At 40.4% G+C, this 72,089-nt stretch overlaps 1 protein-coding gene across 1 annotated transcript; it reads left to right on the forward strand.

Moving 5' to 3' along the window:
* Positions 1-14,591: 14,591 nt before the first annotated feature.
* On the forward strand, positions 14,592-47,263 carry LOC138106373 (succinate dehydrogenase assembly factor 3, mitochondrial-like). The gene is made up of 2 exons (XM_069006882.1): positions 14,592-14,791; positions 46,488-47,263. Exons 1-2 carry the CDS (start codon positions 14,630-14,632, stop codon positions 46,689-46,691), a joined length of 366 nt encoding a protein of 121 aa, XP_068862983.1. The 5' UTR covers positions 14,592-14,629; the 3' UTR covers positions 46,692-47,263.
* The last annotated feature ends 24,826 nt before the right edge of the window (positions 47,264-72,089 follow it).

Here is a 72,089-nt window from a genome sequence, read left to right on the forward strand (position 1 = left end):
TCCTGCTGGCCACACTATTCCTGATGCAAGCCAGGATGCCATTGGCCTTCTTGGCCATGTGGGCACACTGCTGGCTCATGTTCAGTCAGCTGTCGACCAGCACCCTCAGGTCCTTTTCTGCCTGGCCACTGTCCAGCCACTCTGTCCACCATTGGAAGTATTCAAGGTCAAGCTGTGGGGCTGTGAGCAACCTGATTTAGTGAAAGATGTCCCTGCCTATGGCAGGGACTTGGATGTGATGATCTTTAAAGGGCCCTCTCAACCCAAACCAGTCACCTACCTGTGGAAAAGTCTCCCAGTCCAGGAAGAGTTTTAGATGTTTCCGTGAGCAAGTAAGAGGGTGAGCCACTCTCCTGATAGCTCCTGTAGGCATTGCAAGGGAAGAACAGAGTTTCTCTTGTGCCATCTCAGGTTACTCCTGAGCTAGTGAAGCCTGAGCAGAGACTTGTGAAATGAAGCTTGTCCTTTCTAATCCAAGCCTGTGCCTTTCAGCTGCCTCACCCCAAGACAGATGTGCTGCACCAGCCTCCAGAAAACCTGATTCATGGCTTCATCCATAGCCCATTGCCAACAAGCAAAATATTTCCGTTGACTTCACTCAGTTTTGTGGCTGGCTCCTGGGACTCAAAACACATTGCAAAAGGCCAGTTCTCTGCTGAATCTGTCAAGGGTCTCCTGTGTTGCTAGAGCCAGCAGGGCCTCACTGGTTGCTACCAGCAGGGAATTTGGCTCTCCATGCCATTTCCAGCATGGATGTTGCAAGATGATGGTTAAATGATGTATCTTGAGTTTCTACTGATAAAAAATATGTCAGACTTTCTGGAAAACCCTACCTCTGATACTACTGCCAAGTGTTTCCTTCTCTATTGCTACCAAGTTTTGACTTCAAATGGAACTTTCTAATTACACCACAAATATTATATCATGCAAATTGGGAAGCTGTTAACATAGTCCAGAATAAAATAGCTGAAAAATAACAGACTACAGCCTCTTTTCATTACACTCTGAAGGTCTAAAGACTTCTGAAGTGTAAATTCTCAATCCTGTCTGAGTATTGAAGAGCAGATGACCTCACAGCAGAACAAGCTGGTTGCTTAAAGAAGCTGGCTAATCCACGAGACGTTATTTCTGTCTTTTTCTGTTGGCATCTTTTGTAATAGTTTATTAACAATGATTTGTGTCCTGTTGAGTAAGCTGTGTTTGTATAACACCATTGGCACTATATTAGCTGAAGCCAAGGGTATTCTGGCTAGTTAGTCACAGCTATCAAATGCTTGGAACTTAATTTTCACTGTTTTCTGGTTAAACATTTTAAACAAATATTTTGCTGCAGGGTAGAGAAAATCGTAAATACTCAACAGTATTGTTTGCAGGACCGGACAGGCATTTGCAGCCAGATGAATATGTTTGATGTGCTTTTCCGGTGGAAGCACAATGACATCTACTGGCCGATGAAGATGGCTGTCAGAGTGTCTGCTGGAGCAAAACAGCCCAGAGTCGACTCTGCAAGGAAAAGGGATGACATTCTTCTGAGAGGCAGGATGACAAATCAGAACAACACCCACAAATATCTCAAGAAATACAATAGAGATTGAAAAACAGAAAATGTAAGGTCTTTTAATCACGTACCACTTGTTTATTGTTAGTTGAAAAACAAACAAACAACAAAAAAACAACAAACAAACAACACAAATCATCTGATGGTGTAAAGTTTCTCTGTTGTCCTCAGTAGTGGCTGTTAGAGTTTAAAAAGAAGTTAAAGCAACTGACACTGGGTGTAACCAGCTAAAATTCACAAACAAGATCCAGAATGCACAAGTGCCTCCTCTCCTCTTAAAAAAGGGGATACATGTGAGCAGGATTTTCTGATACCCTAAAATGACACAGTCCTGCACAGCACTGCTATTAGTGCATTTTTTCTCTTAGCATGATGCAATCTCTGTAAGTCTTGTGCAGAAGATTATACCTAATCAACCCCAAAGGCACGGTGCTCCAGCAGTAGGGTATTTCTCTTGCAAATAGTGTTATTAAAAATAAATAAAGGAGGGAATCAAAACATGTCTGTTTCTGAAACTGAATGCTAACGATAGCAATGAGAATAAATTTCCTATCAGCTCACACTTCTTGTGTTCAATGTGTATAATTTTTAAATCTGTTTTCTTCCATCAACTCTCCTCCTATAATTTTTAGTTGTGTTGCCTCAACAAGATGATGCAGTTTAGCAGAACCAGCACCTCTGAAAATCATCATGCTTGCTTTCCAAAATGGATAGGCTGTGCAATTTACTCAGTGAGGGGCACTGGGCTGGAAATATTATACAGTTGGTGTATCAGTGTAGCATCCAGAAGAGGAACTGTGTGGAAAAGAAGGCTTTGGCTTCCATTCATGGAAGCAAATCAATCCAGAAGTAAGGAATACAGCACAGACTAGATCCCGTCCATGGTTGTACAGGCTTCTAGGTGGTGACAAGAAAATTGAGGCTGTCCAAAACTGATGAATATTGTACATGGAAGTAAGAGCAGAAAATATGAGCAATGCATTAAATGCAGTCACTGTAATCCATGGAGACTTGAGTACCATCTCACATTGGATTTAGCAGGAGTCAAGAATGTGCTTGAACTGGAGCAGCATCTTGTATAAGGTAGGTCAGCGCTTCAAAGCTCTGTACAATTTTGCATGTCACTCCCTCACTTAGATTTCATCCCTTACAGAGGAGATGAGGGAATGTGAGCAAAGGGATTTGACCCTAATGTCACAACCTTACTGCTCAACAATGAACTTCTCACAGTGCTGTTGCAAGGAAGAAAAGAAAAGGGGAGAAGGGAGATGGCATAACACAAACAAGTAAAAAATGTAAGGTGTTACTTGTTCAGTCTGTGATTATGAAGATCTAAAAATGGTTCTCCTCACAGCAATAAAAGAGAAATCTGTGATAAAAGTGGTCTGACCATCAAAATATTGCAGAAAGTTCTTACCAGACCATATACAGCAGATGATTCCTTCTGTATACAGCAATGGGACAACTGTGGGCTGGATTTCCCTCCTCAAATAATTTCAGAGTATCAGAATTGGCATTTGATTCCTGACTGGCAGCATTCAGGACGTAGGACAAAACAGGAATGTGTATATCTGTGAAGCTGCTTGTTTGTGTATGTCACCCTGGATTGTGGTTCTGAAAGGCTATGCTGCATTGAGACAAAAAAAAAAAAAAGAGCAAGAGGAAGGAAATGTCTTCCATATTTTCCTGATATGTTTTATAAATAGAGCTCTTATGGGATATGCATTGTCATGTTAAACATAGTGACACCTAACAACGAGTGAAAAATAAATCAGATGCAGATTTCTGGGCTGCTGTCCTATGTTGCCACACCATCCATGACTTTTGCAAGCAGTCATGTATGTTAGTGGTTTTCACACTGCAGTAACTGGGATGCAGCCTGAAAATGGTAAGTGTGGTACTTGTGTCCTTGTTCAGTGCTAATATAAACCCTCTGGTTTTTACGCTGGCAGGCGGGTGCACCATGTGTCCATGGGTGTGTTCCACAATAGTTCTGGGTAATAATCACTCTGTGGAGTCTCCCCAGTTATTGTCTTCCCTCATCTGACTTTTACTTACATTCCCCACAAATATTCTTATATAGAAATATTAAAAAGTATTTCTTTAGATAATAAGGGGTGGGCTTTGTTTTTTTCTTCCTTCCAAACCCCAAAAATCTGCTGACTGTCTTGACCAGCCAAGAAGATATTCACTGGTAACCTCCATTCCCCATCAAAGAGCATTGCACTGTCTGGGTTATTTGTTTAAAGAGATACTGTGCTGTCAAGCTGGGACCTAAAGATAGCAACTTGAAATACAATTCTTTTAACAAACCAAAGACTCGTGGAGATATTTCTATGTTTATAATTTCCAGTGGATACAGGGGATTTTCTTGAATCCTTATTACAAATAAACATCTTCCACTCAGCCAATGCATCCCAGACAAAGCAGCCTAATGCTTGTGCATGGGATTTAGGGAGTAAAAATGATGAGAAATTCATTACTTAAACTTGAAATGAATCAAATAATTTTGTTTAATTTTGAAGAGTGAGGAAATACAGCGGGGCAGTTAAATACTTGAAAAATATTAATGTAGTCTCAGAAAGTAAAGGTGGGAGGTCTAAGCACCCTGGTTAAAAACACAGTTGGAAGAAAATTTGTCCTCAGGTCACTGCTATTTCCAGTTAAACAAAGTTGGGAGGAGCCCCTTATATAATTTTCTGCATTATTGTTTTCAATACAGAGATCCGTTTGCATATGTGGATGCATAAATATATACCTTCTCCACATACACATGTAGAGATGAACCAGAGAACTTCGCATGCACAAAACTGCAGTCTCCATCTGGACACACTTCAGGAGGGAACTGCACTACTCACCTTGTTTGCTCACTTTGAGACATCCTAGAATATCCTGCTTTTTGGGAGCACAGAGCCTATGCCATCCTTAGGACACTTAATCCAGACTCTAGATGTAAAGAACACTTCATTTCCAGCCTTAGAGCATCGTCTGTCAAGCCTAAAGACAAGACTCCTCTGGGACGTGCAAAACTGGACACAGGAGCTCCCAGAGTGAGGGGTGAAGCCAAGAGAGGCAGGTGAAGATGCTGATGTTGAGGCTATTCTCATCTTGCCTTGACCCCTTGTTGGTCCTGGGTAAATCTCTTTATTTTCTTCAGCAAGGAGATACCCAGTGAGGACGGGATGATTACTAGACAGTGAATAAGCCAACTGTGGAATGTCTAAACAACATAGCCATGGTAATAATTCTTAGTAGTTTTTAGTCCTCATCTCCTTTAAAATACATTTTTTTCCTCCTGTGGCAACACTCATCTGTCTTTCTCTGGTCCTGCAGTGTGGTACAATGCTGAGATTTGGCTTACCACCATCTGGAGATGAGACAGATAGAATACAGAACTTCTACTTTGCTAAATGACCAAACACAGAGCTGTCTTTGACCATTTCCTATCCTTCTCCACCCTGAAAAGACCTACCAGAAAATGGAACAGGATGAAAATAAAATATCCTTAAGCTTGTGAGCATCTCCTGGTAGTTGGTGTTCATATAACATTTGAATGTTTCAGCATTTAGTTCTCTTTGATTCTTCTGAGGTTATATGAGTGGTTGCTGGCAGAATTACACAAATACAGTCTTCACAGCTCAGCAATCCTTGGATCCAGATTTGGAGCTCAATGTGGGTGGCATAGGAGTAAATGCCAATAAGAAGGCTAGGACAGTGTTGTTACTTTCAGAAACTAAATGACTCAGTACAGAGCCTTTGCAAGCAGCAATTAAAGAGCCAGAAGAATGTTTTGTAACTACTAAAGAGTAAGAGGGAAACCTCTTTTTTTTTTTGTAATGATGTTCTATTTTCACTCTTTAATGAATGTTTTAATCTTGCCTTAAGATATATTTCTGTTACTGAATGTCAGCTAGAGACAATCAGTATCTTTCAAGTCTTTTGCTGCCAGGGGCATTTCCAGCTTTGCTGTGGGAACACCCTTCAGTTCATTTTAGGGTTAAAGCTTCAGATCTCAATAGCTGCATGTTCCTTTTGTTGAGTGAGCCTCTACAGGATATATAGAAAGCATTTACTAAAATCCCCATAGACTTTACATTGATTTGTATGGGTAATACATCATATAATGATGATGATGTATTGTCCAAAAAGTTTTAAATAAAAACTGACACATTGACACAGTGTGCAATAATACAAAGTTGTGCAAACCTCAGAGATAATATCAGCTATTGGCTGAAGTGCTGAATTGAGACACGGGAAAGCCTTAAGTTGTTGTACCATCTCTGACACTATCTTACTGAATGCTAGGTTGGCATGATGCCTCAGTTTCTCAAGTTTCCCATACGTTGAATGGCAATGTGGTACTCTCAGACAATCTCAGTGTACCTGGAGGCACATTTTGATAGGCAACGTGCCAAGCAATCGGTGAGTGTCAAGTACACATGCACAGGACACAGTTTATATTGTGGGAAGTACTGGAATGAGTTACCAGAAGGACAAAAAAACCCAGCACCCTATTAAAAGCCTTAAAAATCTGATTACAAAATAAGCCAGGGAAATATAGTTTTGGTATGCTACTTCAGAATGTTATAGTAACAAAGCAGTTTTGTGTGTGCTTGTGTGTGTGTGTATTTGTGTCCATGGACATAAATATGTGAGTTTGGAGGGGCATGTGGGTGTAAGTATATGTATATACATTTATATAAAAACAGGTTTATGCACATACAGTGCATACTACTTGTGTGGCTTATCTGTGGCATATCTATTCCTTTGCTTGTACAGCAGCACGTGTATCACAGAGACAACACTTCAGAAGGAATTGAAAGTATTTACTGACAGCAAGAGAAATGATTCACGTTCTAGTATCAGAAAAGTAATTTTTGATTTTGTTTTATCTTTTCTAAAGCATTAGTAGTGTTAAATATTTCTCAACTGGCTGTTTACCAAATTTCAATAGTCAGTTTGGTTAGCTGAAGAATTAAGCTTAGGATCAGTCTGCAATATACACATATTTCCTGGATTTCATACCCTCAGATTTCTCTGACCTGTTTACCAAAAAAAAAAAAAATCAAGAATCAAAAATTGCTAAGCATCTCCACAGGGAGGGAGGAATTACTCCAAATTTACAGTGAAGTGTTCCACAGTTATTGTCACGACTAAGTTTTCAAGACAATCATCATATCCCAGTGGATTTCCGAGCATATAAAATGCAGTCCTCCTGGGAAGGTTGAAAAGAAAGGGTATTATCTGAAGACCTGTTAGACCAACTGACTTCAGACCTGCATGGATAATGTTGCCTCTGGCTCCGGTGAGGTGTAACAATTTTCAAAACATGTTGGAGATGCCTGTGGATTTCAGAGCACTTTGAAATCCAGGTCTTAAATGAGAAGTTTTGCTCCCAGGGCATAATTTTGAAAACAGAGTGCAGGAAGACAGTAAATGAGTCCCAGCAAAGACCTCTGGAAGCTGTGAAGAGTACAGTTTTGGTATATGAAGCTGAACAACAGAAGGGGTAAAACTCTTGTCCTTTTGAAGAATTTCTGATGTACTGATCCCCTCAAGTACAGCTTTTGATATCACAACCTGATATTTGAAATAGACACTGTACCCTAGACCTGGATGGGATTCTCCAATTTTTCAAGATGACACAGCAATCATTTGAATTTTAGAGCTCACAGAAAAATAATCTGTCCTACAGAATGTCATTTTCACCATAAGCTGCAGGAGTATATTGCTACACCTTTAAACAGCTTGCTTTCAAGATTCATTGTCAATTATTTTTAAATATACATTATCTTTGTACCCTACTAGTGAATATAAAAAAATTATAATTTATATATGGTGGGAAAATAACACTGGAGAATAACAATGCTAGGACAATTGTAATTGCTATACCCCATCAGTGAAAAGTCTCCAACTTTTTTCCTTTCAAGAGATTGTGACCATCTTACTGTCTAACATATTAGACTGGCACAGTTGAAATTTTTATCCCTACGTCTTGGTCTGTGCTTTCTATAGCACCTGGAGCTGCTACTGCTCCATAGCATACAAGAACAAGTTATCTTTCAACATCTCAGTTTAAAATCAAATCTCTAAGAAGTAAAAAACCAAATGCCACTTCCACAAAGCAGCAAGGAGTTTGGGATCACTAACTTACTTGTTTTTCAGTCTAAAAATTATTCCTGTGGCACCTTGCAAATAACTTTTGTTTTGGTTCAGGAGAAGTGAAAAGCCATAATTCACAAAGCAACAGCAATAAACTCACCATTAAAAACCGTATCTCACAGAGGTGATCATTTCAATACTAACAAATGCTACATGTCTTTTGATTACCACTGATCCTGCCTTCAGGGGGTTTGGGGAGGGGGCGGAGGGAGGAACTGATTAATAGTGATAGTGATGTTGGATAGAAGGGTTTAAGGAGCTTTAAATATTTATTTAAAAGCTCCTTTCTTTCATGTGGTATCCTATAGTGCCATCCTGAATCTCAACCATTAACACAAGATGTTATATCAAGAAACCACATAGGAAAATCCTGACTATCAAGAAATGTAATTACAAATATTACCAGATCCAGTGAATAATAAACCTTGGATGAGTAGCCATCCAGATACACCCCCAGTCTGCAGTGTGGTGCTGAGTTTCAGGGCAGGGAACACAACAAAAACACACAAACAGTTTCAGAGCTACACAGTTTCATGTTGAATTTGTTTTCCTGATTGATTACAACATCAGAAACTGGATAGAGACAAGAGATGCCTATCCAAGGCTGCACACCAAAGGTGACGCCAACTGTTTTTAACGTGAGGCCAGTTAAGTATTCCAGAACTTGGCCTGCATGTTAAATTGTCTTGGACAGACTGGATGTATTCAGAGGGCTATCAAAGTGCTAGAGACCTGAGATGGAACATGTGCTCTGCTGATAGCATACTGTTTATGCCAAAATAATGAATGATGTTGGATTATGCATGCTTCATTTTAAACAGCAGACAATGATCTGGATTTGTGAAACAATAGCAGTGTTATAGCAAAGCCTTGAACCTGAAAACCTGTAACCACTAAGGATGGTAAAAAGGAGAAATCCAAACACTCTCAAAGGCTGACAAAATTTATGCTTGGCTTCAAATTTTGTGTGTTTGCCCTGATTTCTGCTCTGAAGTGTGCAGCACTGCCTGGGCACTTGCAGCTGCACCTCCCATGGTCAGTGCAGTCAATGGCTTAGTTTCTCTCCCAGTAGGAAGGTATGGGCTCCCAGATCAGTATCAGCCACAGGGCTCATGCTTTCTTGGTGACATGTATCCTGTTACCTATATATCTTAAAAAAGCAAGAAGGGATTTCCAACTGGTCTGTGATTACTTGGTGGAGGGAAGGAGAAAGAAAAAGCATAGTCTTCTTCCCAGTCCCCTTTGGCTCAGTACTAATGCCAAAACTGAAGCAGCCACACAGAGAGCAGAGGAAAACTTAAAAAAGTTAATTAGGAAAGAAAGCAAACAAAATAATACTATGGTGTGTTTACTCAGAGCTGCAATGCTGCCAGAGAAACCACAAACCTTGCCTCTGTAAGCTATGCTTTTCATATAAGACATATTTAATTAAAACAGGAGATGGGACAACAAGCTTTCTTCTAACTTCATTTAAACACATTTATGTTGCACTTTAAATTCCTCTTGGGTTAATGTGAAGCTGGGCTAAAAGTTTGGAAGTGATGTAGCCTAGTTAGATTTATTCCCTGAGTTTAGACTTCAGGGCATGCCAGCACATCATCTGGAGCTCCCAGGACCCATGGACACCACCGATCAGAAGGGGCTCACTTGTGCTCCCCTCCTGATGCTTTGAGGCTGGGCTATGCTTTTGCAATCACATACATATGGTCTTTTCTGCAGCTTTAAAAAGTATTAATTTTTAAATTTGATTATCTACTAACTTTTTCTGTTTCCACCCTCTGTTAAAAGCATCAACATAAAAATTTCTGCACTTGTTTTGTGTTATCCTGGAAGGAATTTTAATGGATTTGTGGAAGCATCTTTGCATGGCTTTAAGTTTTACAGTGACTTAATAAGTAGAACAGGAAAATAAAGCCTTACCTATGAATAGTGCACACTTTATACTATATTTGAAATAATAAAAAGTGTGCTTTCAAATTGTATTTATTTTAGCATCAACATTCTCCTGTTAATTCCCTTACTATGTGAATTAAGAGCAGAATATTGCATGTCTTACAGAATTTGAATGCAGTTAAACAGAACAGCATGTGGTAGATTAACCAGGTGAACTAGTACTGTATTTAACAAAAAGATTGTTCACAAGAGAAGAAGACACACAGCAATTCCAAATACTGGCATTTTCAAATTCTGTTTGAATTTTCAAAAGTAAAAGAATTATTTTGTAATATGGGCAACCTTTTGGGCATTTTCTTTGAATGTTGAAAACAATAATAGCTTAAGGATGAAAAAGATTTCCAGTTCACAGTCTGACTTGGCACCATCTATAAAAGAAGGTGTAGGATTTTCCCCCTAAAACCATCTTGCCTGCCATTACATTGAGTTTTGATGCTCTTTAATCATTCTACCCAAAATTTTAATTTTGGATCAGTTCACTGAGTTGAACTCTTTTAGAAAATTTCCACTGAATACTAGATGTTTCTGAAATGAGATTAAAGAAAACCCTCACAAGGCTAATCACAATCACCTTTCTTTCACAACATTTCCCTGAGACATGCTGGTGCATGTGTGCTTTGAAATCCAGCGCTGGACTAGGGCGAGGAGATGAAGGTGGGGAGATGGTGAGCGGGGGGGGTCCACGTGCAAGCCTGGCACTCCTCTGCACTGATGCTGCCTACACTTGGCTTGCTGCAAAGCTATGCTCACACATATTCAAGCAGAAACTTGATAGAGTTTGGTAGCTAAATTCTCTGAATATTTTAACACACTTGGCATCTTTCATGTCTGCAGCAGGCAAGCAGAGCTTCCTCAGAACTGTCAAAAATTTGTTTCGGATGATACCGATCATGTGCTTCAGATGAAAGTACAAGAAATCCTGCAATGAATGAGCAGCTCTAGCATAAGCTGAACCAAAGCAGAACTTCCTTTTAATTTCCAAAAGCTACCAGCGTGCCAGGCCTGAAATTGACTGTAGTCCAAAAACAGCTGACTGCCTCTCCCTTCCAAAATCGTCATGTGCTGTATTTATTTCATCAGAAATACATTCTATTATTTGTTTTAATCCTACTACCAGATGCATGAGTGAGTACCTGAAGCCATCCTGATGAGATGCACCAAATCACATCTATTATGGCGTCTTTTTTCCTCACTGAAATGGAGCTTTTGGAAGAAAATCCTGCTCTCACTACCATGCTCTGCTGACCAGCTTGGAGCATACCAAGCATGGACTGTGTGAAGAATGCTGGGCCAGACATGGACAGGCAGTTGCCTCTGCAGCCAACACCAAACATGACCGGTATCCTCATCAGCTGCATTTCCCCAAGCCCTGGGGAAACAGCTGGTCCATTTTTCACAGCATCCATGTATAGTAGGCTGCATGTCCAACTTTAGGGTGGGTGTTGAAGCAGACAGTCCCATTCTAGGACTGATTCTGCTTCTGTTGAATCAAGGACAAAACTCTACTCCACTTTGACAGAGGCAGAAGCATCCTCAGAATCTCTAAGTACCCATAGCTTTTTCTAAGTAATTTATGGAAGTATTAATTTTGCAGCTGTCTCCCACAGAGCAGGGATAATTCTGTGTCTTTTTAGTTTATGAAGCACATTGGAAGATGCCACAGAATGTTTAGTAGACAACTTGTGCTATCATAACAGATCTTTGGCTTAGGTTTTGAATCTGCCTTGGTCTGGAATAGCATGGAAAAAGAAACTGTCTTGAATATATTCAAATGCTTAGAGAGTTTATTAAAAACATCATAGTTCTGAAGTAAGAGATGCAATTTTATTGTGATCTGCACAATGCAAAAAAAAAGGAAACATGGGGCAGGGCTATACTTTTTTCTTTAATAGCAGGAAATTAGACTGTACTTTAACATTCATCCACAGTTTATAGAAGAAGATTGCAGATTATTCTGTGGAGGTTTTTTAAAATATGACAATACAATTTAGCTTCATCAGGACTACCAACAGTTCTGGAAAGAAATATCACATCAATGCATTCTATATTTAATCATTTATTTTGATTCATAAAAAGAACTTCTCTCAGGATGCTCTTGATAATTTAAAAAATTACAGCAATTATACCAGCTCAATAAATACTTCAGCTTCACCTTCTTTAGTCAACATAGCACTGATAAAAGGAAAAAATAAACATGGAAGTGTTCCTCCAGTCTTTCTACATTTGGAATTAGGACTGTAGCAAACAAGATGGCCACTCTAGCAGATTCACAGGGCCAAAAGCTCAGAAGGATGGCTAAGAAACTAGGCCACTTTGCATCCATGCTTTACCACAGATTTCTTGTAAGTCCTTGGGAAAAGGCTGAGATGCTACTCACACCGTTACCAGCCATGCAAATAGAGATTTAATATATTGGCTAAGCCACTCCACCTGCCTTTGTGCTGACCTATTGCAAAGCTGACACTGCCTCCCCAGATCCAAAGGCACTATGATGGAGTATGGCACAAAGACACTGATAGGATCCACACCAATTCTAGCACAATGAACACTGGGCCAGTTCTCTAAAGCCCAGTTGGATACAGAATAATCCTTAACAGGTTGTCTAAATCACATGTACCACAGTACATCCTTCTATCAACACTTGAAGTAGTGATTAATTGCCTCCACTTGCCCAAAAAGGAGTGGGATGAACCATTCTCCTGAGGTGCCTCTTTCTTAGATGCAAGCTAAGAAGTGCTCCCAGGCTGTGGAGCACCAGGAGCAGTAGAACAGATGCCCCAGCGCCCTGCACAGAAGCAATGCTGCCTGGAAGCAGAGGCAGGAACCAACAAGAGGCAAGCAAAGGAGCTGCACTCATGCGTGTTAACTAAAATTGTGTCTGGATTCAAAGTGTGGCACAGATATTTTGAGTACTGACGATTGAGAGGTCATTATATGGAAATAATACATCTAATATCATATATCATATCCTATCCTATCCTATCCTAATGAGTTCTGATGGTAAGACCTTTTGTGCCCATACACAAAGAATAACTCAACTCCTCTGCTGCCTCTCCACATTGCCTGACAGTGCAGAGACCTTTGAGGACTTCGGCATATAAAAATTGTTAATAGATGAAGACTGACAACTTAGACTGTTATCAGCAGCTTGATGAGCTTATAGCTCTATCTTCTGCTCCATGGGGAATGCACTGGTAAATTATTCACTCCTCTAGCAGGACCTAGGGAAGGTGCAAGGAAGAGGCTCAAGAGCTGCAGCTGAAGCAGCCTGGAGGTGCAGAGATGCTGCAGGAATCCTCCTGGGCAGGAACAACTTGCCCCACAGGATGAGCAAAAATGGCTTTTGATCTCTATGGACAGAAAGACAAGATGTAAGAAACGTTGAAGGTCACACATCTGCCTGAGTTGGTATTTGAAGAGCCTGGTGAGTATCTGAGTGGCAAAGTGAGTGCCCAGCAGAGGGCTTAAGCAGGCCATGGAAGGAAGAGGATTCCTAAAAACCACACACGGTGGATGTAGCAAGGAGAAGGCTCTCAATGTGCAACATGAGGTGGTCAAGATATAATAAAATATTTAATAATTTCTGTAAATGAATGCACCCTGACATGATCCGGTGGAATTGCATCACTGCAAATAAGTGATACCACAAATCAGTTTTTTAACCTCAATCCTTTTAAACTGTGAACATATTGAACGACATATGCTAGACAAAATGCATTAGGTCCAGAAATCCTTCCTCAAAGAACTGTCTGCAGAAAATACAGTTTGAAAATATAGCAATACCAATCAATTTTAGGATCAGGCCACCTCTTCCAGGGCTTGACTGCTCACTCCGACAGCATCACCAGCATAAAAAGGACAGGAGACTGTCGTTGAGGAAAAGTGAACCTATAAGCATTTGCTTTTATTTCAGTAACTTTGTGTTACTAGGAACTTCAGTTTTCCATCAGTGAAGTGCTTAGGACAATAAATAAGCATAAAGAAATAGCAGTCAGTAAAATTGCCTGTACTTTGCTCTTTTACGCTGTGGCTCTCATATCATGACTTGGGCTTTTGATGAGGCAGTAAACTTTTACGTAATTTTCTAGTATTTTAGTAAAGCTTAATGCTCCCCGGTCTATGGAAATGTTTAGTTTTTGTTTTGAATCGTGAGGAATTTGACTGGCTGGAAGGAGCTTAACACTCACCCATAGTGAGGCAGGACTTTTGCCACTGCTGCCACCGCCTGACTCTGCTTTTTCCATAGTATCTATGACTGTTGACATTTGAAGGTTTTTCCACATGGGCGAGTTGGATGCAATGTTAAGCTGCTGAAAAGCTTTATGGAGAGCTAGGGAGCTGGAGCCTGGGCTGTAAGTGGGAAGTAGGAGGAAGCAGGAGCTCGGTAGTGACAACGTGGTGGCACAAAGTGCCCAGCAGCCCCACGGAAGCGGTAAGGTTTCTTGCTATGGCTCCTCTCGTCTCACAGTGAAAATGCAAGTAAATAAAATTTAAGCGTATGAAGCTTGGGCTTAGTGGCGTAATTAATTTGTGCCACACTCTACCCTGGTGTTAAGTGCACAGTCTGTTCTTCTGGTGGTGAATCTGGAGCCAAAAATGAACTGTTTCCTCTATCTATATCTATATCTATATCTATATCTATATCTATATCTATATCTATATCTATATCTATATCTATATCTATATCTATATCTATATCTATCTATGTATATCTATATCTATATCTCGTGATCCCTGCCACCCACATCCGTCTTTTTAAAACAACATCCTCCATGCATTTTCACATCTGCAATTTCCAACTGCATTTCTCGGTACCGTTTAGAACACCACAGAGCAGACACCGCCTCCAAGTTGACGAGCGGTGCCGCCCCACAGGGCCCGCTGAGCGCTGGTTTGGCGCGGCGGCCGCGGAGGAGGCGCGGCCCGGCCCTCGGCCCGCCCCGCACGGCCGCCGCCATGGCGGGCGGAGCGCGCCGCCTGTACCGCCGCATCCTGCAGCTGCACCGGGCGCTGCCGCCCGCCCTGCGCCACCTGGGCGACCGCTACGTCAAGGAGGAGTTCCGGAGGCACAAGGCGGCCGGGCCTGCCGAGGCTCAGCGCTTCCTGCGGGAGTGGGAGGCAAGTGCCCGCCGCCCTGCGGGGCAAGGACGCGGCCGGGAGCGGCGGGGCCCGGCGGGGCGCAGGGCAGGCCCCGGCAAGGTCAGGGGCGCCGGGCGGGCGCAGCTGTTCAGAGGTTGGACTCGGTGATCTCAGAGGTCTTTTCCAGCCCAGTTGATTCTGTCTCCTCGGGCGTGCTCCCCTGAAAGGCGAGCTCCTTACAGAGGTGCAGAATGCCTTGTAGCGCCATGTCTCTGGGCAGGTTGTCTTTCATGGTTCTCATTGCCTTGCCTCAAATATTTGTGATCGTAGTTATGGACACACAGGTATATGTAACAGAGTGACAACAGTTAGATAATTAGGTATATATAAATACACACACAATTATCTGGATGATCTATTACAATAGATTATATAAGTCTATATACATATTTATAGCTACATACATAACTAATTGTATAATTATAATTAGCTAAGTACATAGCTTCCCTATGAACTTGCATTTCAGTTTTGAGTGACATTTTTTCAGTGTTTCTTAAGGAAACAAGTCTTATGTGAACATTGCTTCTCTGTCTTAACACCCCTTCCCCTGAACTTAGTGCATGGTTTTACCAAGGATAGAAAAGAAGATCACTCCCGAGTGATGCGGTTATAACAAGTTTTGTAAGCAGCAGAGGATGGAGACCCATAAGGTGCTTTCCCCACATGCCTGGACCCCAGCAGATATTAGCATATTAATAGGTCCCCCAAAAAGTCCACATGGCAGGCAAATGTATAGACACTTCACAGACAAGCTGCAGTTAAAGTATGAACACAGCTGCAAGAGATAAAAGTATAGACAAGCTTCCCATTAATTTTCATGCTTCTTGAACTACTGGTGTGGTAGTATTTTTGAATCTCAAAACTATTTTCCTTTCTGTGGAAGGAAATTCTGTTCTGCTTTGCAATGGAAGGTGGTTAGCATAGGTAGCATCCATTGCCTCCCAGTTTACCAGTAGAAGGGTAATAGGAGAGAACTGACTCATCTCTTCTACCTGCAGTAGCTGAAATCTTGTGGGTTAAAGTAACTTGGACTGGGGCATCAGGAATAAGCAGGGAGAAGACTGCCTGGTGTTCTCTACAGAGGAAAGGATTAAGTGTATTTTAATTGCCTCTTGCCAACTGATAGATCCTCAGATCAGAGAAATTTTTATCTACCTCTCGGATGCCTGAAGCTATTGTAATTCTCAGTTGCCATTTACTTGATACTGCTGAAATGTTTCTGCATCACTGCTTTCAATTTTAACATGAGCTAAAAAGACAAGTTACAGGTTACTATTTTCAGTGCTAAAATCTTCCTTAAAATAGTTTTAGAAAAGGAAGTAAATGTTTACATTGAAATGTTTACATTGAAATATCTTTAGCCATCTTTAAAGTGAAGTAAACAAATAGTGAAAATATTTCTCAGTTTTGAAATGTTTTAAAAGTAGATTATAGGGAAAATTCTGACAAAAATTGGACTACAAGTAACAGAAGTTGGTTTTTGAAACCTGACATTTAGTGCTATTAGCTATGATATGTTCAAGGAAAGGAAACTAATTTAATAACTGTTTTGAGTATGTGAGTATAAAGAACTTTGCAAATATGTCTGTCTTCTAACAAGGTGCTGGGAGATATTATCAGATAGTTAACGTTTCTTCTCATCTTTAATTTTTGTTTTGTTCTGGGATCTTTTTCTCACCCAAATAATAATCTATTTCAAGTGTGGAATTTAAATGAGACTTTCACTTTTTTGGCCTGTGAGACTAGCTTTGCATCTTGTGTTATGCTGTGGTTCCCAGCCCCATGAAGACTTGAACTAGGTAATTGAGGAAAGTGGACTGTGGACAAACATGGATTAGGTAACTCTGGGCTCTAATTACATGCTAATTCATGTTGGTGTCAGTCGTCTGACCTGGTTTTGGCTAAGATAGAGGTAATTTTCATTGTAGCAGCTTGTTCAGTGCTGTGTTTTGGATTTAGTATGAGAATAATGTTGGTAATGCACTGTTTTAGCTGTTCCTAAGTGTGCTTACTCTAAATCAAGTATTTTTCAGATGCCCGTGCTCTGCCAGTGAGGAGATGCACAGGAAGCTGGGAGGGAGAATAGCCAGGACAGCTGATACAAAGTGGCCAAATGGATATTCCATACCATACAACCTATAGTATGTTCAGTATATATACTGGGGGAAGTTGGCCATGAGGGGTTGATGACTGCTCAGGCATGGGCAGGGCATCAGTCAGAAGGTGGTGAGCAGCTGTATTGTGCACCACTTTTTTCTCTTGTGCTTTATTCTTTGCACCCTTCCTGGGCAGCAGGACACTCTTTTGACCAGAAACAGGCTGGAAGCTCTAGGACAGTTTCTGCAGGACACACCAGCATAGCTGTGAAGGGCCTGGTTCTTGCCTAAGAGTCGCACAGGTAGCCCTGAGTGAAGCTGTGATAATGCTAATTTTATTAAACAAAACAAAAACCAAACAAACCAAACAAAAAGATCCACCCAAACAAATCACTACAACATTAATACAAAGTGCTTGTTTAAATTTCCTGTTAAGTTTAAGTTTCCTTCTTTTTTTGGAAAAATGCATAGTTACAGCTCTGATAACAGTATTTTGGTGTGTTGCATTTCCAACATTTTTCTTCGCGATTTGTTTGTTCATTAGGCTAAGTATATACCTTGCTGTATGCACTTTAGTGTTGTCAATATTCAGCTTCCATCTGGAAATGTTCTTTCCTCATGCCTTCTGTTGCATGCAGGGCAGGGCATCTGGTACAGAGTGGCATGATGTCTCATGTTGCAGAAAATTAGTATTCTTAATTTTATGTTAAAATAATATGTCTTGATGTATATTCATCAGAGGGTAAAGATTATGGATATGATGATTGCAGTGATGTTTCTTGACTGTGAATGAGGATTTCAATATGCAGTGTAATCTTAATAAGTCATCCCAAATGCTTTTTGAATCAAAATTTCCAAGGATGTCTTATTTTAACATGAAACTACTTGACTATTGCTAAAACTCTTCAGGTTCTTTTTGGGTAGTCAGACCTTCTGGGTGTGCTTGAATATACTAGTTCATAGTCTGTGGTGTGCTTTCTTGTCCTCCAGTTTGATTCATATTAGCTAAATGGTTAGGAAACAGGCTTGGCATTTCAATCACATTATGTTTGCCTCAGTTGATCCCCCTGCTTCCCTTACTATTTAAATTATGCTGATTCAAGGGAACTGGGCATATTAATTTGAGGTAGTAGCCAGGTGGAAGTCAGCCTCTTGTCCTAGGCAGCTGGTGACAGGGTGAGAGAATAAAGCCTCAGGTTGTGCCACGTGGAGGTTCAGGGTGGACATCAGAAGGAATTTCTTCACAAAAATGGTTGTTAAGAACATAGTGCCTGGGGAAGTGGTAGAATCACTATCCCTGGAAGTGTTCAGGAAATGACTGGATGTGGCACTTAGTGCCATGTTTTAGTTGACAAGTTGTGTTCGATCAAAGGTTGGACTCGATGACCTTAGAAGTCTTTTCCAGTCTGAATGATTCTGTGATTGTGTCTCACAAACTGAACAAATTTCCTTTATTTCTTGTGAAACATAATGGAAAACCTGTAGGGAGGTTTCTAAGATCAGCTTTAAAAATAAAGGGGGCAAAAAAGAGGTAAAAAGCTCTGAAATTATATTTGCTGTAGTAGTGAATAGTTCATGTTGTTTTCCTGTAAAGGAGATGAGAAGGGATCTGCTTGTTTAGAATGCACAGAAATTGAGGGATTTAGTGTTAGAGCCAACCATGTAGATGGCTAATGTAGTTTTGTAGGAAACCTAAGCTGACCTATTTGCATTTATAAAATAGGGAAACTATCTACTGAATATTCTTGGAAGAGTTCTTAAGTGAGTATGACCAATAATAGACTTCGAATCCATATGTATTTATATAAAAGTAGAAGAATATAACTATTATGGTTTTGCTATCATTGGTATTGGATTGCTAGTTTGTGTCTGGAAACTGCTGGAAAATATTAAAGGGGGATACAAAGCTTTGTTGTTCAGGAATTATGCTTGTTCAGGTAGATTCAAATTAAGCATATAAATTATTAATATATGTTCCTATCTATTTTCTAAATATTTAATATTTTAATTAAAATAATTGGTACTCATTTACAGGAGACTGCTGATATAATTAGATTGATACTGATTATTACCTTGGAATGCTATTGAATTAATGTTGACAGGTATGATAAGTCAATTAGTTCAACAGTCTTCTAAATCATATGGTAGTTGATGAGAATGCTTACATAAGATAGGTAATATTAAGATAGTATTGATTATTTCAGGTTGCAATAGGTACAATATTCAGTGGAATAATTTCAGTAACAATTTGTTTCACATTTAAGCATTAATTTTGAAAATTACTGTTTTGTACGTGGCTTTTTTAAAAAGCCTGACTGTGTAGATGAGAAGGCCTGGACTGTCTCTAAGATGAGCAGAATCATTCTGCAGAATTACACAACGTTTTCTCAATCTAATAGATTGAATAAACTGCCGTGGAAATTCTTTGGCCACTCTTGACCCTGAAAACCTTTTTACAAGCTTTCAAATGAACTGTCTGGGGAATCTGGTCATGTAGCCTCTCAGGAATGACTAAATTTTTTAAATCGGTGTATTTGATGCAATACAAATAATTGTCATTCATCAAATTTATTTTCAGTTGTCTGTGTCACTTGCAGTATTTACTTTGCTGGGATGATTGTGGGATGCTGTCATATTTCAGAGAATATAGTTGTTCTGATATGTCTTTTTCTGCTCATGAGTGGATACACTTACAGAACTTTCTGATTATTAATTTTCTGAGCGAGTATGATCTTCCCTCTTGATTTATTTTTAAGCTACTGGCACTCAAAAATATGTTGAAATGTTGAATGGAGAATTTGAAGAGCAAATAGTCAAAGAGGGTGGAAGAGGAAATTGTGGCCAGTACTGGAGTCAGACTGAAATGGGAATGGGATGTGTGGGTTGCTCTTTGTGCTGTCTTTTAGCAAGTAATGTAGGTTGTATAAAACTGCTGCTGGCGTTCTGAATTCTGCTCTCAGTTTCAGTGAAGTACACTGCATAAGAGATGTTTTCTTTTCCTGACAAAGAAATACATTTTTTGGAAGTAAAATATGTCTTTAGGTTTTTTGCCATTTTATTACTTTTATTAAAGTTGTGAAATAGGATTTTAGGGTAGTATTTCATTTTAACATTACCGGATACATTGGAATTTGCTTTTAGTGATTTTAATGGCTATCTGGATAAAAACCTTCTTATTAAGAGTAAATTCCTACTGAGTCCTATGTTTTTATCCCCCACTTAGGGTGTTCACTAGTTATTAGTTTGTAAGAACTAAATTGGAGTCAATTTCCTCTATTTTCTTTTATATTTCTCAAAAGGCAGGAAGGAATTTTGCACTTTTCTGAGAGCCAGGGAGTTGTGGCTGATAAACTGAAGAGTGTGTGGGATTTGGATATGAATGGCTGCAGGAAATCAGGCTGCTGCTGTGACCTAGCATTTCTGGTGGCCTGCTTGGTTGCAAGATTTGAAGTCTACCTCTGATGAAATTTTGCCTGGGTGCACCCAGGATTTGGCGGGTGTCCTGAATTAGTTTTTATGTGCAATTGCAAAGGTTGACCATGTGGATCTCTGTTGTGAAGTATCATGCAAATAACATCTTTTTCATATTATGCCATCTCTTCCATCCTTTCAGTGCTCTTTCAGATTCGGGTTTAGAAGCAGGAGCTGGCGTCTGCTTCTCTTTCACGGAGAATCCAGGCAGTCTGGGAGCTTTCTGAAGCGGTGAGACTGGGGGTAGCCTGGTGGATACCCACTTGCTTGTGCATGATGCACATCTGTTGTGGGAAGGGGTATCTGTTACTTCTCACCTGGAAAGCAGCATCATTCTCTTTCAGGTTCATCTGCCCACTGCTGAGGCCAGTGGCTTCTAGCTGGGCTGTTGTTTTTTTTTTTCCCCTGTGTACATACTGGTTTTAGACCTTTGCTGTATTTTCCAAATCTAAAATTTTATAAATTGTGGCATCAGTATTCTCAGTGCTTCTGTACTGTTACCATACCAATTATCTATATGCTGTCATATCTGTGATTGCATGTAGCTAGTCAGATGGCTGTTTTGATAATTGATTATCTGCTAGTTGAAGTTTTTATTTACAAGTGTTTTGACACAGCAGGAAATAATATCCAAGCCATTGGGGTCACATCCAACAGTAATGTCAGTCACTTGCATGTGCCAGTCACCTCACAACAAGGTACACTGCAAGTATAAATACATGATGTGCAAATAGGTTTATAAATTTCAGATGGTTTTGTAGCATGCCTTTGATACTTAAAATGTGGCATGAATTGAATCCCTGAACTGAAATTCTGTGGCAGAGTGTAGCAATTTTATTAGCTGTAACTTAGATTGAGTAGTTTAAATTGCTGTAGAAGTGGGGTGCATCTCTACTGAGTGTAACAGTTTATTCCTTGCATTGGGTAGTACTGGCAGGGCATATTTCTGTTAATGCTCTCAGGGTTGAAGATCCTGTAGAAGTCTTGGGAATGTCTGCCCCACGGACACCTTCCTAATGAGTACAGGCTGGTGACAGCCAGTGTGAGACTAGATTGCTAAATAAGAAAACAGCCAGACACAGTAGAAGCAGAACCAGTAATGGAGCATTTACAGAATTGTCAGTGTAAAAGGTAACTCAGGTTTCCATCTAGTGGTGGTATAAAATTCTGTCCGAGCCGTTTGAGGCAGCATGTGCATAACCATGCTAACTAACATACCGTTGTACTTGTGTATGTGTGTGAAACTGAGGGAATCAAAAGCCTTTATTATATATAAATTATAAATGTAATAACACATAATTCTCAGGACCTCCAGATTTTTTTAAATTAGAGCTGCAATGATCAGCAATTTGTTACTTTGTGCATTCAGATATCCAAATACTCTTTGAATGTAAGTTTATCTTACTTGCTGTGAATTAGGCTGATTTCTCTTTTTCAGTATTCCTTGACAGCCATTTCAAAAAGTTTAACATGACACAGGTTACTGAAAGCAAATGGGTGTCTGAAAAAGGTTTTCTTCAAGTTGTATGTATGCAAGTACGAGTGCTGTTAGATTTCTTGCTTTCTCTTACACTTAAACAAAAAAAAAAAAAAAAAAAAAAGGAAAGGAAAGGGGAGCAGATGGGTATTCTGATTGTTTTGCCTCCAGAGTTACAGCCCTATTTTTAGTATTTAAAGTATTTTGCAGTAGAATTTAGAAAACCTTACCAGGTTAGGTTTTCAGATGAAGGTATTGAGGTCTGAACTCTGTTGCATTTTAAGACAATGTAGTGGATCAAACAAACAAACAGAGTATGAATTGCAGTTGCAAAGCTACAAGGATTTCTGTTTGTTTGTGTTTTATTGACACCTTCCTTCTAGCATTTGTTTGGTACTTGTGTGAATATTGTCAGCATGGTGTTTTGTAAGCATGGTAGGTTTTACTGCGTTGTCAGTGCATTTCTACTATCAACACTATAAACACTGCCAACTTTCTACAAGTGCTGTCAAGTACCATATTTTGTAATTACTGCAATAATATTATGAGTGCTGTAATTGCATGTACTGTATAGATGTGCCTTTCTGTCCTGTGTAGACACAAAATTGGTATTTTCTGCAAGTTTAAATGGCATCTGGAGCACATCAGAATAATTGTTTGGAAACTGTTTTGGTTTTTTTTTCTTCTTCTTTCAGCATAATGTGAGGTTGTACAAATAGAGTTACGCATCTTGAAGGGTTTTAAAGCCCCAGATTTTTATATATAGAGCTATGCATAGGACATATGGATGTGTACCCATTGAAGAATGAAAGATTTTTATACGGTTCACTGATATTAAAGTAATTTAATTGCGTATTGTTTTTTGCAAGAAACTGAACCTCAGATTTTGACCTCATAATCTTGTATTTAGTAGTGTCTTTATCACCATTCATGTTGCTTTAGCTGTCTTTTGTAATGCCGAGAGCTTTGGCTCTTTTGAGGCTGAAGCTGACTGTACTTAGAACCATACGTCGTCTTAGTGATATCCTGCTTTTTGTGCAGCTCACTCCTGGGAATCCATCGAGCAGAAAATTTCTGCTCAAATATTTTTTGTTTCTGTGACTCAAATCTGCTGATTTCAAACTGTATTTTTGAAGGATATAATTTGGAAAAGATATTTAATCATAGTATCTGATAAAATGTTTGAACTTACAGCTTTTAAAGGTAATTTCCAGAAGTAATGTATAGTAATGAGGTATTTCTAGTGAACAAGTTAGAATTCATACTAGAAGCAGAGTTACTGAGTGTTGGATTTCAGGCTTATTGATGTGTGAGGGGGTTGAGTTCTGCTAATATGATGGTTTTTATTGTTTCAGGGACATTAGTGAGAGACAGAGCAGTCTAAGATGAAAAGAGAGCAGGATGCACTTTTTTCTCACTGCAGTAACTAGGTAAATCTGTAAAATACCTTCTAAATTGACCTTGCACCCATATTTCAAGACTGGCTAACAACAGACACACTGTAGATGCATCTTCCTTTTTGTTGTGGGAATCACTGAATGGTGTAAACTTGATAAACTAGTTTTATGCAACTTTATAGTATTTTTTTTATTCTTGCTGAACTATTCCATAATTTAGAGGAAATGAACATTAGGTCACTGCAACATTCTTTTTTATTCTTTTTTTTTTTCTTCCTGAACCAGAAGAAATGTGGTGAAAGGATTTGAGTTTTAAGTCCCCGTCACCATTGCTTCTTTGGAGATGTCATGGCTGAAGGTATTGAGTGGTGTTGGAAGTATTGATATTTGCATGGAATAAGTCAGAGCAACTGGTTTATTTTTTTGTGGGCCATCAAATACCATTTACTCATAATCAGTGTCTTGCTTCTTATGATTGCATAGTGAAAGCATGTGGTCTTTGTAATAGAATTTGGATTATAATAGGCAGTCTATATTGAGGTAAGAACTCACATTAGCAATCCTGGAAATGTTGTCACCTTCTGGCTGACATCTGTAATGCCCTTATGTGTACTCTCATGGCTGATTCTTGACCTGATGAAGGAAAAGTATTGTTCATAAGTTTGCAATTTTTGAAGTGTACACATGATGGCAGCAAATACTTAGCTAGAGAAGCCTTGTTCCTATGCTAGAAAAAAATAGGATGCTGAATTTAGTAATATAAGCTAGAGTTCCTACAGACTCAATTATTGTTAAATTATTTATTGAAATATATGTTGAGACTTGTGAACTTAATGCTGCAGATTTTGAGAAGGCTTTTCAACTAGAAAACTTTATTGTGGTTGCCACTTGGTTTAGTCGTAATGTTGTCGTAATGTGCTTTCTGGTTTGGATTTGCATTGGTAAAGTGTTTGGACAATGCTGTTGGGTACAGGGTGTGACTCTGGTCCTGTACAGGGCCAGGAGCTGGACTGATCCTTGTGGGTCCCTTCCAACTTGGCATATTCTGTGATTATAAAATTCAGATCAGCCGTGGTAGTCCCCAGGAGAGTATGCCCAGAGCAGATGGAGCCTCAGTATGTAGATACAAAACTCTTTTAAAAAAAATTATTTATTTTAGTTTTTTCATAATGAATCTATTGAGTTTTAAAGCAATTGTATTTTTGCAAGTGTATAGTAATATTCCAAATGGAAATTTTTTTTCACCAAATTAAAAGTTTTATTGTTAGTAATGTCACATTTTAGATGCTGTTACAAAATATGTTGGTATTGCATAGTACTGTTTTCTTTAAAAAGAAAGTTTTCTTCAGAAATGAAAATATAGTAGAAAATATTATTTATTCCTGCTTTTATTCCTGGACACCAGTAAAACATTTAAACTGACTCTTTCTCTTTTTTTCTGTCCCTTTCAAAATGAATATGGCATGTTTCAGTGATTCACCATGATACTTTAAGCCAAAAAATTACAGTTTGCCACAGTTCCAGGTATAAAACCTTGTGGAAGGAGTAGGTCAGCTTTTGGCTCTGGTACAAGCAGGCTTCTCTAAAATTAAGGGTATTTTGGTTCATGTTCAGTTACTTGTTCTGTCTATGTACTTTATTTGCAGTGGTTTTAACTTGATTTTATGCTTAGAATTAATTTTAAGGTGTTCAGCAAATCATGACATTCAGTTGTTTTCTGGGCCTTTTAAATTCAGTTTATTGTTCACAGTGAAGTACCCTGGTGAGCTATTTAACATCCATTACAGTGAGTCATTGTAAGAATTTATTTAAGAGATCCATGAGAGATCCATGATGTGGAGGGTTTTAATTAAATGGCAAACACGTCTTTTGTTCTTCAGTTCAGCTGCTGATTGAGAAGTGAAAAGAAATCTCATTGGTAGCGCTAGCAATGTTGTTCTGGTTCATGGGCAATTCAGTACCACCAGTATAACTGGAAGGAGTTACACTGTGGAGAAAAACATCATCATCCTATCAATCAAGAAGGAAGTGAGAGTTGCTTTGTGAATAATGTGAACTCTGATTTGTCTTTTAAAAATTTTTTATTACTTGTTTTACTGGTGAATCTTATTTTTGTGGAGTGCTTGTCTGCCAGCAGGTGCCACTCCTCAGCAGCAGACTAGTTTCCCAGGCTTAACCAGATAGAGGAAAATAGTTGTGGTAGACCCTTGCTTTTAGAAACATTGATGGCAGTTTGCCTAGGATTGTCTTTGTTTTCCTCAATACGAACAACCTATGGTATAAACAATTAAATATTTATATTTTACAGTGCAACTGTTTGAAGGTTTGTTTTCTGCTGATGCATTAAACCCCAGGGCTGCATAAATGGTATTATGTGGGCTAAGATGCCTTTTTTCTTCGAAGTTTTGTGTAGAGCAGTATTTTAGTTGAATAGAGGATGACCCAGAAATCATTTAGGACTCAGGGAGCTTCATTACGGAAGGTGGAAAGGTGTCTGTGTTGGAATTGCTGAAAAGATGTAGTGAGAAAGACTTAGAAGCTGAAGTCTCAATGGCTTGCAGGAGGCCAAGTCCTTGTAAAACCTTTACACATATGGAAAAACAGATGGCCCAGTGTTAAGTGTAAGAAGGAACTAAGAAGCTGTGCAGTGAAAATAGGCAAGGAAATGCTGGTAAGAATATTCTGTTTGTCATTTCTAAATTTTGAAAAGACATTGTCCTATGATTATGTGTCCTGGGACATGAATAATGATGTGCTGCTATCTCTAAACTTTAACAGCTATCTTTTTAACAGCTGGTGTGTTGGATATGGGCAAGGCCTGTCTTGGCCTCTGTAGACATCTTCAGTAGAAGACTATTTTGATAATTGGTAAATATGGTTAGACCACCAGACCTTGGACTGAGATGATGGATGTCACCTTTGCAGCCTTGACTCCTTCCATCTGTCTGCTAGTAATGGAAATACTCCTGATATAGCTAACAAGTTTTTGATTTTTCACACAGAACCACCTGTGTGTGGTGTTGTTTTGTTCTAAAGGGTTTAGTTTTATATTCCTGGTGAGAGAAGATCTGTTATATATATGTGTGTGTGTGTATATATATGTAGATATGTATAAAAATATATATACACATATTATGCCTCCTCAACTTCAAAAATAATGCAGACTACTTTCTTGTGGCTGGTGGGAAATGTGTAAGATCTGGGGATGCCATTTGAGCCCTGGAGAATTAGCTGTGAAAAAAGCCATCAGTGCCAATTTTATTGTATTCCCACATGTTTCCTGGGAAAGTTCTCCTTTAACTTCTAGTTTGTATTATATAGCTTGGGTTTCATGAGCTCTTCCTTGGAAATAGTATATCTGCATTTTGTTTTATTCTCTTTCAGGAAAAAGTGTTTCTGACTTCATTTGACATTACAGCAAACTTGCCTCTCCTAAGGATGTTTTTTGTAGCATTGATCAGTTATCAGTTATCCAGTGTTAAGAACCTTAAGTGTTTCACAAACTTAATTTTATAGATGTTAACTATTTCCAACCTATTGGAATTGGGTTTTTTTCTGTATTCATGTATCTATAGCTGTGCAGTATACATGCATGGTGTATTTCAGGGGTTTGCCACCATCTGCTTCATGGAGTGTTTAATGGCTTTGACTTGAAACAAAGCATATTGAAATCATAGGGTGATTTCAGTGGGTTCTTCTGAAATTGCAAGTGGGCTGCACAGTGTCCTCAGTGGACAGCAGCTGTGGGTGAAGTTGCTTTCAGATCTATTACTGAAGTATGAAGGTAAAGCCATTCATGTATCAGAGTATTTGGTTAAGAAAAAGAAGTTGGAATTTTGCAGTTGGGGAACTTAAAACGTTTCCTGTTTGCATGCAAGAAAACCTTTTTATTAATTCTGCTTGACAACATTCCAGATGTTGTACTCTGCTATGCAGAGTCTTCAGAGACTTCACAGTGATGGGGTTTTGGAAAGAATTATCCCAATACAAAAACTACACACTACAGAGTAGATACTAAGACAAAAGCAAGCAGTATATGAAATAAGCTCTTGGCTTGGGAATACACCTCTTGCAGGGTGGGCTGGGGACTGTTTAGCCACAGCAGTGTCGAGCTAAAGGTGGGTCTGTACTGCTGAATCGATGTACCTGGGCTGCTTTGCAACTGGCAGTGGAACAGCCCATTTCCATGCTGTTAAACTCTTACGCTCCAAAGCAGGGTGGCCACATCCAAACTGTCTGCTGGGAGCAGTCCCTGATCTGTGCCAGCTCACTGGCAGAACCTGGGAGTTGTTTTGCAGAAAGATGGTTATCCTTGATCAATACCTGTGCCAGGGACTGTGGCACCAAGCTCCCAGGTTCCAGTACCTTCTCAAAGCATTCCCTGGCAGTGCTTTAAGTTGTTACTGCAGACAGAACTCTGACTCCTCTGCTGTCAAGTGCAAGTGCTGCTTTTGTTCTGAATTCTTTCTGTCACCCATCAGCAGGTTATCAACAACTTAGATTTATCTACCTTTCTCCAAATCAGGAGTTGTCATATCTGAAATCTGTGTGGAGATTGAACTGTCTAAGAAACAAGCTCTGAACTCTCCAGAGCTGTTCTGGTGCTGGTCTGGTGAAATAAGAGTAAATTCTAGGCCATAATGAAATTGCATGTCAAAACTGGGTGGTGTGTCTGCGCAGTAGCATTTGTGAATGTTCAGCTGTAGGCAGGTGGAAAATATATTCCTGGAAGGAAAAGAAAGTGAAAAAACCCACCCTTGCTGTCTTTCTAACCAGGAGGGATTGCCAGACATGTCTTGTTATTCTGCATCCTAGATCTGTAAAATATTATTTGAATACTAACATTTATTTAAAATTTCAATTCTGAATCAATTCTGAATCAAATAGTGTTCACTGCTATTTCAGAGGCCTCTGGAGAGCATAGGCCAGCTGCTGTTCATAGTTGTGCTTTGTGTTGATAAGACAAGCACACACTTTTTCATCATTCCGTTTTACTGATCTGCTTCTGAAATGTCGTGGGCCAAGTTTACACTCTCATGGGCTACAGAGATGAGACTGAGTTTGGGAAGTTCGTTTTGTATGGTGCCTTTTGGACGGTGTTGTGGTGAAGGAAGAGCTGCATGAAGAAGCCCTGTTAACTTGTTTGGGTGACAATGGCTATAGAGGAACTCCCGAGTACCCTGGAAAAACTAGAGCTATCATCTTACACAATACCTCAAGGGCAAGCAGGCAGAAAATAAACCTTTGGGTAATGCAGGGTATTAGAACACTTCTAATTATCCTTTGCTGTCATTGAACCTAATTTGGTGAACTGCTAAGATGCACTGCTTGTAAATTTTGATCAGATTTTTTTTGAGTGCTGTTGCATAGTGTGTATTGTTTCAAGTGCACTTGCATGTTGTACAAGTAAAGCTTCAGTGACTTTGGTCTAGTGAGGAAAATTATAAACACAGTGTTTCTTTTCTGAAAAATAGCTGCTAATGAAGTTTTTTGTTGGTTATGAAAGAATAGGATGGCATCTAGCTTCTGCGTGTGTTAGTAAAAGCTTGTATACTAAAAGAGTTTGAATAAATCAGCTGATTATTGAATAATGTCACTGTTCTATTACCGATCTCTTAAGTATGTGAACTTGTCTGTTTCGTGAACTTTGTAGTTGATGTAGTTATTTGAAACAATTGCCTTGGGGGAGAAAGAGAACTGTTTGATACAGTATGGTATCTTCAGTACTGAAACATTTGAAAAATATCTAAAATCTGGTAGTCCTCAAAACATAATGTCAGATCTTACCAATGCTTCTTTACCAATAAACATAATGTCAGATCTTACCAATAACCTGAGATTTGTATTTTAAATACTTTTAACTTGAGGCTAGTCATTAAAATATAACTTGGACTAATCTTGGGGTTTTAATGAATGGAGTAATAAAGCAGAGGTAGCCTGGAAGACCTTGACTGGAAGGGCCATTTTAGATCAGGTTGGTTGTGGCCTCATCAGTCCTTCACACAAACCCTTTTGGGTTTTGCTGGTAGAGGTTGTGTAGAGGATGAGGAGAAAAGATTTGACTTAAAAGTATAATTTTCAAATGTGAGGTGAGAAGGTTCCCAAAGTTTCAAACAAAACTGACTACAGTTCTAAAAGTTGTAACCTAAGTTGGATTCACAACTGAATGGTACTGAAGTACGAGTGCTGACTCAGCACTCTGAAAGTACATGATCACTGACACACATTGGTATCCTTTGTGGCACATTTAATCGCTTGGTTTCAATCCAAGAGCAGTACGTCCCCAAAAATTGGAAGTTGCACTGTGTTGGGTTTTGCCTAATAATTAGTTAAGTTTATATATAAATGTAACTATGTAGGTGTGATGTTGGCAGTGTGTTTATGTTTCAGCAGTATGTTTATGCCGAGACAAAGTCAGCCATATAAAGTGCGTATGTCATTGAAATGAGGATTAATGTGCTGGACAGTGTGGAATATAACTGTGATGGAACAACTTTCATGGTAATTAGCAAGAGCTTGGAAACCTGTATTATACTGATGTGAATGCTGTCTGCATCATTATTAATTTTTATTGTATTGTTTTTGATGGATTGTTTGTGTATTTATTTGCACAAACACACACTTTTAATGCACAGTAACAAGTATAAGAATAAATGAAGTGTATGAGTTTGTGCATCTTTTTCTATTGAAAATCAGTGCCATGGTATTCAAAAGACTTAGTTCCAGTCTTTCATGGCATTAGATTGATATCTAACAGTTTCACTTGAATTTATTTAGTAGTCTAGCAGAAAGCATGCAGCAGTGTGCAGTGGATTTAGTTGCAGTGTGAATGAGCGCTTTGAATTTGTTTTATTTGGCTTTGTCTTTTTTTTCTTCACCTTCAGATGTTCAATTCTGTTGTGCGAGATGAGGTTCTGATGATCCCTTGTACTATTTAGCATGTCCCATTTGTTGATTAAAGCTTTTGGTACAATGATGCATCTGTCACTGAGTACTTACCAAGTTACTTGCCAAAGGTTTCCTTTTTCCTGGGTAATGGGACTTTTTTGTTTTCATTTGTGATTAGATAGCTTGTATAGGAGCGTTGTTCAGGGAAGATAGATTCCGAAAAACATTTCAAATAATAATTTTGACAGCAGTTGGAGCAGAACTTTCCCAGGTAAATTCTCTACCTACTTGATGAAATATAGCATTACCAAGCTGGGTTCTGTAAAGGAAGATGTTTTGCAAAGCTGTTATTTTTAAATTCACTGCTGTAGTGGATATAGCAAAGAGTTCACTGAAGATGAGGAGATCTGCTTTATTTTTCTCCTAAATATGGTAGAATACAAATGATCCCATCACTTTTCCCCAGTGCTGTATGGTCTTGTTTTCAGTGTTTTCATCTTTTGAGAAATTAAAAATTCATGTTAAAATGTTATGCTTTGGCACAGAGAAGTTACATTTTGTTTCAGTTTTCTAGGGCAGCAGTCAATAGTCAAGGCTAGTCCTGTGCTATAGCAGTGGGTGGACTTCAGGCTGGATTTACTGTAGTGCATGTACCTGTGGGTTGGAGGTCCATGGGCAGCTTTCAATGTCAAGCCCATAGGGACATTTCACAAGCAACCCACAAGTGGGTTTTAGAAGAAGTGTTTATTCTGGTCTACCCTTGTCTTCTATGATAGAAATGATGCACGTGCTGGGATGGCAGAGGAACCCTTGCAGTCCGATGCCTTCCTGTGCACAGCCAGTGCTCAGAGCTGTGACCTGCAGCAAATGTGTGCTGTGCTCACCTGCTGCATCTCATGATACAGGTGAGGGGGAGGGCTTCCCCCTACATCACTAAACAGATGTAGTGGGACTGGTCTAGGCCCCCCTCTCAACTGGTGCCTTCACAAGTTACTTTTTTTCAAAGGTACATGAAACATTCTGCAGGACAGCAAATCATTATAATATCCCCCCCTTTAAGACTGAAATAAACCCCTGCTCACAAAGACCCCCACAATTGCCATTCAGTGTGATCCATGAGGTTCTGCTGTGCTCGTGGGCAGATGTACACAAGATTTTCTTTTTCATATTTGTATTTGGCTAGCAAGCAAAATCCATTAAGACATATAAATAACGCAAAAATAATTCAAGTTTTTATTGCTCAAGCATTTCAAGCATTGCATTGCTTGAAATAAGTCCAGAGTAATTTTATAGCTATGCAAATATAAGATGAGATAATTCCTCAGTGTTGAAAAGTCTTGAAACACAAGTGAAGCCTCTTGAATAGCTTTAGTATTCTCTGACTGGTAGAAGCCTTATTTATTGCCTCATCAGTGGACGGCAAGCAGAGATTTTTCTAAACTTATTATATAGTTGATTTGAAAACTCTTCCTGATCATATACAGTAGAAAAAGAACTTGGTTCTTTAGTCAGTATAAACAAACGGTGCAGTGGTTTGACATGGATGCTAATGATAGGAGTATCATTGTATTAGTGTGGAGAGAGCAGCTGAACAGATGGGAGTGCACCATGCCAAAATGATTAAATGGTACCACTTAGAGCAGAGGCAGTTTATCATGGGACTTCTGGACATAGAACTAGTATGTGGCACTTCCCATTCGCGCTGTCTTCGCCACAGGCAGGCTGCTTCTGCTCCAAATGTTAATGCTGTCTTTACCTCTAAGTGAAGACCATGGCACTTGGCTGTGGAAGCACCTGTGAGGCTGGCAGCCAGAGCACAGAGCTGAGCTTGCCTGACCAGTCTTAATGTGGTGCATCCCCATTTCTGAAAGGTTGCCCTCATATTTTCGCGGCTCTGGTGTTTTTGCATGCTTTCCCTTTTTAAGTATTGAGGTAAATTAATTTCTGTTCCAGTTCAACACATATCTGCTTGCTTGGGACTGGACAGCCTGTTTTTGCGCAGAGATAAAATAGAGGTTCTAGGTGGGTAAAAATTTTTAGGAATACGTAGGCAGTCTGGATTTTTGTTGTGAAATCTTAGAGCTTTGTTAACTGAGTGTTCAATTAAAAGCGAAGTACATACAGGTCTAAGCTATTTGACATACTTAATTTCCATCCCTTTATTTTTCCCCTATCCTATTTTCCCTGTCATTTGCTAATTGAAAGCAAGCCCCCTTTAATAGCTGGAAAACCTCTGGCAATAGCAGTAAAAAGAAAGAAAAACAAAAATAGAACAAGATATAGGTGAGTTAATTTTAAAGTATTTGTTGTATAGAGATTACAGGAGAACATGTGGAGGCTTGAGTTTGAGATGTATTTGATCTCCCCAAGAACAGTACAGAATATTTGATGGATTTTTTCAGAAGTACATTCAGATTAGCTGTGTCTACAGTACTTTATTGAATTTTGAAACTTGTTTAGCAGATGACTGAATTTTCCTTTTTCATTATCTGCTTAATCCCTCCAGTCTTCTGTGACAGTGCAGCATTCACTTGCTGTATTGTGACAGACACTATAAAAATCCTCTTAAATGTCAGAGCTGTTGGATAAATGGATAGTGACTTCCAGATGATTACAGAAGTTTTTTGGTTTTTCAGATTTGAGGGTTCTGATGTAGTAGCATAAAGATTCATGCTCCCTTTCAGCAGCTCTTGACCACACTGATGACACATTCGTTTTCTTCGGTTAACTTCTGTGGCTAGTTCTGAAGTAGTTCAGAAATTATATAAAAATCTGCAAGTTAAAAAACCCTTGCTAAGATACATAGATTTGTAGGCTTTAGAGTTTTTTACCTTAAGAAACTGCCTAAAGAATAAGCACAGTTTTAGAATTATGTTTAGAATGGGAACTTTTAGTTTCTCTGAGCATCTTTGCAGTTACGCCAGAGGACTTTCTGGCTACATATGTTATATCACAACGTTTTAGGAAACTAGAACAGAATAAGGAACTTTATGTTGTAATTTTTAGAGCAGTAAAACATCACAAAGATGAAGGAAATGCCATGATTTATTCTATTGCTTGGAGGATATGGAAGACTTTTTAAACAATGCATGCTATTAATTTCATTTGACAGTGTCATGGTTTGACACTGGCCCAATGCCAGGCACTCACGAGCTGCTTGCTCACCCTCCCCTGCCACAGCTGGGCAGAGGAGGGAAAAGGGAAGAAAAATTAACAAAGGCTTCATGAGTGAGGTAAGGACTGGGAGAAACACTTCAAGGGCAAAAGAGGCAAAGTGAATTTATTACTAACAGAATCAGAGGAGGACAGTGAGAAGTAAAATAAGCCCTTAGAACACCTTCCCCCCCCTCAGCCCCTCCCTTCCTCCCTCCCACCGACAGCGCAGGGAGACAGGGCATGGGGGTTTGGTCAGTCCATCACTGAGATTTCCTTCCGCTGCTCCAGGAGAGGAGTGTTCCCCTGTGAGGCCGTGGGTCCCTCCCACAGGAGACAGTTCTCCCTGAACTTTCCCGGCGTGGGCCCACTCTCAGGAGCAGCAGCCCCACCGCCCCTGCTGCAGCGTGAGCCCCTCCCACGGGCACACGGCCTTCCCGAACTGCTGCGCCATGGCTCTCTCTGCTGCGGGGTGCAGCCCTCCAAGGACAGGCTGCTCCAGCCTGGAAGCAGGGCCCTCTCTCTCCACCGGCTCTCCCCGTGGAACACGGCCTCCTCCAGGCATCCCAGCATGGGCACGTCCCCCACAGGCTGTGGGTGGATCTCTGCATCCCCCTGGACCCATGGGCTGCAGGGGGACAGCTGCTTCACCATGGTCTGCACCACGGCCTGCAGAGGAATCTCGGCTCCAGCACTGGAGCACCTCCTGCCCCTCCTTCTCCCCTGACCTGGGTGTCACCATGTTGTTGTCCCTCATATGTTCTCACATCGTTCTCTTCTCTGACTAGAATCCAAAATCTTGTGACTTTGTTTTGATTTTCTTCTTAAATACGTCACCACAGAGGCATTACCAACCTCCCTCACTGGCCCGCAGCATGTCCATCTTCAGAACCATCAGCCACTGGCTCTGCTGAGCACGGTGGGAAGCTTCCTCACAGGAGCTGTTTCTGTGGTGCCCCTGCTACCTAAAACCAGGCTGTGCCAAACCAATACACAGAGGGACGTGAATGTGTATACAAAGCATATGTGTGGTCTAAAACTTGAATGTCATTTAACATATTTTGCTGCAGCAACAAGAACTTAAAAAATTTGCACTAGGTCTAGCACAGAGAGTAATAAGTTAACCTTTTTTGCCTTTTATTAAGTACTGTGAAGTAAATGTTAATTGCAGTAACAAGCTTTTTTTCCACAGAGTGAGTTTACCAATATACACCAGCATATTGTTAGTTGTCTTAAGGAAAATGTCAGTTATATCAATTAGCATTTCTTTTCAAAGAGATGTCCTATTGCTGCTATTTAAAAGTAAGAAGGACTGAATTGCAACCAAATTACTGTGGCCAAATACACTGATTTATTTTTATAGAGTAGGACCCTCATAAGTTCCAGACTAAATGTCATACTTAGATAAGTAACATCCTTATAAGAGTTCACCTGTGTTTCCTAGTGGCAGTATTTTTTTCATTTTTTTAAATCATGAGTCTGCCTGTGAGTAGGCTTTCTTTTATTGATGGTCAGTCTCCTAGATAGTGCTCTGTAAAGAGCACACCTCAAAATGTTGTTGTCTTTTTGAAGAAGCAGTTAGATAAACTTCCATGACTCCTTGTCTGTCTGTTTTAAATGCTTCCACAAGCACTGAGGTAGGGCTTGTCTCTCTCCCCTGTTGCTGGAGGGACCATGGTAATACTGGCCAAAAAAATCAGCCTCTGATTCAGTGTTTTCTGATGCCAAATTTGCTTTGCTAAATTAGTATCCCATTTATTGTATTGGAACAGGTAATGTTGACTGTGTTCATTTAAAACTGGAGAAGTTTCTGTCTGTTTGTCCTAAGGGGTGAATTTGACTTCTACACTAATAACCTTTTTGTATGTTTATTAAATATTGCCCATAATTTTACTTAATTCATTCAAGCACGTATTTCTTCTACAGCTCCATTGAAGTAAAAAATTCAGTGCACCCTCAGCAGAAAGGTTATTTGTGGTGTTACAGAAATCAGTGTGAGATGCCTATTAGTGGATTAATTTTTTGTTTATACTTGAGGTTTTCTTCATTGCTGTATTAGTTTTTGTTTCTAATGAGCATATAGAAATGTGTGCAATGGGGAAATAAGAATGCCAGATCTCCTTTGGATATATATGTGCACTTTAAATACATCATTAGAAGAACATGCATGGAAGTCTTTGAAGTGTTATAATCTGGGATATATAATCTTCTGCATGTTAGTATCTAGCGGCCTGGCAAGTAATGTGGTTGTCTTGGAAACAGGCTTTATTTTCCTTTTGTGAATATCTAGATGTGAAATCATCATCTTCCTTGAAAATCTAGAAGTAATACTTCTGAAAGAAATAACTGCAGATTAAAGATGCCTGTCCTCTATTTAAAGAATTGATACAGGAGTCTGTAAGTGATGTTTGTATTGTGAACTTTAATTATAGTTGTGTGCCTGTGTTGCTAAAACAGTCTTTAGTGGTTTTTTTAGGTAAAATGCCTGTACTTAGTGTTGATATTTGTCTGGGAATTATCTGCAGTGAAACACTTGGCCAAGATTTCCTAGCTTAATGTTTAAATAGAAATATTACAGTGTAACTGATGTGTTAGAAGTGAAATTCCTAAAAACAAACTGATACTATGACTTCCAGTCTTTTCCCTTGCCTTGTTTGAAATTAACAGCATGTGATAAGTCCTTGGATGTTCTGTGAGATTATAGCATAATATTTGCCAGATGAAACATCAGCCATAGACAAAAGTGCCAGAGGACAGCTTTTTTGTTAGCCAAAGAGCTAACAAATGCCATGCATGACATAAAATGCCAAAGTAAAATAGAAACTGAGTCAAGAAATAAGTATCTTTCAAATTGTTGGGTTTTTATTAGGATTTGTATGAAAATATGAAATAATGTTCTTGAAATTTAATTTTTCTGGTCTGTAGCTTATTTGTCCATTCACAGCAGTCTCATAGTTTGGTATTAGCAACAGTGGAATTTCCTAATTTTTACAGATGAAGGTCCAGACTGAATAATTTTCCATATTTTGTTCTTAAATTGTTACGTTTAGTAAGTTTTTTAGTGGAGTTTTTCATACAGTTCTCTCCAAGTATTTTTGCCTCCATTACCAATTTAAAAGGCTTTCAAATACTGATGTGTACTTCAGAGAAGAATATTTTTTAAAGTTTCTCAAAAAAGGACTGTTTTTTTCAGTGGAACTCACACTTTGAATGATACAACCTGTCCAAGGAGAGAGAATCATGGAAAGATCTTGTTTAGCCATTGGAACCCAATTGTGTGACCATTTCTTTAATTCTACCTCCCATCTCTTCCTCCTGCTTCATTTCTTGTGCTGCACCCACATTTCAGATTGATCTCTCTTTCCAGAACTTAATTGGCCATTTTATTTTTGCTTAGATGTTCAAGTATGTTCCAGTTTTTTTTAACTTCTGTATTCCCTAGAATAAGATCAAGCTTTGTATATAAGACCTGAGATGAAGCTTATTGACCTAAGTGGAGAGAATCTTAAAGACTATGGTTGTTACCAGATGATGCAAAAAGCTTTTAGTGACCTGTATATTGGCCCCAATGTACAGCAGTGGTGTAAGTATTCTGCACCCAGAAAGAAATAAATAATCAGCTTGTTTTTCTACAAATGACAGTAGTCACTCTGATGTACTCTAATAGTGTTGTGTTCCATTTTGGATGTAATAGCATTTATATATGTTTACCTTGATGGCCAGGCCATAAACTTCCCATTTTCACCTCAAATTATGATCTCATAAATCTTAAAGGACATTAAAATTGCATGTTTTTTAAGCTACAAAAAAAAGCTGAGTTAGTCCTTGAGCTTTTTTCACATTCCTCTAAATAAATGTCATTTCTTCCAGTTTAACAATATTAGTTAACTGTATTCAGAAAAAGCAGTCCATTTTATACCTTCCTGATCAAATAATAATTCTCCATGCTGATTACTAAGTATTACATAATTATATTCCCTGACTCCATTTCAGTGGAACAATTTTTCATTCTTTCCTCCCAACCTGCAAACAAGCAAGCAACTAAAAAAAAAAAACCCAAAACCCCTTATGGTAACAATTCTATGTAGTTACAGTATGTGCATCATTGTGTTACTGTGATCAGTTCCCTGAAATTGGTTGATAGTCAGACTCTAGTATCCTTCTTGAATATCCTAGGAAAACCTGATATTGTTGAAGTTCTCATGGCTTTTCCTTTCAGATTAACAGTAAACTTCGATGTTTTCTTGTTCCTATTATTTGTGATACAAGATGTCGTCCTGGAGAAATCTGTTTTACCTCTGTGCATTGTAATTAGAAATGGTGACATGGTCTTCCATCCCCAGAAATGAAATTATGCATAATTCAAAGTTAGTTACAAGGATAAAGAGGAAGTACAGTTTTTTTCCTCTCATGTGTTTCACTTCAGGATGTTGCCAAGTTTGGTATCAGCAGTGTTAGAAAAAGATAAAACAAATTCCAGGGGAAAGATTGTAGAATCAATCAAGGAGAAATGGTATTTTTGTTGCCTTTTGTAATTAAAACGCACTAAACAAAATAACTAATGAACATTTCCTTTTACCATAAGCAAGGAAGTTGGTTAAATACAGTCATTTACAGCCAGAGACACAGAGACATGTAGTAGCTTTCTCAGTAATGAGACCCGCATCTCTGGAGAACAGTGTATCCAGTCATCACATCATGTTTGAGAGAGAAGTTTCTCTCTCCAATGCCCAGCACAAAGACAAGCTACATCTCTAGCTTCACTTAGGCATGTGATATTTAGGTGTAGGCAGTCCCATTGCAAGTGCATGACTTGGCTTGAAATGACCTGTGCAAATCTTTCCATCTAATAATGGACTGAAATACAAAATAGCTTATCCAAGCTGCTCTTCACACAACTTGTTTTAGACCTTCTCCTAAATTACAATTGGGTGTATTTGTTAGAAAAGGGAGGATTTTGCTTCATCTGTATAATTTTTTGGGAGAGTTGGAGATGTATCTGGTAGTGAGATGGATTCTCCATACTCATGATCTCATAGGGTACTCAAGAAACCAGTTTGCCATCTGGCAAACCGTGTCAATTTTGTACCTTTTGTGTTTTGCATTTGCTTAATAAAACCTGTGTGCTGCTCTGCTGTTCCTGTTTTTCCTTCATTTTCTGGAGTGTGACTGTAGTGGCTGCTTCAGCAGAGGGGCAGGGACAGTGGCTGTGAGTTACCAACTCTGATGTAGCCCCATTTTTGGATGTTTTTCTTTCTGGGGATTCTTCAGCTGCCCTGCTTAAAAGGCAGGTGGTGCACAGGGGAGGAACGGGGAGCTCATCCTGGGAGGAACACATTTTTCACTTGCTGGATTTGAAAAAAATGCTTTAAATTTTTTTTTGTTCTTACATGTAATCTGAAATTCTCAGAATTTTATATGAAAATGTGCTTTCCTTTAATTTCTGAGAAGAGTGCTTTTTTTTTTTATAAATAAGAATGAGTAATGTTTCAGCATTAATAAAAACAAAGTACTCTTCTTGATGCCTTTCTTAATTCTTGTTTATAGGCATTTTAAGTTTCTTCGTAGTGTTTTTAGGACTTAAGCTACTCAGTCTAGTTTTTAAGTGTTTGTGAGTAAAATGTATCTGAATAAAACATACTTACTTAATATGCTGTATCCTAACTTCTGCTTAATTGAAACCTTTATTATAAATGGACAATATCAAGGGTGGCTGAAATTTGAAATGTGACAGATTCTGTAGCTTGTTTAAGGCATCTTATTCTTTACATCTAAGAGCTGTCAGAAGGTGGTAAACAGGTCTGTGAACAGCAGCATTTATAACCAAATTGCTTTCATGAGATATAGATGAATCATTCAGCAGGAGAGCTAATTATGTCTGTAGCCTGAAGCATAGCCACAGGTATCCTGGCCATTAGCTACCTTGGTGCTTCACTCAAGCCAAAGAGCTTGTGTTTGCAGTGTGTTTAATTTGAACGACAAAGGTTTGTGTGTGAATCCAAGGAGGACTGGAATATTATTTAAGCAATACCTCAGGATAAGCAGTGGTAAGCAGAGGACATGGACATCATTTTGTCGCTTACCTCTGTTGTTAGAGCCTTTGTGGGCTGCAGCACCATCCCAGGTTTCTGACTTAGCAGCACTGGCCACCTTAGCCCAAACTGCTCTGCTGAAGGCTCCTGTATGGCTTTCTTCAACATGTTAGTGCTGGGTTTTGAAGCCAGAAAACACCGTTACTTTGCACAACTCCGCCTCCCTTAGTAGGTATTAAAGATGATGCTGAAAGACTGTGTGCTCTGATGCTGTTAATGAAGGAGAAGCTAGAACAAGAAAACATGAAGAAAAACATTGGTTTCTGTCATAAATAAGCTTGTCTCTGTTTCTTTCTTGTATATGCTTGGTGTGTTGTTATGCATGTGATGGATGCTGAGGTGATTCAAATGTCACAGGAGAAAGTTGTTTTTTCACCTTCTATCAAGACTTGCAGTAGGAGCTGGACATCTTTATTCCTTGGAGGTCCTCTGCTGTGCTGGCTACCTCAGTGAAAGTCTTGATTCTTCATTCTGTTGCCTTTTCCCCAGCAATTACTATTTTAATTATTGACATAAGAAACTCTTCTAATGCTCTCATATGATGTTAGGACATCATTCAAATACCATTTGATGGGTATTTTCAAAAGCAGGGGGAAGGCTTACTCAGAACCCTTTGTAGTATATTGATTTTTCTTTTCAGGTGTTAATGGTGTGACCTTTACAAAACTAAAGGTAATTTGAAATTTAAATTTTGAAATCGATAATATGTTGCTCAGGATGTGTGACTTTACATAGCTGTTTATTCACATAGGTTAATTAATTTGGCAGTAATTGTATTTTATGCAATTTTTAAAATGTTTAGGGCTATTTTAAGTGGTCTTATCTGGTAAAATATAGATTGTTATGGGTTAATGTGTATGAGTGCATGAAAATATTCGCTGTAGTGGTTTATTAAGCTGAGCTTAAATGTGGTATAATTTTCCTGGGTTTATTACCGCATTTCTAACTATACTTGCAGCTTCAGGTAAAATGTATGAAGATACTCTGAAATTTCATGGGGTGTAGTGCCCATTTAAAAATCACTTCTGTAATAACGTATCTTTTTCTGATTATCGGTTTAACATCAAAACAGTTTTGCAGTAAAAAATATAGTAAATAATTTGCAGAATTCTGTCTGAATGAGTATGAAATAATTAATTCAACATATCTCTGCACAGTAATAAGAACAGGTTGCTCCTTGCTGTGCTGTTCATTCACAGCTGTTTCTTCATGCTGCCACCCTTAGCAGCATGTGTTTGATTTTGCTCTAAGTAGCAGCAGAAACACTTGAAATGCTGCAATTTGAAATTAACTTCCAGGGAGCAATGAGGGTGGCCTGTCAGGCCATGCTATTTTTTTTTTTATGTCACCCTGAGAAAAATAAATTTAAAGTAATCCGATAGCATTTTTCTAGTGCCTGACTGTGCCCTGTTTGTTTAATACATCTCAAGAGTAGCGTTTTTTGATCTTGCCACAGTAATGTTTTTTATCAGTGCTGTCATTAATTTGGCTGCAAGTGGAGATAGTCTTTTTGGAATGGATCAATACTTCAGCTTTATACTTCAACTGCATAAAGGAGATAAAAATTTTAGACCTTTTTTAGAGAGAAAATCTGACTAGAAAGTGAATTGTGCAGGTAGTACTGTGAACAGACATATCTTTCTGAGATTTTTGGAGCAATTTTCTAAAATGTAGCATTGTACATGTTTAGGAGGATGCCAGAGAAAAAAATTGTGATTGCTGTTCTTTCCAGTGAAAATGAGAAAATGGGCTCTTAACCCATTTAATTTTATGATTAAATCATAAATGTCTGTCAGCACTTTGTGTTAGCATATAATGTGTGTCAGTGTGGACTAGACCTGGTAGGAGTCTATATATCTGGCAGGCAGGGAGTGGGGCTTTTGGTTGTGTGATTTTTGCTTTTATTTTTCTATTTAATCCTTTCTCAACTTGGAAAACAAGAAGGCTGATGCTCTTTCTGTAATGTGTGTAGAGAAATGGCTGAGTGAACAGGGACATGTATACATGCACAATCCAAGCTATGTTAGTGAACTGTCCTTGACTAGGGAAAAAAGAGAGGAGCAATGCTGATGTGGCAAGCCGACAGGATGTTGGGGAGGGGGATGCTGACCATAGAAAGAGAAAGACTTATGTTAGTTAGTCGTGTGCATATTAATCTGTAACCAATTGCTTGCTATTAAAGGCCGTGTGAACAGTAGCTGTAACCCAATAGTGCAGAGCTTGCATATGCGTGCTTGGGGAATTAGGGTATAACTATGGGTCTGACAAGAGAATAAATGGAGTTCCATCATATCTCTATGAGAAGCGTGGTTCATCCCGGCAGATCTCTGGCAATTATGTGTGATATTTTAAACCTCAAATGTTACCCATCCCCTTGTCCTTTTAATGAATTTTTGCATTCTGTGAGAGCAGAGGAGAACTTTGTATTTGCTTCACTTAGTGAATTTAAACAAAAAACCCATAAGGTTATTGATTATAGCAAACACTCACCTATTTTTTGTATAAATCATTTAGAGGTTCAAGGATTCAATCATACCATAGGATTTTAAGAGAGCCTGATGCTTGGGTTCAGCATGCATGCTGTAGATGCCAGTGATCTGAGGCAGAACCATCACCTGTGAGGAGTACATCAGACCTTTCAGGTGAGGGATCTGTCTCTGCACTGGTGATAGGGAGAGTTTGGGGTGTCTCTGCGGTTGCACACACTGATGGCAGTGCAGTGACGTGACCAGTCTGTGCCTTGGGACTGCTACCTTGGGCCTCCTTTAAGATGAGGAGGGTGTCTGTGATACGGATGGACAGCAGGCTGGCATTTAATACAGAATAAAGCAGCCATCTTTTGATGGTAAATGGTCAGGAGAGGTTGTTGTGGCTCGAACTTGATTCTGATCCGCTGTTTCTGATGGCAGTCACATACAAGGGGGAAAAACTTTTACCATTCAGCTGGTGGTTTGGGTTTTGCTTGCTTTTTTCATGTAAAAGCTCAGGAAGTGTACAGCTGGTGCAGGTAGAAGATCATTGCAGTAAGAGCTACTTCCAAAGAAACAACCAACCAACCTAAAAATCTGCCAGGGAGGAGAGCTCCTGTGTCCCTCTGCCATCCTTGTGTATGTTTGGCCTGGCTCTGTGAGGGTGCAGGAGTACTTGGTACCAGAGCTCATGCCTGCAGCAATAGCTGCAGGCTGCTCCCAGGTGGTTGTTATTAGCAGTGGGGAGGACTTTTCTCCTGCTGTGGAACCTACACTGTTAGGACATTGCATGGAGGGGTTTTTGGGGTTTGTATGTTCAGTCAGTCTCTTGATAAGATGTGAAGAGTTTTGCATTGCTTGCTTTCAGTGTTGTTTCTGAATTATATGCTGTGAATGTTGTTGTTTGGTATAATGAGAGTGGTCTGGGGTTTGTTGGTTTGGTTTTGGGTTTTTTTTTATGTGGGTTTGTTAGGTGTTTGGGGTTTGTTTGTTTGTTTGTTTGCTGGTGTTTTGTTTTGGTTTTTTTGTTTTGTTTTTTGTTCCCTGGTCCAGAGCCAGTACTGACTGGATTGTTCTGTGCAGAAGTGTGAAAATAGAATAAAATAGAATTAGGTGGAATAATTGATGTGTCACTGTCAATGTGTTACTGGTTTGCTAATAGCTTCAGAGATCACATTTGTCCATCTGCCTTGATAAGAAATTCTGTAAATCACAAAGTTGAAGAATTAACCCATTATAATTTTTTATCATCATTACCATTTGATTGTTCAATCATTGGGAAAAAAACTATTTAGTTCCTTTTAAACCCTACGCCAACTCTACCATGAGGTAATACCACTGAGGTATAGGTTTACCACGGGAATTAACTGAGGTGTCACTCTTCCTGAATGCCTATTTAGTGTAAAAGCGGGAGAGGTGATGTTGGGAAGAACCTTGAAGAATCAGTTTGGTTCAGAGTCTGGTTTGTTTGCCCCAGTTTGTTTTAGCTGTTTTTTTTAAATAGCCATGAATTAAGGCAACAGGGCTGGAAAGATCCTGCTGACTTCAGTGAGGCTTCACATGGTCCATTAACAATGTAATGTATTTATGTTAGCAAATGGTGTCATTTTGAAATTTTATCACGGGCTCATCTTTCTTTCTTCTAGCCCACTTCTCTGGAATTATTAGACATACAGCTGAAGTAGTGGCTTTAGTTACTCTGCTAGTAATCAGATTAACAGTTCACTATGCAACTAAAAAAAGGGGTTTTTTAGCTGAAAATTGGGAATTAATGCTTATATCTCATTGCTGTAATGCTGTGCTTTTGAATACCCCTGATATTTAATCCTTCCTTAAAAAAAGGTTACCAGGGAACAGTCATCATTTTTATTATTCAGAAAATAGGTTTTTTAAGTTCCGTTTCTTACATTGTATTCAGACTTGTGCTTCAAACTTAAAGGTACTTTAAAGGATACCATATTGAAGTAGAAGAGAAGCCTGTATTTTTTCGAATTAAAAATTAACTTTTGAAATTAATTTCTTAATTGTGGAGTTTGTTTTTAAGTACCTCTTAAGAAAAATATAAGTTTAGGCTCCCTTCCAACCTGGTGTTTAAACATGTACTTAACTTTTAAACATCCGAGTAGGTTGACTGACTTTGCTAAGTACACACACCGAGGCCTTTGAATTCACTCACTACAGCTTTTTGAGAGCTGCTGCAGTGGGGCTGGTGCTGGGCAAAGGGAGCTGGGGAGTGTGCAGGGACCTTGGGCACAGCAGTGTCAAGGGTAGCACTGCCAGCAGAATTAATTTTGCAGAGCCGCCCTCCTTGCAGAACCTTGAGTGTTGTAATTTAGAGAAGTCATAATGGTCAAAGATTGCTCCAAAGTGGTGAGAAAGCAATTTTCCATCTATGCCCTCATTACCAGTGTGACCCATTGGCCACTTGCATTTCTGCCCTTGAGAAAGTTTTGCTTTCCTTGTGGTGCTCAGCCTGGTATTGCTGTAATACGCACTGACTGTGTCCCGTGTCCACCGACATAAATGCTGTTATCTAAGTAAATGTGGGCCAAATGATTTCTGTTACAACAGGATTGTAAGTAAGTCTGAACAAACTTAAACGGTGTGGGAAGGGGGTTATCCTTTTCTTCTTTTCCTTTGGGAATGAGTATGTGAAGTAGGTATATGTCCTTTAAGCCCCTTCTTACTCTCCTCTAATTTTTAGTTTTGTTAACTAATTTCTTCCAAAAAATTGGAAGAATGACAAAAGTCTCACAGTTACTGAATTTCTACTGCCCTTGGAACAGTCCAGGATGGATGCAAATGACCTTACCAGTTCTGAGAAAAGCAGAGAGTGCTTAGGCAGAAAGGCTTCAGGGCATGTGTCTGTAGCAGGTTGGGTTTCTAACTGGGCAGAAACACCAATTTAGTGTAGTGGTTTGGTCTAAGATACTTATTACTGTTTATCTTCTGTGAGATAAGAATTAGGAGAAACGCAAAGCAGACACCAAACTTGAAAGAATGTAAAGAAGTTTATTAACGGAGCTAAGAGAAGAAAAAAAAAATTATACCATACCTTCAGAACTCTCCTCCTCCCCCCACCTTCCTCCCTTCTCCCACTGACAATGTAAAAAGAAAACCCTTAAGATGTTCAGTCTGTTTACCACTTCCATAATAACCTTGTTCAGTCGATTTAGGGAGTCTCTCTTGCTCATGCTATGAACACATTATCACAACGAGACAGCCACCCACTTTCAAATAACTTTGTTCAGTCCATTTAGGAAGAGGAGTCTCTCTGCTTGCATGTGAGTCCCTGAGTCCCTTCCCCCAACTTGCAGCTTTTCCCACAACTGCTTTCGAGGGTCCACTCTTGAAGGTTTTTGGGTTACAATTTTAAGGTTGAGCCATTCAGAAACAAAAGTTCTCTTCACCCATCTCTGGGAGCACTTCATCTCTGAGAACAGAGGCCCTTCTCCTTCCCTGGGAGCAAAGGGTCTTCCTCATCTTCATCTTTAGGACTGTCTCTGGGAGCATCTCTAGGAACTGAGGTTTTGTCCTTTCCCATTTGGAGCAAAAGTCCTCATCTGGTCCATCTCTCCCTGTTTAAACTTCTCATGAAATTACAGCTGCGTCAGCATCTGCCTATCTCAGCACAGGTGCTTTTGCTGACGAGTTGAACACTCCACCCCCCCATATCTTCATGAAATTACAACGGGATACTCTGACATATCATAGCTTCACAACAGAATTTCAGCTTTAAGCATCTCCTCTTTCTCTTCCCTCAGGTTTTCAGCTCTTCACAGCAATAAAAGGGTTAATTTCACCTGGGCCTTGCAGCTGGAATGTGGCTTATCGAAGTGGAGGGGGGGGAGGAGCCGAGCCGCTCCGGCTGCCCACAGCAGGGCTGGGGGGGGGTTCCATGGGTGGAACAGGGCCCATCAGCTCCAGGATGGCCATGTCCCGGCCCAGCCTGGCCTAAGCAGGGCCTGGCTGGGCCCGCTGGCCCCCACATGGGGCCCGCAGCCACCTGTGCCAGCGCCGGAAACGAGAGAGAGAGTCTGCCTTGGGGTTTACTATTCTTAAGTGTGGATCACAGAGGCAGTCACAACTTTAAGTGGCTTAAAGAATTGTCCATATTCAAACTGGCCAGCTGATAGGTTCTATCAGGTCCCAGAGGAAGCTGTAAGCACCCCTTAGCAAGGACATCCCTTCCGGGACTATGCTTGCTAACCTATGACAGTGTCTAATTGTAGAATGCTTTTTCTAATAAATTTTTCAAGAATAATACTTTTTTGGATATATCAGTTTACAAAGTGTATCCTATTGATATCCTGCTAGATAGGAGAGATTATTTTAATAAATATATTAGATCTATAATTAAATTTTGTTTTGTTTTCAGTAGTAGTATAGGATAGGACATTAATCTGTACATATATGCATTTTAAACTAGCTACATAAAATTGACTGTAGAATTGCTTTAATAATGTTTCTTTCTTATAAAAAGTGTAATTTGTTTTAGTCCTTTGTTATTGATTATTAGACTATTGTGGGAGATTGTGTAGGAGTATGTTATTACAGTAAAATGCTATTAAAAAAAGTTGACCTGAATCTTGCATTTGTCAGTTTTGTGACCTTTATATTTCTTTCTCATTAGAACTATGCAGCACTGATCCAGCAACAAATTAATGAGGACAAACAAAATGTGAGAGAAAAGGCTGTATATGGAATTCAGCTCACAGAAGAAAAACTTAATGACTTCCGTGATGAACAGATTGGGCAGCTGAAGGAACTGATGGACGAGGCTACCAAACCTAATAAAAAAATCACAATTTCTAAAGACTCGGAATATAAAACCTAAAGGATTAAAAAAATTATTTTAATGCATATGGAAGCATTTTGAAACTGCATTTTCCAGTTGTACTTGAATGTGGTTTCACTGAGATAATGGATGCAGCTATGCTATAGCTTGTCTGAAATGGATATGTTTGGCTTTCTGTGCAAGAATAAATGAAAAAATGGAATAATCACAACACTTTTATGTTAATTGCATTATTTTTGTTTTATCTTTTTTTTTCCTCCTAATGGGTGCTGAAGGCTGAAAGAATTTGGGAGAAGTAAATTGACATTTTTAAAATAGAAAGTTGTTAGTTTTGGGGTTTCTTGTTTTGTAATCTTGGCACCTAAAGAGCAAAACATCTTTCTATTTGTCTGTCATCATCTTCCTTAATGGAAAAGATGCAATTAGCATTTATTTTCTGGGCTAAGGATTCATTAGACAAAGGAATGGTACTAGAGTGGGTTTGTTTTCATGGAAAGAAATGAGCAGTATTAGAAAAATATACTGTTGGTGAAATTGGAACTTGGTTTTCTTCTTGAGCTTTATTGTGAAATGGACTTTAAAATAAAATATGTAGCTCATTATTAAATGAACCTTGAATCACTATCTTATGCAGAAAATTCTGCTTTTTTTTTCCAAGCTAGATTCAGATTATTGTTAGTATCTAAAATTGTTAAAAACCTTTCGCGAATGGGTTGTGCTGTAGTTTGAATTCAAAGGTTCTTAAAAAACTTGGTATCCCATATTATCCAATATTTTGTATAGACCAGAATTTTTAAATGACTCAGTCACAGAAATTATCCTGTTGATAATACTGTATGACAAACATTCGTAATTTGTTTCTAATAGGCTAAGTCTTCAGTAAGACAATGTGTGCCTATTGTAACATACACTGTTGGGACTGAAAGGGGGTTTACCTTTCTGTGCAAAAGACAGCTTTCATTTCATCTTCCAAACCTAGTTTTATATTATTAGTTTTGTTCTATTTCTGGACCTTTCCCTGTCTGTTTCCCACAGCATGTTCAAGACAACAAAATTTCTTGCTCTTGGGGAATAACAGCTTTGACAAGGAAGCACACTTCCATCTGTCTCGATTTGTAACAACATGCTGTTTGCCAAAGCTGCGCTCCTGGATCTAACAGAGTGGGGAGCAGTTTGGGGAGCAGCCTCTTTCTTTCTCCTTTACCTCTCTTCCCAATTCTTCAATGGGCTTGTAGGCTGCATGTTGCTCATTTCTATTAAAAGTTGCCTTGCAGGATTGCTGTGTGAGGAACATGAGGTTGCTTTGCTGCGTTTTCCTCTGGCACCCACAGCCTTTGTTGTGTGTGCAGTAGGAACATCCTGTAGCTTCAAGCACGCAATGCAAACAGGATGGAAGGGCAGAGATGACATCCAGACTGCAGAGCTGTTCACAGGTCCTGATTCTTGGTGCTTCATGGGCATGGTTGGAGAGAACAGCAGTTCCCTCCTGGCCTGCTCCATACCGAGGATGCCCCAGCATCAAAGTGGGAAGCAAATGTCACGTGCATTGTGTTGATTTGACACGGGCTGGTTTTTGGAAGTGGGAGAGGGCCACAGAGGTGGCTTCTGTGAGAAGCTGCTAGAAGCTTCCACTGTGTCCAGCAGAGCCAATCTCTGATGGCTCTGAAGGTGGACATGCTGCTGGCCCAGTGAGAGAGGTTGGTTGTTGGGGTCTCCAATCCCCGCTGTAGCAGTTGGTAACGCCTCTGTGATGACATATTTAAGAAGAAAATGAAAACAGTGCGTGCGCAGTTTTTCCAGGGGTGGTGAGACGCGGCTGCTGGGGCATCCCAGCGTGGCCTGTGATGAGCCTTGCCTGCCTGGCCACCCCTAGCCAGCTGTGCCGCAGCAGAAGGGCAGGGGTGGCAATGATGGCTTCTCCCTCCCAGTTCCCCGCATGAAGAGAGGCATTAAATAGTGCCAGCACCGCGGTGGCCCCCAATGCCCACGCGGTGGCGGCGGGGGCCGTGTGGCTGACAGCGGAAACATGGCGAGCCATTCCCTGACACGGAACCTAGACAACATCAACCTCTCCTCCCTGGGAGATGCTGCAAAAATCTTTGAATTAGTGGAATTGTTGGCAGTAGTACCTCTGGGCAGCAGTTTTTTTCTAGATAGAGGAGGAGGAAGTGAGGACGTATAAGAGAGAGCAACATGGCAGCACCAAGGTCAGTGGAGAAGGAAGGGGAGGAGGTGCTCTAAGCATCGGAGCCGAGATTCCTCTGCAAGCTGTGGTGAGGGCTGTGGTGAAACAAACTGTCCCCCTGTGGAGTCCATGGGGGATGCAGAGATCCACTCTCAGCCCGTGAGAAAAGTGCTCATGCCGGAGTGAGTGGATGCCACAGAAAGCTATAATCCAGTGGGAGACCCAAAGAGACAGAAGGCCCCTGCTTCCAGAGACAGAGGGCCCTTGCTTCCAAACTAGAGCAGCCTATCTCTAAAAGACTGTACCCCGTGGACAGCTGACCCATGCCACAACAGTTCTAGGAAGACTCTTCGCCTGTGGGAGGGAACCCACAGCATAGCAGAAGAAAAACTGTCCCTGAGTGAACTGAAAAAGATCTCAGATGACGAACTGACCAAACCCCCACGCCCTGTCTACCTGCGCTGTCAGTGGGAAGGAGGGAGGGGCTGGGGGGGAAAAAAGGTGTTTTAAAGGCTTACTTTACTTCTCATTATCCTCCTCTGACTCTGTTAATTATAAATTTATTTTATACCTTTAAATTTAAACCTGTTTTGTCCTTAGAGTGTTTCTCCCAATCCTCATCTCAACTCATGAGCCCTTTGTTAATTTTTTCCCCTCTCCTCTGCTGAAATCAAGAGAGGGTGAGCAAATGGCTCTCACGGGTGCCTGGCATTTGGCCAGTATTAAACCAAGGCAGCATACAGGAAGCTTGAAAATTGTCTCTGATACTGCCATTCACACATTCCCATTTGTTCTTTTTACAGTTTACAGTCTGTAAAAATGTAATCCAACTCTGGAGTTTAGGGCATGAGGATTTATTCCGTTGCACTTCCATCAGATGTAATCAGTAATTCCATCACTAAATATATTTGGCTTTTATACCAAAAGTAATTTTTGGGTTTTGACAAAGTTTGTTTCCAGTCCTTGATTGGTAGTAGACCTGTGCCTGCTTTCCAGTCAATATCCAAGTTGCTTAAAATTTATTTCAAGTACAGCAATTTAAAGCACTGTTACTGTTATCAACACCTTTAATGAAAGTTGTTAGTTCAGTGAAACTAGTTAAAATACTTGTTTTGCATCTGTCTACTCATGGGTGCACCTAGATTTTTAGAGCCTAAATTAATTAATAATGAAAAATTGCTTTTTGGTATGAAAAACTTAAGCTTATAATGAGACCTAAAGGGAGTTGGAGGTGAGGGTAATCATCTTTACATCCACAGCCCCTTTTCTAATAAATCAAACAATTTTTTTCTTTCATTCCTAACGGTAGTTTGTATTTTGTACAATATTTGTGTTCTTGTTTGAAACAATTCTCACAAAAGCCAAAATCCCATTACAGGAATGAAGCATCTTTTAAGAGTCCTGGCTTTAAGACAAGCCAGTGCTGGTAGTAAGGTGTGCTGTGATCTGAGCAGGGCTTGTGCTAGTGTTGGGCCCCACAGAAGCTTCATGTTGCCAGCAATGCATTAATAAAATTCTTTGATTTACAAGTGTGGTTAATGACAGTTAAGTTGAGGAAAACAATGGGCTTCTCATCTTGGCCACAGAAAGATGGACTGGCACAAATGCTGTTTCTTTAATATTTGGGGTTTTTTAAGGTACAGGATACTTCTGTGGGTAACTTTACACTTGGTTTGAAGGACAATGAACAGAGAAAAGCACCCGTCAAATACTTCGAAACTTCAAGTAGTGTGCCATTTCAAATGGCAAGAGTTGCCTAGAAAAGAAAGATGCTACTCACCTTATAATGAAAAATAGTTCTGATCCCTTTAGAAAAGAGTACAAAGTTTTGACTTGTGTTCTCTGTGTTGGATGGATTGCTATTATACAACTCACCACTGAAAAGCTTTTACCACCTTTAAAAGACTTCTCTCCATCCAGCTTATCCATTAAGAAAGATCCATTATATTTTGTTGATCTCTTCTAGAGCTAGAAAAGAGTGATACAGTTCATTGGTTGGCTTGGCTGAGCCTTACCTGTGGTAGCCTTTTATGTGATTGCCTGGCAGCTGGTAGGATTGGAGGGAGCTGAAGTTTTAAGTGGCTGGAAAAGCTGCAAGCTGAAGTCTTATCAACAAGTAAAGAATTTTCAGAAATTTCTTTCATTAAAAACTACTGGTTTTGATAAGCAAAGTTATACATCTTTAAAAGAACAAATAAAATGTCATTCTTCCAGTGTTTTATTATGCCTATGATGTGGATTTACGTTTTTAACTGACTGCCTAGCAAGATCTGTTAGGACATATTTCTTCCTTAAAAATAAATTAATATTGAAGGTAGGATTTATGAAGTTTTATTCCTTAGCTATTTGGACTTTAATATTTTTGAGTTATTAGTGGACATTCTATTTCTTCCTCTTGGATATGTATTTGTGGGATGCTGACTATTCACTGATGAGTCAGTGGCCAAATTTTCATTGGCTTCTAGGTAAGAACATTGGACAATTGGTGAAGGAAACATGCCTTTCCCTGCCTGTTATAAACTATTTTAATTTCTACATTCTATAGCTAAACTAATAGCAGAGGGAAGGCTGAATGTCTTAGCAGACTGATTTAACCAAGTGGGACCATGGAGGGTCTGTGTATCTTTGATGTAGGGTGAAAGCTGAATCACTGTAAAAAACAGCTCATGTTCTAGGGCAGAAGTTTCTATGTGCTATCCTGCTTAATTGTTGATTTTCAGACCTCGTGGAGAGTTTCAGGGTAGATCCTTCCTGTTGGATGATATAGCTGCAGGAGGGTATAGATACAGCAGCACAGGTCTTAGGGGGCTTGTTTGATTAACAGGACTGCCTGACCCACTTCTTACTGCTCTGTGTCCTGGTGCTGGACCAGGCTTGGTGTGCTTGCCTCACAGTGAAGAATGATTGTACTAGTTTGAAAACAAAACAGCAGGAGATTCCAAGTCAGAACTACAAATTAATAGCAAAGTTAAAGGCAGTATTACAGAAACACTGGCTTTAGCTGAGAGAGTCAGAGTATGACCTCATACCCTGCCAGTCAGGGTGGTGGTAGCAGTCTGATTAAATGGTGACTGCAGTCCTGTTGGAGTGATGGATGTGGTTTTGTCGAAGCAGTGGTCCTGTAGAAAGATCTCATCTTTCTCTTGAGGTCCCGTAGTGCTCTTTTCTCTGGATATCCAGTGGTAGTGCCCCTGTGGTGTTCCAAACCTCAGATTATATCCAGGTAGGAATGTTGGGTTCCTCCCACTGGGCGGGGCATCTCACAATGGATGATGTAATTTTATGAGTCATTCTGCAAGACCTTGATGGCCCATTAGCAAAGATATCCCCAGAGGATGTTATCAGGGCTAACTCGTGGAGAAGATAAAGAATACTACCCCACCTATTTTAACAGCTTATGAAGATGGTGATAGAATACATACTTTTGGTTGCATCTTACATTGTAACCTAAAGACGATGGTGTACAGAGAGGTCTTCCCCACTGAGCCACATCAGGCAGTTGGCTGTGAAGACTGGTGCAAATTAAGTGGTGTTTGAAGTGATAATGATATAAATGATCTATTCTTGTTCATGGAGGTTATGCATCTGCTGCAAAACCACTGGCTTTGATAGGAACATTTTCAGCAGTTTCAGTGGCCACAGCTCTGCTCTGGGAACAGCCTTGACAATGCTGAGTCCTTCCAGCTTTTCCAGTGGTCTGTCTCCCCTGGCACAGTTTCATGCCAATCCGTTAGGTCCTCTCACTGGTCACCAGAAAGACTGGCCAGCAGAGCACCAGTCATGCTGTTGGTTGCTGATTTCATGTGGGGGAACTTAGCTCAGACTGTGAGAGAGGGGGAATCAACACCTCCATGAATGACTCAGATGCCTAATGATATGTGACAGACACGTTCCTGTGGTGTGGACAGGAGCGTGGCACACACAGCTGCATATCTGCAGCCCCTGCCTGCTGCTCACTGGCAGCCCCTGCCCAGGAGGCTGGCAGCCAGGGAAGAAAAGATTTAGGAAGAACCGGCTTTACTAAAAAATAAGTCTTGTAAGCATCTCTTGTTGCTTTAAGGTGCTTTCCTCTGGAGAGCCACTGCTGAGCACTGATCCATCACACAGAACACCAAAGCCACAGACAAGGTCTTGGTGCCAGACACTGACTCAGACTGTGGGGTCCAGTCTTCCTGAGGCTCAAAATTCCCCAGTTGTCTTGGAAAATTCAGTTTTTCCACTGCAGGTCATGGATGTCTCTCAGCTCCCCTGTGCTCAGGAGTGCAGCATTGCCTGCATGCCTCGTGCACCCTGCATAGCTGTGGCAGGTTCATGGCAGTAACCTGGGACAATTACTTTGGTTTTGGTGCGAATATAGCAGTGCAGCCCCTTATTTTCTAGGGATTTAGTACAGTGTTGCCTTCCTGATCCCACAGTGGTGGAATGGTCAGAGGAAGACTGGCACTGCTTAGTGTTAACATTTTCCCTTCTCCATTGCTTTCTTTGCCATAGGCAGTTTGTGTCACAGCAGTGTGCTTTACTGCATACAAGTCCTACAGAGATAAATCCAGTACTTCCTACCTAGCCTTCCCAAGCCCCTGCCTCATACCCCAGAGCTCAGGAAAGCTTTTGGGCCTAATTTGGCCCATGCTACTCACCCCAGTAGCCTGCTTTCAAAACTGCAATGAACAAGTAAGCTAGGAAATATTTTAACCTCTTGCCCCTCTCCCAAGCCTCAGGTGAGAGTACAGGATTGGAATTGTAAAACCGAGGAAGGGAAACATTTTTCATTGTTGCTATAGAGACTGGAGTTTATGCGGCAATGACTTGTTCTGTTTTCTATCTCCTTGATCTTAGGCCAAAAAGAAAAAAGTAAAAGGAACATGCAAATATCACTGACAAAACCTCTGGGACATGAGATTACAACTTGAATGACCTCTCAGCAGTATTGCAAAGAAAAACAAAGATGACAGGAATAGGGAATAAAGTTTTTGTGTGTCAAGACCGTCTCTTTCTGTAGAGAAGGAACTAGCAGGAAGTTAGAAAAGGAACTAGGGCCACAGTGAACATAAGAGCAACCTCTGGTTGCAGATTCTTTGGAGGATTTGGTGTTCCCTGTTGTAGCGGGTTCAGTTTGTAAACTGGGCAGAAACACCAATTAAGTGTAATGGTTTAGTTCAAAATATCTATTACTTACTTATTTATTTCTGTGAGATAAGAATTAGGAGAAAGGAAAGCAGGGACAAAACTTAAACAGTTGCAGTATAAAATAAGAGTTTTATTACTAACAGAATTAAAAGTAAGAAGAAATAACAAGAAATTAAAGCAAACCCCCTCTCCCCCCCCCCCCCCCCAGCACTTTTCTCCTTTTACTCAACTTGCACAAAGGATAACAGAACATGGGATTTTAGTCAGTGTTGCAGTTCTTGAAAATTCTCTTTCTTATGCTTAAGGGAAAAAGGTTTTTCTTCAGCTGCACATGGTTCCCAAACTGCCACCAACAGCAGACCCACCCGGAAAGAAACGATCTGTGGTGTAAAACATCTCTTTCATGAAAAAAATCTCACCGTTCCTTCACACTGCCAAACATAGGCTATCACATGGGGTTATTAATTTTTTTAAGGATGAGTTACTTTGGCCTAAACACAAAGGCTTTTTTTTTTCACAAGTCTCTAAAAAGCCTCTCAATACTTCTGTATAGCCTGGCATAGGCACTCTTCACAATCTTCACAGGCCACACGTGAATTCTCCATCCCCCCATGTACTTCAAATGGATTAAAGAGACAAACAGTTTGTGATATTACAGTTTCTTACCACGGCATGCAAGAAGGTTTTTAAGCTACGCATGAGAATCGTGGCACCGCCCTCTTTTCTCCCGTCTCCATTTCCAGCTCTGTCTCACGGGACTCACTTTCTCTCTGGCTCTGAAGCCGGCACGCTGAAGAGTGTCCTTGTTCAGGCTTTACCCTGGAGAAAGCCTCGCTTCCTTTGTGCTGTTCGCTTCATGTTGTCTTCTTCAGTTCAGTGCGAAGTGTGCTGGCTGCAGACAGGAGGCTCCGCCGGCTCTTGTTGACTCTGCCGGCTCTGTATGTGGAGAGGAGGACCCGCCCGTCCCAGGAAGCTGCACCGGATGGGTTTAGCTGTGTGGCAGTCCATGGCTGGGTTTAGCTGTGTGGCATTCCATGGCTGGTTTGAGCAGTGTGGCAGTCCATGGCTGGGTTTAGCTGTGTGGCAGTCCATGGCTGGGTTTAGCTGTGTAGCAGCCCATGGCTGGTTTTAGCTGCCTGTGGCTCTGGGATAGTTTCCCCCCAGCAGCCCAGGGTCCGTGCCGCAGCGTTGGGAAAGGAGGAGGGGACAGGGGCCCAGAGGCTCTGAGGCCCCCCGCCACTTTCCAGCAGGCAAGTTGGGACAAAAGGCAATTCCCACCTTTCTGTGTGGTTTAAATATGTAAATTGTGAGAAGCGTCATTAGTCTAAAAGACTGTCCATCAACTCAGGTTCAACCCACTACACCTATCCAGAGTCACTGCTCCAGCCCCGAAGTTCATGCACTCTGGTCATGGTCAGATGCCCAGAGAACAATGTAACACTTTTGAACAGTAAGACCTACCTACGTTTTATCTATAATGTGCATCTTTCAACAACAGGGATATCTAGAACTTTACCTCCTCCTAAATGGCTATGGATGAGGTCTTCCCTTGCTAGTCCATTACCTGAAGGAAAATCTGCTGTAGCGACTGTATGGCAGTGTAGTAAGGAGCAAACATGTACCTGTTCCTTGTGAGCACATGATCAGTGAGGGTATGATGACAGTACATGAAATCTGTACCAGGCTCTATTGCAGATCAAAGCATGAAGTGTGTCTGATCACATTGCTACAGTAAATAGATTATTTCCAGTATTTGAAAACAGCTCTGAAGCTTCAAAACATGACACATCCTAAGCATAATATATATTGCCCTTAAAAAACCCCCAACATATCCGTACCGAAAAGTGAGACTCTGTCAAACTAAAAGTATTTTGATGTCATGGGATTTAAGCCCTGGAGTGGAGACAAAAGGCATCCCCAACACAATGATCAGAGAGTTTCAGAGCAGTGTGGAGAAATACCCTTTTTGCTTTATGAACATCGAAATCCTGTGCTGAAGGAGCAAAGAAGGTGGCCGTATGGCCTCATCCCTGATCACTCAGATCCATCAGCAGCCTCTTCTGGTTGTCATGACTTGGGACATAACTGAATCCATGTGGTTTTCCACAGTGACGCATGTGTCAGTCCTGAAACAGCAGCCCAACAAGTGGAAATGCTACAGGACAAGTAAATCAGATGGAATTATCTTCTCCATTTTCTCTTCTTTTTCACTGTTCAGCTCTGCAAAGCTGCAGCTGGCTCCCAGAGCAAGAAGTGTTTCTCTTGGCTATTCCTAAACATCTGTATTGCTTCTAATTAAGAGCAGCCAGGTGGAGGGTGTAGAGATATCTGTGCTGACTGACAGTTATCAAAAGACTGGATAATGCTTTCAGTGTAAAAAAAACCCAGAAATGAGATGACAGGGGACATGTTTGATCCTAAATGTTGAACTGTTGTAGGAATTTTACAGCTCACCAAAATCTATGCAGTGAGACATAACAAGCAAGGAATATTGACCTGGAATGCCAAGGGGGTACTTGGAGCTAGAGGCAATGCTATAAAAGCTATTTTAATGTTATTGGCATCCTACAATGTGTATAGTTATTTTGAAACCAATTTTCAGCAGGTTTATAAGCCAAATTATTATTCCGCTCATCTCAAAAGCTAGGTAAATTTAAAAGTTATGTGAAAATCAGCCTTAGAGGGAGAGTAAAGTAGCTCCTGAGAAAACACCTTGAGAACTGGAAAGGGGATCTGGGGGATTGTTTAAACTCAAGAGTGTCTTCAAATGCTAAGTGCCAGTTAAGAAACTGATACTAGATGGAAGTGAGTTCTTGCCTGGTTGGACTCCATGATCTTGGAGGTCTTTTCCAACCTTAATGATTCTATGATTCTGTTCTTTATTTTTCTCTGTTTAATTAATCTCTTTATTACCATAAGAACTACTTGATGAGTTAAAAATTGGAGCTATTTCTTTTCAAGTTCAGAAATAAATGCAAAAACTGATGGCAAGGGTTCTTAACACCAGTATAAAAAGTTCCTATAAGTAACTAAGACTTGAGAAATTTGAAAATGCCTGGGCTATACTCCGCAAAACAACCAAAAAGGCTTAGAAAATTAATAATGTTATTAATTACTCCTGAACATAATATGTGTAATGAGATACCTGTGAAGCTCTTTGCATCACATGAACCTTATGTATGATTTATAATCACTTCTGGGTCTCATCATTACCACATAACCCCTTCTATTATAACTAACTGATCACTATGTAATTAGTGATGGTATAGTCATTTGAAAGAGCAAAATTTTGTTCCCTACACAAAGGTAGCTGGGGAGAGCAATAATTGTGAAATATCAGTGCTACCTGTGGGATTAAATTGCTGTTTTCCAACAGCTGCAATCCTTAACAGCCTGTTGCTGTTGCATGGATGTTTCAGAAATGTGAGGCATGATATGCAGCCATATTTAAGTTAAACCACACTCTGTCTTTCATTTGACTCCCTCTAAATCAGGTAACAATGTGTGTCACACCCTCTGGGGTCCAAAGGAGTACTTGTGCTGGTGGGAGCCAGGGAATGTCCTCCTATGGAAAGGAGGGACCCATTCTCAAGGCCATTCCCCATGGTCCCCACTCCCACCTCCTCCCCAGACAGTGTGACGAGCTTCAGGGGGCCCCGGGCTGCCACCTCCGTCCTCCACATGGTGAGGAAGGGCACTTCTGACACAGCACAGCAAACCTCTGAGGGAAATCCTGACATTATGCTGCCCATTGCTCTCAGTAGGCTGAGGTTTGGACTGCAAGGGGTTCACTTCTTCCCTGTGAAACACACCAGCAAAGCATCTCTGGACTGTGATGGCGTGCGCACAGTGAACCTTTGCCTTCCCCTTGGGGGGAAGCAAAATGGAAGAAACTGAAAATTGCATCAAGCCAAATCTGGTCCCAGCTGTGTTTGTTCTTACTGTGGTATTTCCAGTCCTGAGGTGGCATTTCTTTACCAGAATTGTTTGCTTTTCAGCTGAGAAGATGGAAAGCCTGGCTTGGAAAAAAGACTTCTTAGCTCTTCCCCTTTGCAGGTAAGAAAAACTGCTTGAGGTTTGCAAACCTGTCTAAGATTATTGAAACTGATGCTATTTTACTGAAACATCGGAAGCTTCAGGAAGCTCAGGACCCACTGCACTGGCCTCTGCAATAGAGATCTCATCTGTGCAAATGAGCAGGGGCTTCTGTCGTCACTCCAAGGGATCTGTGTGGATTTTCTGAATTAATTTTAACATACCACAGAGGGGATTAGGAGGGAACCTGTGTACCATCTGTCCTGCATTGCAAGTGAGCCTTTCTAGAAATTACTCAGATGGTTTGGTGTGGACAGGCTGCTTAGATGTGTTTTTCAGCCTCAGGGCACTGCATAGAGCCTGGAATACCAACCTTTAAAGAGCATGGCCTTAAAATGCCATGTCTTTAAATAAAAAATGAACTTTATAATAAGCATTTGCAATAAGCCCCAAAATAGGCTGCTTGTTTTATTTTTTTAGAAATGATTTTCTCACTTCCTGTGCCAAGTACCAAGTATGCAGCAACATCTGCTGCATAAAAAGCACATCTGCTCAGCAGGGGAAGAGGGGGCAGACACAGAGGTCATATTTGGAGGGCATGGTGAGGAAGGGGATAAACAGATGTAAGAGGCTGTGGAGGGTGTGAAGAAGCACTTGGTACAGCTGCTCTCTGAGCCTCATGCTGCATGTACCACTGCCCTGCCCTGTACCATCCACAGTCAGCCTCATTCCGCATGGAGGAGAAGGCTTCCCAAGCCCGGGAATGTGGCTTGTTGCTAGACTCAGCCTCTGCCATAAATATGAAGGGTTTTTTCTACTTTTTCTGACATTCTGCCCAGATTGCATGCTGTGAAAATTCAGAGCCAGAGCTCTGACATGCCAGTGAACACCTTGTCCAAACAAGATTTTTAGTGTGTTGTCTTCCCAATGGATGGGACAGGCAGCTAGACTCCTAGACTTTGGATCACGGGCCTTCCTAGGCCTTTGGTGTGCACTGTGCTTCCATGGTGCTTGGGAGCAGGGTATGAAACAATTTATAGTACTTGGCATATTTCTATGTAATATTTATAGAGGTACTATATTCCAGTGAATTTTATTGCTGGCTCATGCAATTCAGATGATAAAAATGCCCTTTCTAATCCACAGAAAATAAATCCATCAGCACTGTAGAAATAAGATTTGCAACTGGCAGCGTCATCAAGTAACTGGAATCCAGAACAAGGGCAAGCACCATTCCTCCAGTAAGCCCCAAATACAGGGGAGATGATGGCAAGTTTCACCTGTGCCCATGGAGCCAGGCTCCTGCTGCTTGTGTTAGAGAAGGAGATTTGTCAGCATCTGGGCCTGAGAGCCAGCCTGAGTTTCCAGTCAGGGCAGCACAGGTTGTGGCTGAGGAGCAGCATTGCTCATGGCCCACCCTCATGCAGCTGGTGTAGAAAAAACCCAAAGCTGCAGACAAATTTACAGTCTCAGGTTGTCTGCTGAAAGATACAAATTGCAATGATCTGTAATGTCTGTCTAGAGGCAAGAACAGTATTTCATTTGGTTAAGGGGAACGTTCCCATTCCCTGAGCACATGCATAAATGCTGGTGCAGAATAAAGCCCACCACGAATGAATTTTCATCAAAAGCAAAAGTGAGTTATGAAATTGTGTTCAATATAATGGTGATTTTCTCTTTGCACTGCAGGACAGTCTCCAAGGGACAGAAGACAGAAAAGCTTAAAATTAAAGTCTTCCTTTTCCATGGAGATTTTATTTTAGTTCTTCCTTTGTTCTTCCTTATTTTCCTTCTTGAAAGTAAGTTGTCTCACCAGAGTCTCTGGCCTGGGCAGCCCCATCCCACAAGAAAAGGAGGTGGTGGCAGGTCAGTCTCCTTGCTGCTCAGCCCTGCCATGTCCTGCTCCCAGCACACAGCTGTGGGGCAGAGCTGTCTTTGGTGGAGACCCTGGATTAAGAGAGACAGGAGCCAAGAGTGGCAAGCATTGGTTTCATTTGCTCTATGTTTTCTGCTTTTTTCCCAGAGTTCTTTATTTCAGGGTAAAAGTGGAGTAAGGGATTAGATAAAGAACTCAGTGAAGAGGGCTTGGATCAGTGGTGATGAAGGAAAACAGGGCTGGAAAAATAAAACACATGCTTTGTCACAGGACGTCCATACCCACTTTGAGGGCAGCAGGCTGCTAGATCCACCAGAGACCACTGGGTTATCAGGGAAACATCACCATTTCCCCCTCTCCATGCTCATCTGAGTTTTCTCAGCTGTTAGCAGGATGAACTGCTATGTGGTATTTCTGGTAAGAAGGCTATTTAGAAACAGATGTGCAATAATTTCAGGATCATCCTTATTTTAATGTAGCCTTATGTGAATTTGTCTTCAAATTCTTTGGATGGATAATTCTTCATTGCACATGATGATTCATCATTAAAATAATAATCACCTTACTGGCTGCATAGTGTTTAATCTTTCAGCAAATAAGGAAGTGATTTAAACTTGCTCTTATCACACCAGAACAAGTTTGTTCAGAAGAAGAAAATAATTATGTTATTTTTGTACAAATTGGTATAATGAGCTGTCTCTGTGCTATTATCTCTGAGCATTAACTGGCTCTATTATGCAGGATAATACTCAGAATAATTATTACTTATCTGCGTGTACATACACTGAATAATAAAATAATTAGACCTTTTAAAACAGAGGATAGAAAAGATTCCATTTACTGTAATTCTGAATTTCTGATTATAAGGTTGGCATAAAAAATGTGATATTTCATCAGTGTGTCAAGCCACTAAATGCTGGATTTGTAGAAATCAGTGCAGGCTTTGCGTAAGGTATGTATTTTGTCAGTCTAGACTGAGCAGAGATTTACATAAGGATGTGAAGGATCTGGGCTGTTGAAATTCAGAGATGGATGAAGCTGCTGAGCACAGCAAGCTCCTTGTAAGACCAGTGCTCCTGCTGTGTGCAACTGTGCTTTGGTGCAGGGGCTTGCAGTGCCTGTCCCATGGGAGCCTGCACATCAGGAGAGCAGGAGGAGCTGGGCTCCTGCAGCTGTGGAGGCTCATCTCTTCTCTGGGTGAAGGCTGCTCCTTTCCCTGCCAGCTGGCCAAATTCCTCATGCAGTGGAGTGAGCACAGTCTGCCTGGCAGCTCAGGCTGATGTCTTGTGCAGAGCTGACCCGGCCATTGCATCTCAGAAAAGTTGTCTGGGCTCTTGGGCAGTATGAGCACACTGGATCCTCCTGAAATAATGCACTTCTATGGAAGGTTACCTAGGGAGCCATCATGTGCTCAGACTGCCAGAGTCTCCCATCTGTCTGATGGGGCAGCTTCTGCTTCACATGAGTCCTGGGAAGACAAAAGCGATAATATTGTCAAAAATGGTAATGTCTTACTGTACAAAAAGGTAAAATGCTCCAGCCCTGGTATTTTTTTGGACATATCTGAAAGACACATGTCCTTCAGAAATGGAATCATAGAATCATAGACTAGTTTAGATTGGAAAAGACCTTTAAGACCATGTCTGTAACTACCACATCTGCGCATCCTTTAAATACCCACAGGGATGGTGACTCCACCACTTCCCTGGTCAGGCTGTTCCAGTACTAAACACTTTCCTTGAAGAAATTTTTCATAATATCCAATCTAAACCTCTCTTGGAAGAACCTGAGGCCATTTCCTCTCATCCTGTTGCTTGTTACTTGAGAGAACAGATTGACCTCCCCCTTGCTACTACCTCCTTTCAAGTAGTTGTAGAGCGACAAGGTGCCCCCAAGGACATCCCTGCTCTCCACTGGAGAGGAGTGGGGAGCCCAGATGCAACCCCTGATAGCTGTCAGCAGGGAGGAGGTTCTGTAGGGTGGTGTAAGGCAGACCCCTCCTGCCCCAAGAGGCTCTTCAGAGCCAGGAGACCATCAAACATACAGTTAGGGATTAGCTTTTAATGTGATCACAAAAGCAGGGATCATCGAAACCTTCTTACTGTACTGGTGCAAATGAAATGGAATCAATGGGAGATGGCTGCTGCAGAGAACAGTATTAAAATGTTATGGTGGGGCGATGAGTGGCGCTTTGAGCTTCACATTTTTGGATGTTGCTCATTATTTTCAAGAATTGCATTTCTGTATATCATGCACCCAATTCTCTTGCCTTCACTCAGTCCCTCATGAGCAGGCTGACATTGCCAGGCTGGTTGTATGCTTATTCTTGGCCTGGGCTTAAATTTGCTTCATTTGCGCTCACAGGAGCATGACCTTCTGACTTGCACATACGCTACACAGTGGTCCTGAGGAATGGCAGGGGGTGTTATCCATTTCTTGGTGGGTAACTATTTAAGGTGAAATTTGCTTGGCTGCTTATTTTTTTAGGACACCTCAGGAATAACTGAACTGTGTCAGATAATGAAGAGAAACCAATTCATCTCATACTCTCATGCAAATCCCAGACACTGGGTTAATCACAAAAATGATTAGGAATTCGAAGCAGACTGGTGGAACATTTTAATTCTGTTTGTTGAGAGCTGTAAACATAATTGATTTACATTTCTCTGCAATAAGTTAATTTGAGAGAGTGCTCCCATTGTGAATAATATCAGATTCAAGGCTGTATGGCTTACAGATCTCAGTGGCTCCACTGGAGAAAATACAGATCACTCCTTGCTGCAAAGGATGAAAAGGATAAAGACTAATGACTGGTAAATGTTGGCTTCCTGTAAACAGAAAATTACCAAATCTGATAAATGCAATACATTAGTACTGTAACACAAGAAGCAACATGCTCTCCATTATCCCTGATAAGTTAATGGATCAGTGCTGAAATTTAAAAAAAGAAATTAAAGAAAATCTTTGGATGCAAAGTCTCCACTATTCAGAATAGTTTTGGATTTAAAAAAACACTTTGTTTCCTGGAAATACTACAATTAACTGAAGGTATGATGTACAAAACCTTTTTCCATCACAAAATGTAGATTAGCTGAAGACAAAGATCTCTACTGAAGGACATCCCTTGAGATAGAATCTTTTGGTTTAATTGTGGTGAGTCAGAGAGAAGGAGGGAGTGGGCTGAACACAGAAATGCAGCAGACCCAGATTCAAACACCTGCTGATGCTGCAAATGTTAATCTTCACTGGCTTGTCTAAACACTCTCTAATGTGTCTTTTTTTTTTTTTTTTTTTTTTAACTTTTCTCTTTCCAGAACAATCTCTGTCATTTCTGCATGGAACCAGATCTTATGGGATTTATTTTGTCTGAGTGTATGAGAATTCTTATATTCTGGAGAGCTCTATGGTCCTCCCATGTCGGCAAGAGAAACACAGACACAGTGAAAAATTCGTTGCATACTATTGTTACTTCCTGTTTCTACAGCAAAGTGAAACAATTCAGAAATTTGAAAGGCTCAGTATTCAGTTTAATCAAAAAGACACTAAAAATTCCATATCTAGTAAAAAAAAAAACCCAAGCCCCACAACAAATGGGGACAAAAGCCCCCTTGCCAACATGATGAAGGCAATTGGGTGAAAAGAGCAAGAGAGAAGGCCTTACTCGCAGTGAAATGCAGTTTAGTTAAATAATGTTTTAAAGCATTTCAGTCAATATTAGTAATTGCCAATATGGAAAAATTTTCCTTCTGACACAGCCTAATCACAGTGACAGGCAAAATAATTCCCCATCTTAATATGATTAATGCAGGTCAAGGTTTGCCATGTGCTTTTGCAAGCGTGGCTTGCATTAATCACACGGGTGTTGCAAGTGCCTCTGCCCTTGCCAACACTCATTTTCACAGCTCCTTGTTTTTGGCACAGCTTCCCCAGCAGCTGGGCTGGAACACTGAGCCTTGCTCACCTGTCCAGGTGAACTCCTGGATGCTTGGGGTCCTAAACCTGTCTTGTTAGGGAAGAGACTTTGTCGCTACCCCTTGCTAAAACATAGGAGGAATGCTCTTTTTAGCAGCAAAATTTGAAAATATTTGTAATGTTTGATACCAGATTCTTATAGGTACTTCTGCAAAAGCAGCTCACCTGCATATACATTTTATATATCCCTAGTAATCCTAACCCTTTCAGAGTTCAAATTTACATCCAAATTCCTTTGCTAGCAACTGAACTAAAAAATGAAATTTTTATGAGGTTATTATGAAGGTGCAATTAACTACCACTGCAAACCTGAGTCTTTTCTGGTCTCTGAAAAGAAGGAAAACAGTAATTTTCATGGATGTAAAAATTCTGCTGCATCACTAGAAAAGACAGGCTGTATATTTTCTGCCCATCCAGTGAATTTTAGGGATGCCACTGTGGGTGCTACTGTGCTGTTAGGATGTGTAGGACAGAAGCTGTGTACAAGGTGCTGGGATAGGTGCTTGAAGGGTAGGCACTTGTCATACCTCCTTCTCCTCTGCCAAAACTCTGGTGAGAAGGGTGCTAAGATCTCCAAATGTCAGTCTTTCCAGACATGGAAAACACTAACTACTTCTTACCTCAGGGATCCTGGCCAAGACACCCAGAAACACCCAACTAAGGGCTGTCATGAGAAGTGAATGAATATTACATGTTTGCTGGGAAATGTAGTTAGCATTAATGCAGTGCTAACATTTTGTTAAGTTATGAAAGAAATAGAAGAGGACCTCGTGCTGTGAAGTTGTACCCAAGCTCAGTAGTGACAGATTGTTAATCACAGAGTTAGATGGGGTGCAGGTGTTAGAGGCAAAGATTTATCCAATACTGGTGTCTTGAGACAGACACAAGCCCCATCCTTTCCTATTTCTTAGCAATTTCCTCTGATTTGTTTTGAAACCTGAGTTTCTCAGAGATGAGAATGATTGCCACAAACTATCATAGATTTACAGGAGCCAGTCTGGCTCAAATTAGCTAGACAAGGTTCTCCATAGATACAGGCATGAGTGCATCCTGTTTTTCTTGCTATGAGTTTAATGGCACATGATGTTTATGAAACATTCCCCAGTCTTTAAAGCATGGTGTTTTCCCTATCTCAATCTCATTTTTCAAATCTGCTTTACTCATTAAATGTATGACAATGGCACATATGTTCTGAATAGGTCCCTGGCAATCTCTGTTTAAGATGAGGAACACAGATCTGACCTAATTTCCATTGTGAAACCTTGTTACACTCTTGAAAAACATGATCCTGATTTTGTAATGATTTTGGCTTACTTAGAAACAGGTTTACAGCCCTTTGCTTTGTTTTACAGCCCCGAGCTCCTCTTGAGCAAGTTTTTGTTGCACCTGATGATTCTGATGGCTCTTGGAGCACACTGCACAGGGAACACTGCTGGCTCAGCTCTCCTAAAGACATGCCAGCTGGAGGCTGCTGTTCTGCATCCTTGTCTGCACCAAAGTGCTGCAGAAGTGTCCTGGTTCATGGGTGGGCTCGCTAAGCCTCACGTTGCATTCCCTGGGAATAGGCAGATTCATCTTGCCACGGAGATGGGTCCAGCATAACTCATTCATCAGTGCTTTCTGATGGGAAAATATTTCATTGACAGAAAAGGAAAACATTTTTTAAATGGTCCTTCACAGGATGAGCTGTTGCCCCAGGCTATTCATCATAGTGATTCATAGCAATTTCTTTTCTTTTGGGAAGTGCTCTCACTGCTGCTCTAGGCCACTGTGTACCAGTATCTGTCAGCTTGGGTGGACTGACTTGCTCCACGGGGAACCTGGTGTTGGTAGGATACTGAGATGTATAAAAATGTGGAATTATTGATTATTTTCCTCCCCAGATTTCACATGAATTGGTCAGACTGATGAATGTTGTGTTTTGTTAATCAGTTTCTTATAAGTATTCCAGTTTTTCATGGTCAAAACTCATGCTTGATTCAAGAGCAGCTCTGAAGGATGCTGGCTGTCATAACACTTTGAATTTTAACCTATGCCTCAGAAATTCTGGAAATCTGTTAATTAAGTAGGTGTCGTATTTGTGGTTGCTATAGCTCTTCAATATCCATCAGCCTATGTCCTCTCTAAACCAGCTGAAAATCCCACAAAGAATTTGCAAAAAAATGCTGAAATACCTGTCCTGTCATTCCCTCCTCTATTCTTTCATAATTAAATTACGCTGTGTAAACTCAGCCTTGAAGTTTAGCTTGCACAGAGAGGTGCTGAGGGACAGCCGTGTCCCGGGACCGAAGGTGTGCTGGAGAAGCTGCTGGGAGCTCCAGCACGGGCAGCCAGAGCTTGGAGGGAGCCTTGGATGGACGGGAGAAGCCCCATCTCCAAGCTCACCACATCACTGCTTCTGTGGCTCATTCGGCTCATGGTGGGGGGTCCCACAAAACACAGAGTTCCATGGATTAATATAGCTTGGTGTTGCGGGTTCGGTTTGTAACCGGATGGAAACACCAATTTAGTGTAGTGGTTTGGTCCAAAATACTCATTACTGTTTATCTTCTGTGAGATAAGAATTAGGAGAAACGCAAAGCAGGCACCAAACTTGAAAGAATATAAAGAAATTTATTAACAGACCTAAAAGAGGAAAAAAAATTATACCATACCTTCAGAACTCTCCTCCTCCCCCCACCTTCCTCCCTTCTCCCACTGACAACGTAAAAAGAAAACCCTTAAGATGTTCAGTCTGTTTACCACTTCCATAATAACCTTTGTTCAGTCGATTTAGGAAGAGGAGTCTCTCTTGCTCATGCTATGAACACATTATCGCAACAAGACAGCCACCCACTTTCAAATAACTTTGTTCAGTCCATTTAGGAAGAGGAGTCTCTCTGCTCACATGTGAGTCCCTTCCCCCAGCTTGCAGCTTTTCCCACAACTGCTTTTGAGGGTCCACTCTTGAAGGTTTTTGGGTTACAATTTTAAAGTTGAGCCGTTCAGAAACAAGAACAGAGGCCCTTCTCCTTCCCTGGGAGCAAAGGGTTTTCTTCATCTTCATCTTTAGGACTATCTCTGGGAGCATCTCTAGGAACTGAGGTTTCTGCTTTCCCATTTGGAGCAAAAGTCCTCATCTGGTTCATCTCTCCCTGTTTAAACTTCTCATGAAATTACAGCTGCGTCAGCATCTGCCTATCTCAGCACAGGTGCTTTTGCTGACGAGTTGAACACTCACCCCCCATATCTTCATGAAATTACAACGGGATACTCTGATATATCATAGCTTCACAACAGAATTTCAGCTTTAAGCATCTCCTCTTTCTCTTCCCTCAGGTTTTCAGCTCTTCACAGCAATAAAAGGGTTAATTTCACCTGGGCCTTGCAGCTGGAATTTTTCTTATCGCAGTGGAGGGGGGGAGGAGCCGAGCCGATCTGGCTGCCCACAGCAGGGCTGTGGGGGGGTTCCATGGGTGGAACAGGGCCCATCAGCTCCAGGATGGCCGTGGCCTGGCCCAGCCTGGCCCGAGCAGGGCCTGGCCGGACCCGCTGGCCCCCACACGGGGCCTGCAGCCACCTGTCCCAGCACCGGAAATGAGAGCGAGTTTGGGGGGGGGAGTTTGTCTATTCTTAAGTGTGGATCACAGAAGTGGTCACAACTTTAGGTGGCTTAAAGAATTGTCCATATTCAAACTGGCCAGCTGATAGGTTCTATCAGGTCCCAGAGGAAGCTGTAAGCACCCCTTAGCAAGGACATCCCTTCTGGGACTACGCTTGCTAACCTGTGACACTTGGGTATATGTGGGAACGCCCAAGCACTTCCCCTGCGAGGGGAGAATTTTTACAGTCTTTATTTTCATAACTATTGACCATAGAGGTCCTGAGAGGGGTGTGCAACTCAGGTTCCAGGCACAGGTCTCTCTCCTGATGGTCTGGCAGAAAGCAGGATCAGAGTGACTCACACAGGGTGTTGTCAGAGTCCTCATGACACTGCTGGTGTGCTTCTCTTCTCCTTGACCTGGCACACCAAGGCTGTAGGCTTGCCACACTGGATTATATAGCTGTGTGTGTAAATGAGTGAAAGGGGGAAGTCTACTGAGCATTCAGAACGATGAAGAGACAGCGAGGTGGGAGCTACTGTGGTGTACCTGGGTCTGGAGAAAATGGTACAATTACTCTAAAATCAATAGCATGAAATAAAGCTGAAAGATAAATGTACACAGTGGAACTTGCTCATAGCAAAGTCTGATATTGAGGGACCTCATCTGCCATTGATAAATTACTTCACTAAAGAGTTTTACAGAACAGGTTCTCCAGGAAATTTGTTACTGGCGTAAGAATGAAAAACTTAACCCAGTTAGAAAATTACTTGTAGCAGATGCAGGCATGTAATGATCCCAGGGAAAATTGGCGTACAAAGCCAGGCATTCCACACCAGAATGCAGAGGCTTGAGAACTGCCTTGCTGTGATCTAGAGAGATGTGTCACTTACCTACAGTCTTAAATATCACAATCTTAAATATCAACCACCTTAGCAATGTCCAGGCAGCCTTACTCAATTTTTGCTAATATTTTTAATTCCCCTTTTTTCCCTTTTTTTTCCCCTTTTTTTTTTCTTTTCTTTTTTGGTAACATAAGAGTCCAAAATTACCAAAGCCGTTGCAATGTGGCCATTCATGCCCACCTCTCAAATGTGCACTTAGACAGTTCTAGCAACATTTGTCTACTTGCTTAAAGTCAGTAATCAAAGGCAAGTCAGTTTTTAAGGTGATTATCTCTGGGCAGTTCTATTTTGAGGAACCTGAGATTAGTTCTGTTTTCCAGCACAATGACAATGGCTATATCCTCCAAAAATGGTATGTATCTATCAATTTTTTTTTAAAGATAATTGCATTTCTCACTAATCATGAGATGTAGTAAGTAACCTGCAGGATGCAAGCCATGCTCTATATTTAATAAAGTCTAAAGGAATAAATAATAAACCTTTTATGAGAGGCTACTCTTGAGTAAAGAAGACATATTAAAAGGATTTCTTTATCCATTTTCTAAACAAATGTATCTACCAAATATGGAACACATTCTTTTAATCTAATGCATTTTGAAACTTTTCAAGAGTGTTTTGTTTTCTACTGTCAGACAATAGAAACAACTTAAAGAGAACATGAAAAAAGACTTTAATAAAGAAATCTTTGAAATACTGTGGTATTAGTTAGAAAATATTTTGTGGTTTTTTTGCACCCAGCCTCTTCCACTCAAGTTTTCCATGTGAAATGGTGGGTTTCTCACGCCATCATGAGAAACAGCTTTATCTTAGTCTTAAATAGAGAGCTAGCTTTTAAGTGACTCCAGCCAAGATTTGCTGACATGGACAGGGTACTGCTATATATTAGGACCTTTAATTGCACGTGCTTAAGCTGGTATCATAAGCTTCCATCCAATAAGATATCCATCAATGATGGATATTAATCACTTGCAAATGCCATTTGCAAACTGCAAGATCTCAGTCAGATAAAAACTCCCCTAATTAAATGTGATTAAAACACCTGCTTCATGTAAAACATGTGTTTACATCTGAATAGGGATGGTTTACAACCCATCCTTGGCTACAGTCCTTGAGTATGACTGTGGTACTAATGTATAGTTTTGGTTCTTTATGGGTGCAGTTGTCCCAACTCTGATACCCAAACTCACATTTATTCTAATAGCAGGTGATTCCTTGGTATTCATTGCTCCAGTTTCTGAAACAATCTTTTTGTTGCTTCTTCTCATGTGGAATGATTAATAGAATTAATATCATGCATAAATGGTGGTTAAACAAAGCAAAACCATCATATCCTGAATCTCAGTTATCTGTATGAACCTGCTTTCACCTCCTTCCTCTCCCCTATGCTTACTTCAAATCATGTTCAGATTTCCCTAGTATCAGTGCCAAATATTTGGATCTTTCCCCATACACCCTTTCCTGAGATGTCAGGTCTGTGTGAGCAAATTCAGTGAAAGTAAAATTAGACAAAACTACTTAAGCAAGTGAAAAAAAAGAGCATCTTTGTAAAATTTTTAAGAATCAGAAATAAAAAGCAATCCCTTCAATCCAATGTGTTTATATAGGCTGAATATCGGCATAATGGAGTAACCTGGGAGCTCTGTGAGCCCATTTGTACATGTTTTGGGAAGTGTGACAGTAAAATGTATTTCACTCCAAAGAAGTCAAAGATGCACTTGAGGAGCCTTTCTCCCTGCTATGAACTGGCATCTTGCCTCTCAGCAGCCTTGCCAAGCATCTGCTTCACCAGTGTGCACAGAGCAATTGGTTCTGAACCAGCAGAACCAGATCATTAGACACTGACCAAGCACCAGATTGAGTTTTTCAGAAGATTTATTTTAAAAGATTTTTCAAAGCAGCAAATTCAACTTCATTTAAAATAAATAAAAGAAACACACACATTGAAAGGCCTGATTTACCTTCTGTGGGACTTGCATTGCAAACTTAGGGGTCTGAACAAATTCTGAAGCAGATCTTCATGCACTTCATTTTCTCCTCAGTCTGGGACAGTGAAACTTTTGTTCTGGTGAGGCACGAGAAACTCCATGAAAACAGGACTGTCTTCAGTAACAAAGCCCTTCTAGATTGCAACTTATAGAAGGAGAAGTTTCTATAATTATTACTTTGCAAGGTAATAGAGCAGCAGGGAGAAAAAGTAAAACAGCAACACTAATGGCATGACAGCAGGTGATGAGTTCAACCTTTATATGAATAAGCTCAGTGAGAGCAACAATCTAAAAGTTCAGGGAGAAACATAGCAGTGAAAGAACTGGCAACCCAGTGGTACACGATAAAGTAAGTCATACTTCATTATGTAAACCAAACTCAGTAGAAAGATAGGTTGGGGAAGCCTTTCTCCACATAAGACAGTGGCTGAAAAGCAGTGACTCCTGGTTAAGATCCTTGCCTGGGTTAAGCAAAGGACACCTGATCACCCAGCGCTGCAGTGAGTGCCCACACAGAGAGGCCAAAGAATGGCCTGAGATAGAGTCATTTTGAGTCAGGACAGGGCAAAGGTTCTCCTTTTGGAGAATTTGATTCCATGTATTGCTTTATTCACCACTGGGATATTTATAAAAAGGCAAACACTAAGAGGAGGATCTGAGAGCTCCTCATTTCTCCTGCAGCCACATAGGAGCACCTTGAGGGAAGATGCACACCTACATCCTCACAGGCAGAGGAAGGGACTGAACAGGAGTACTCTGCCAAATACAAAAAGCTGCATCTTCAGCACTTTAGGAACATAGCTCACATAACAAAATGCAGAGCTGAAACTGCTCATGGGATTGACATTTAATAAAATGTTTGGTGACAACCGAAACTTCAAGGGTGGGGAGAAGAATTTGTTATGCTCCTGTTCTGTGCTCCCTATAAACCAGTGATAGGAAACCTTCAGAGTGCATAGATTTGCAATTCAGTCACATCTTTTTATTTACAAAAGCTTAAGAAAATGGTGTGGGATAAATTCTTTGCTTAAGTAGATCAGCTTTCAGCAAAATTCATGGCCAGCTTTCTATTTTCAGGTAACAGCCCCAACAAAGTGACACTGAATATTTATTTGTAGGAGTTGATATAAAAATAAATGCTGATAACAAAGACTGAGAAAATAGAGATAGAAAAGAAGGTCTAATACAATGCCCAGTTTGATCACAGTATTCATTGCAAATTACAATGTCTATTCCAGAGTCTTCTTTTTTTTTTTTATCAGGCACATAGCTTTCCCCATATATAAATAGACACCGTGTGGGATCCTCAGAGTGTGAAGTGTAAAGAAAATTGTTTAAGAAGAGCTTTTGCAAGACTTTTCAATGGGCTGTTATTTTCGTTCCTAGAGGAAGAAAGGATTTTTTGCCTTACCTTTTGGTTGCAATTCAAAGGAATTGGGAAAAAAGTTTTTTTCCAGGAAGTAATACAGCATCATTTCTAAGTTAAACAATTGTACCTCATTCACAACATTCTGCATTATGATTATCTTGACAGTGAAGAAAGGAAGATGGGGGTACCAGCTGGTTGTGGAAATGTCAGAGTGGGATTCCTGTTGCCTGACTGTTATCCAAGTAGGGCATGTAGTATAATAAATCAGTTATCTCTGCTCTGAGCATAATCTTTGAAATGGGACTGGCACTTTCTGATGGCCCCTTCCCAAAGACGAGAGGCTGAGATCTGACTGTAAGTCACTCTAGAAATAAGTATTCTCTGGGAGATGGACTCACAAAA

This window comes from Aphelocoma coerulescens, chromosome 2 (genome assembly GCF_041296385.1).
Source record: "Aphelocoma coerulescens isolate FSJ_1873_10779 chromosome 2, UR_Acoe_1.0, whole genome shotgun sequence".
In the NCBI taxonomy this organism is placed as follows: Eukaryota; Metazoa; Chordata; class Aves; order Passeriformes; family Corvidae; genus Aphelocoma; species Aphelocoma coerulescens.

Bases quoted from the DNA above. Each gene is read 5' to 3' on its own strand.
- LOC138106373 (XM_069006882.1), top strand. From the start codon at position 14,630: ATGGCGGGCGGAGCGCGCCGCCTGTACCGCCGCATCCTGCAGCTGCAC. The intron at 14,792-46,487 runs GCAAGTGCCCGC...CTTTCTCATTAG, and splicing joins GCTTCCTGCGGGAGTGGGAG to AACTATGCAGCACTGATCCA.